The sequence below is a fragment of the Lygodium microphyllum genome, chromosome 2 (assembly GCF_053477565.2).
Source record: "Lygodium microphyllum isolate KBCC chromosome 2, Lygodium_microphyllum_v1.1.10, whole genome shotgun sequence".
Taxonomy (NCBI): Eukaryota; Viridiplantae; Streptophyta; class Polypodiopsida; order Schizaeales; family Lygodiaceae; genus Lygodium; species Lygodium microphyllum.
Window position 1 is genome coordinate 185,273,801 of NC_141136.1, and position 72,089 is coordinate 185,345,889.

The window sequence follows — 72,089 nt, forward strand, 5'->3', positions numbered from 1 at the left end:
TTTGTTTACATTTGGAGAAAATTTGAAAAATAAGTCTGTAAGCAATTATAATATGATTTTGCTATTGGATTAGCCAAGATCTTTCAAATTTCTTGTTTCTTAAACACATAAGCATAGTAATCAATACATTTAGTCACCCAAACCAATCTAAGCATAAGATTAGGCTATTTTAATTAGTTGTAGAGTCCCTCCTGAGATGTATGAAACATGAGATGGCTACTTTGCATGGGGGAGAGCTATGCCTTATTGCGTTTCACTTGTTAAACTTTTTTGAAATTTGGACAAGTTTCAGAGAAGATTTCAAAGAAAAATTTGGCAAAAATAACATTGCTATTGAGCTCACTAAGATTTTTTTAGAAAATTACATTTCTGAAACTTTAGCACATTGTGTGCGGGGTGATGAAATCTTACCCTGTCTCTAGAGGGTACTAAATAAATTTTGGTTGTGAGGAAGTCGCCTTGTGTTGGTGTTTCGGAGTAGGGAAAGAGCTTGGTCTTCAAAAAAACGCTTTTGTGGTCCAAAAATTAGTGTAAAAGGTAGGTGGGTGAAAATGAGCGACCGTGGACATGATGCTGCGTGGAGTCAAGTGGGATTACACATGCAAATATCATTTTTTTGTCTTTTTAACACTTACCCATAGTGGGATTCAAGTTTATAGATGGAAATCCTAAGTGGTACCATGTTCAACATGTGGTTGTGATATTTCAGTTTTGAGACACAGGCCTCATGCATGAAGAAATATCCTCATACATGGAACGTGTTCGTGCTTCCAATTTTGAGTACTTGAGTGAAATTTTACGTGGTAGGCGGCATGTTTGCCATTTAATAACTAAGGGGAAGTAAGGGGCAGCTGGGTAAAATAGGAAAAAAAATCAAAATGTGATGAGTTTTTTGAAAAAAAAAAGAGAGGGAGAGGGATTCTACATAAGACAATCAGCATATCATAGAGAGAGAGAGAGAGAGAGAGAGAGAGAGAGAGAGAGAGAGAGAGAGAGAGAGAGAGAGAGAGAGAGAGAGAGAGAGAGAGAGAGAGAGAGAGAGAGAGAGAGAGAGAGAGAGAGAGAGGGAGAGGGAGAGGGAGAGGGAGAGGGAGAGGGAGAGGGAGAGGGAGAGGGAGAGGGAGAGGGAGAGGGAGAGGGAGAGGGAGAGGGAGAGGGAGAGGGAGAGGGAGAGGGAGAGGGAGAGGGAGAGGGAGAGAGAGAGAGAGAGAGAGAAGAATCTTGCAGCTTGAATAGAAGGGAGAAATCTAATGCTTAGAAGAATTTGAAAAAAAAAGAGAGGGAGAGGGATTCTACATAAGACAATCAGCATATCATAGAGAGAGAGAGAGAGAGAGAGAGAGAGAGAGAGAGAGAGAGAGAGAGAGAGGGAGGGGGAGGGGGAGGGGGAGGGGGAGGGGGAGGGGGAGGGAGAGGGAGAGAGAGAGAGAGAGAGAGAGAGAGAGAGAGAGAGAGAGAGAGAGAGAGAGAGAGAGAAGAATCTTGCAGCTTGAATAGAAGGGAGAAATCTAATGCTTAGAAGAAGAAGAACAAGTTTTTAGAAGAAAGAGGTCGTGAAGCTAAAGTTATTAGAGTCGTGGATCATAGTGGAAGGGCTGTTAAAGTCAGTGGGCTAATGCGAGTTCTCAATTTTTAGATAATGCTAATAAGAGTCTTCCTTTTTTCTTGTTTTCTTCTATTATTGCGTGGGCTAGAGAGTATGCAGATCTATTCTGATGTATGGATATGAGAGAGAGAGAGAGAGAGAGAGAGAGAGAGAGAGAGAGAGAGAGAGAGAGAGAGAGAGAGAGAGAGAGAGAGAGAGAGAGAGAGAGAGAGAGAGAGAGAGAGAGAGAGAGAGAGAGAGAGAGAGAGAGAGAGAGAGAGAGAGAGAGAGAGAGAGAGAGAGAGAGAGGAATCTTACAGCTTGAATAGAAGGGAGAAATCTAATGCTTAGAAGAAGAAGAACAAGTTTTTAGAAGAAAGAGGTCGTGAAGCTAAAGTTATTAGAGTCGTGGATCATAGTGGAAGGGCTGTTAAAGTCAGTGGGCTAATGCGAGTTCTCAATTTTTAGATAATGCTAATAAGAGTCTTCCTTTTTTCTTGTTTTCTTCTATTATTACGTGGGCTAGAGAGTATGCAGATCTATTCTGATGTATGGATATGAGTGAAAGATAGTAGAGGGTTGTTCTCCATTGTGTTGAGAGAGTGATGTATGTTAGTTTTTTGTGTGAGGCTTCTCATACAGGAGAGAAGAATGGAAGTAAACAATCTCTACATTTGAAACTGGGTATATGGTAGAGAATATGTATTATGGGCAGGTGTTGAATGCACAGACTCAAGTTAGTGGAAAATTGAAAGGATTTGCAACCAGGAAAATAATTGATTAGAGCTCATAAAATTCAAAGCTCCCATAATTCTTCTCATCAATGTAAGATATGTTGAAATGATAATCTGAAATCAAAGAAAGTGTATTTTCGTTTGCAAGTTTAGGCTTCTTGGAACAAAGAAGTTATATGTTTGTTGTATAGAGCAGCATTATATTTAGGAATGCAGGCTATGCAGAGCTATTTCAGGATAGCAAATCAAAGAATTCGGCTCAAGGTTGTTCATGAGAGTTCTAGATTGGAAAGATAGCTACAACTTTCATTTTGGAAGCTTGGCAATCTGAGATTTAATTAGAAAGTTATGAGCTATTCTGTGACGTGCTCTATGAGACAATTTCTATGCTATATGAGGAAATAGGTGAATTCAGCAGCATCTATGTCACCAACTTGGTTTCCCATTGAAAGGTGAGAAGGATTGGAGCTTGCATGGGAGAGCTAAGGCAAGAGAGCAAGAGCAAGAGAGAGAGAGACTCACAATGTGAGAACTCCAACATTCACAATGTGTGACCGGCCTTCCCTTTATTCATCTGTCATTAAAAAAATAAAGAATAAAATGATGGTGATGAGTGTCTACCGCTGTAGAGGTGCGAGTACTGTTAGTGTAGTAATACACGGGTGGCTAGACGAAGGTGTCTTTACCCCCAACAACCTTCCACTTAAAGGCAAATTTGCCCTAGTGAGGAGTGAAAAAGAAAAAGAAAAGACAGTACAACAGGACGAGGAAAGATGTCATCTCATCCCACACCCATCAATCTCTTGAGGAAGGAAAAGCGCTCCGTAAAGAGGCTTTTGATGAGTAGATTTACAGGATTCTGGTCAATTGAGATCTTGGCAAGATCAACAGATTTGTCCTCAACCACCCCATGTATGAAGTGATACCTCACCTCAATGTGTTTCTATTTCCCATGGAGGACCGGATTCTTGGCTAACTTAATAGCACTCATAGAATCCGAATGCAGTGTAGGGATAGTATCAATACCAAGGTCATGAACCAAACGGCCTAACCATATGGCCTCCTTGCAAGCCTTAGTGGCTGCAACATACTCGGCCTCAGTGGTGTAAAGAGTTGTACACTTCTACACCTGGACATCCAAGAGATAGCACCTCCACCATAGATGAACACATAGATAGAAGTGGACTTCCTACTATCTGCATGTCTTGAATAATCAGAGTCAGTGTACCCCACAACTCTTGTATCCTGGCTGCCATAGCATATGCACATATTTGCAGTGCCCTTTAGGTACCTCATGATACCCTTCACGGCATTCCAATGCTTCTTGCCAGGTGTAGCCTTATAGCATGCCACAACACCAATTGTAAAGGAAATATCTAGACGAGTGGCTATAATGGCATATATAAGGCTGCCCACTGTGGATGCATAGGGAATATTGGCCATCTCAGCCCTTTGCTCATCTGTCTGTGAACAATCGACTTGTGATACCTTCACATAAGAAGGAAATGGACAACCAATAGATTTCACGTCCTGCATGCGAAAGCACTTAAGGACTTTATGAATGTAATCCCTCTGTAACAAGTAGAGGAGTCCTTGATGCTTGTTCATCTAATGCGCATACCAAGTATGTGAGAGGCCCGTCCTAGATCCTTCATCCCAAAGCTCTTTTTGAGCTGAGCCTTAAGAGCATCTAGCTCATCATGACATTTCCCTGCTAATAGCCTATCATCTATATAGAGTATCAAAATAAGCAAAGATCCATCACGGACTTTCTTCGTGTATAAGCATGGGTCCATAGCACTATGTCTGTAGCCTTGTTACTTTGTAAAAGCATCGAACTTATGATACCATTCTCTAGGTGCCTACTTTAAGCCATAAAAACTTTTCTTCAATCTACACACTAGGTGCTTCCTGCCAGGCTGTGCAAAGCCCTTAGGCTGCTCCATGTAAATCTCATGCAAATCCCTATGTAAAAATTCCATCTTGATATCCATCTAATACAAGTCCAAGTCAAGCTACGCAATTAAGGCCAAAACCAAGTGGAGGGTGGTCATCTTAACCACAGGAGAAAATACTTAATCAAAGTCAAATCCATGCTCCTATTTAAAACCCTTAGCAACAAGTCTTGTCTTATAAGCCGGCTTAGGGTGTCTAGGGATACTCATCAACTTGTATACCCATTTGCATGGCAGAGCCTTCTTGCCACTAGGCAAGGACACCAAATCCCAAGTCTCATTCTTATGCAAGGATTCTATCTCAGACTACATATCCCTCTTCCAAGAGTAATTGTCACCCCTGCGCATAGCCTCATCATAAGTGAAAGGCTCTCCTACATCTGTAACCAAGACATAATGCATTGAGGGGCTAAAATCTCAGGGGGGCGTCTATCTCTTGTAGAACGCCACACTACAAACTCTGTTGCATGCTCAACATTTTGTCCAACATAGTGGCCATGAGTATCTGTTGCTACTGCAGGCTGTTTAGTTGGCTGTACGTGAGCTCGTGGCTCCTCTTAAAATATAACCCTACATATCTCCACTATCTTCTTAGGTTGCCTATGCATCTTGTCTTCATGGAAAACTACATCATGGCTACGGATGACTTTCCACGCCTGTAGATCCCATAGACGGTAACCCATCTCTCATGCATCTCCATAGCCAAGGAATATGCATTTAATACTCTTAGGATCTAGCTTGTTATGCTTGTCCTTGGGCACGTGGCAAAATGCCTCACATCCAAAGACACGTAAATGCGCATAAGAGGGAGGCTTTCCTATCCATACCTCCTCTGCAACTTGGAAATCAATGGCACTACATGGCGATCTATTAATGATATGCATGATAGTCGTAACTGCCTCAGCCCAAAAGTGTTGGACTAGGCCTGCATGGCTACGCATACTGCAAACCCTCTCTTGGATGGTCTTATTCATCCGCTCAGCCCTACCATTTTGGGGAGGGGTGTAGGGGGACAACGCTTGATACCCCTCTCATCACAAAATTTCTTAAAAGCACATGAGACATACTCACCCCCATTATCTGTCCTTAGGCATTTTAGTCTATGCCTAGACTGGTTTTCTGCCAAAGCAAGCCATATCTAAAAAACTGCCAATACATTGGACTTTTGCTTTATGGGATAAGCCCATATTTTACATGAAAAATCATATATGAAAGTAAAAAAATACTTCTCACTACCCATAAACTAACAGGGCATGGGCCCACAGACATCAAAATGAACCAAATCCAAGGGCTCACTCATGTGTGACATACCAGATTTATTATGTGTAGACCTAGTCTACTTGCCATAAAGACAATGATCACAAGAATCAAAATGAGAATAGTCAAGGGGTGGTAAGTATTGTAAACTAGAAAGCATTTTCATTCCCTTAACAAACATGTGTCCCAAACATGCATGCCAAAGAGATACATGAGGTAAAGACCCCATAGACAAAGCATGATCAACTGTAGATCTAGAAACAATTAAGGGGTAGAGGCTGCCAACCTTGGCACCTCTCACAAGCACAAGCTTGCTACGAGTAATCTTCCATGTAGATTCTCCAAAAGATACATGATATCCTGTGTCATCAAGCTGTCCAACAGACATGAGACTCCGTGTCAATGCAAGTATATGACGTACATCGTGCATAACAAAACTATCGCCAGAAGGAAACTACAGCCTAATATCACCAATGTCAACAATCTCAAGAGACCTATCATCATCCAAGCGCATAGAACCCCAAACAGAATGGTATGAATGGAACCACTCTCAGAAAGGTGTCACATGAAAGGATGAACCTAAGTCCAAGGGCTAACACTATGCATACATAGAGTGTATCTTTGTCATCTGCGAAGCACTAGATGAATCTGCTGCAATGATATAATCTCCATCACTATCCTCATTAGCAAATACTATGCTGCGATCATAAGACATTTCCTATACTTTCTCTTTCCCCTTGTCTTTGCGCCTTTCATTGCGCAATTCATGACACTATGGCCTTATGTGGCCTTCTTCCCATAATGATGACAAGTCAGATTGGCATTTCTCCCATGAGACTTATTGCGTGACTTGCCATGCGACTTGGACCGAGATTATTGCGAATCCTGTCCATGGCCATTACATGGTCATTCTTTGCATTTCCATCATGTTGGCCTCTAATTGTCAAAGCATGAGACACACGAGAGGCATCCAAATTCTTAGATTTATCTCTTCTTGCAGAAGAGAGCTATCAACATGAGATAGCTTCAGAGTAGTGGCAGAAGCACATAAGGCAATGCTAAATACATTCCAAGACTCATTAAGAGTTCCAATCAAGAACAAGGAGTGACATCCTCTTTGAAATCAGTGCCCTAAGAAACCAAGTTCTTAAGAATAGCATGAAACTGGCTCAGATGAGCTAACATGGTGACATTCTCTTTCATGCGGAGATCCATAAGTTGTTTCAGCCAATACATTTGACTTGCAAGACTTTGCTTGTTATAGAGGTTATTGATCTTATTCCAAAGCTGCCAAGCACTCTGTGCATCCTCAACCACATTGTAATGCACCTATTCAGTGAGAGACAAGATGAGAGTAGACTTGCATAACTCATCAAGCTCCATCCATTCGTCATTACTCAGTTTTAGGCTGCTCTCCACTCAACCTTAGTGGCTTTATCTGCGATTTCTGCACCAATACCTGCCAAACTTGGCTCTTCCAATAGGCATAATTCCTACCATCAAGCTTAGTGATGTTGAAGATAGCATTATCAGTGGAAGAAGATGCCATACTGTAAGTTAAAACAGTGCAGACAATTCAAAGCGGCTTGTAGTAAACTATAGAAAATGACAAAAAAACCACAAAAAATAAGGCAAAATGGTGAGAAACAAGTGTTTAATGATGTTGCCCACCAAGTACCATCAAAAGTACATCAAACCAAGATGATTTAGCATGAAAATCACATCATAGTCTGGAGATATATGCTTGCTATAATAATTTGCAGTACTGTACAATGAGAGTTGACACTAGACAAAAAAACAATATTCAAGTCAACCACTAACTGTCAATGCAAAATCAACATCAAGCAAGCATCAACAAGCATGTAACAGTCAAATTGACATGAGCCAATACCCCAGCATGTTAGATAAAGTTCGTTAGTAAAGTCAGTACACCTCCCAATCAACAGGGCAAAATGTACATACTACTGGCAAGACCTGACACAAGTCGGTGTTTGCTCATTAAACACAAAGCTGAATTAGCCCAAGTACATCTACATGGACCAAGGCATATCAACCATACATCATCCTTAAGGAGATCCCAGTCTCAAGTATCCAAAAGCTCAAGTATGTAACGTGTGTGCTCAATGTCTGTCAAATGACAATGTACATAAACTCTCCCAATTGCATAAAAGCTGTAATAGTCAAGTATCCAAGCTCAAACAAGGCATGTAAGAGCACTAGTGATGGAGTATCCAAGGTCATACATCAAGAAGACACCCGAAGCATATGAGCGGTCAAGGATCCAATGATAGCATCCAATGTCATGAAGACAATCCCAATCAATCTCTAACGAGCCAAAGCAAGACTAAAAAATAAGCTCCAGAGTATTAAAATTCAAGCCCAAACAAAACTCCAATAGCATTCAAGTCCAAACAATGTAACTAGCATGTGTAAGTGACATAAGCATCAAGTATGTCAAAGGCGGTCAAGCATAGACCAATACATGCCAAAGTACATCCAAACAGAGATCCAAAATTCTAACCAAGGTGGAGCTCAAGCTCAACAATACATCTGGGAGCAACGTCAAGCTCTATGTTGACCCCAAAGAATCAATACATCATGTAAAGCTTTCAAGACATAACTTGATTGCAATAGGTATAAGATACCTTTGACAAAACCACTTCAGCCCTAAAGTTTCCAACATATATTCACTACATAAAACTGAGTATTTTTCAACTCAAGATCAGTCTAAAATGATGGAAAATCAATAGGCATACATTCCTTAAACATTTGACATCAACCATAGGCATTTGGACATCAAATAGCCAATGCTATCCAAGCATAAACATAAAGTGCTGATGTAATTACACTATTTGTGGCTACCTGTGGATTGTGAAAAATAGTCATGGGCTTCGGTCAATTAGTTCACAAATCAATGTCAATGATAAACCACCAATGCCAAGCATCAAGGGGGTGTTCCCAAGTGCCGAACGAAGTGTTTTCAAGTTTCCAATGAGTGCTAAGGGAGGGTTGAAGTGTTTTCAAGTTGCCAATGAGTGCCAAGGGAGGGTTGAAGTAAAAAATGATTTTTTTTGCAGGTCTTCAATCAGGCACAAACTGGACTGATGTTGCTGGGTATGCTGCTAGTCCATGTGGCATTAATAGGGTGGAAGGGGGGACTCACGTAGGGCCTAAAGATGGCCTACACAAAGCCTTGTCAAGCCTAATCAGGTTGAAGCCAAGATATGAAATGGGGGAGCTCCAATGGTTGGAGTTATGGCTACCCCTTTCTGATGTACCCTGCAAACTGAAATAAACACTCAAAAAAATGCTTCAATCCCTCTCAAGGAAGTGTTGATTATCCCAAGCTTTTGTCATTGCCTTTTTAAAAAGATTCAATAGGTTTTTGAAGTCTTTGAGATCATCATCATTCCATTTAGTTTTATCACAATAAGGTTTTTGAAGTCTTTGAAGTCTTTGAAGTCTTTGAGATCATCATCATTCCATTTAGTTTTATCACAATAAAAGAATACTTTGTCTAGTGTTTCCCAAACATTGGCTTTTTTATTCTGAGCTTGTTCATTATTAGCATGTGTAACGTGTCCGCTTGACCACTTGTGGAACACGTCTTAGCAACCCATCGAGAGGGGAGTCTAGAAAGCGCCACCTGGCACTCGCAAGGGATATCACAGGTTTTGTGATCTAGGTCTTCCCGAGTCTGCCCCAAAGCGGAAGTATTCGGCCGTTCCCACTTATGACTGACTTGAAGTCAGGGTTTCTTTCCTATCAGCCAAGTCTCTAGGAAGTAGCTAGCGTCGAGCTCCAGATGGCCCACTTTGAGTAGGAATAACAAAGTCGAAGCAGATTTATGCTGCACTTGGTTCATAGAGAATGGGAAACGAGAGGGATGCACCACTCAACCTCTCTGCCCGTAGGGCATAGTCCCATTCCGGTCCCCTAAAACGGCATGAATCGAATTCTAACTTAACAATACCTAAAGTCATCCGACGGTAAATCCTTGTGAGAAGCCTCCCAGTTCTCTGGGACCACCCAGCCGTAGGACGGACCCATCGGGGAATTCCATCCACCCGCTTCCCTTGATAGCTTTAGTTGTCTAATTAGGTCCTACCACATTTATATGCAACATTTAAAATCAGCTTCATTAATTAAGCCTTTTAGGGCACAAAGTTCGTTCACGTAATTTACAACACATGCACAAAAACAAAACAAGCAGTCCTTTTATCAAACAAGTTTCTTAACTTATCTTTAAGTTAATATTTGTCTCTTGCCCATACAGGAGAATTATGTATCCCTTCTGTCCAACAGAAGTACCCGGTCCAAATCTCATGGCACAGAAATTTCCATCCTTTATCTAGAATAGGAACTTCCAACGTCCCAGACGTTGGGCTCACAGGGATCTCCAACTCCATTCTCGACAGGCAAGGGGTGTCCAGAGCTCCACCTGACCCACAAGCGGTCTAAGAGTGAGATGCCATTTCCGTGGTTGGCCTTTTCACCGCTCGACCATCGGCTTGTGAATCAAGCAGTGCCCTCTCGGGATAATCCGCGATGTGATCTTGGAGATGATCCATGCGTGCAAAATATCATTCCTTAATTAATCCAATTAAAATTCAAGCACAATCAAAGCAATCAGCCCTAATGTCATATTCTAGAAAAACATTCCTTTATTCCCATGGCAACTTGTCATTACAGACCCCTGCTATGCATTTGCCATCAACACAAGCCTTGGAATATTTATCCAAATCACAATGCAACAATCCCTTGATTGAAAGAAAAATATTTAGGGTGTTGTTCAATCAACCAACAAAACTAATTGTATTTTTTCCAAACAATACAATAATAGACGTGACAATAATTCCATCGCATATTCGCTCTCTGCCTTGGGGCCAAAGAGTAGAATTTACTTAATATTCTCTCCTTTAGACTAAGGCATATGCTAAAGGTTCCAATACTATACATGATGTAAGTCCTATCATTCCAATGCAAATTAATCAATCTTGCAAGAGCATTTATGCCTCTTCTCTAAGAGACAATTATCTTTTATCATTTTCCTACTATGCAACATTTTTTTCTTGGCTTTATCTTCCTTTCTCCTAAGGCAAGGAGTTGCATGTCATCGATGTAAAGTTTACATAATCTCTCCCATGTATGTACCGTGTATATGCATTTTGAACTTTAAACAATATTATCCTCTGTAAAGGTTAATCAAAGACTCATCAATGCTCAATACTTTCGTGCCCTATATGTTGCTTGTGCTATGCATGGATTATCACATAGCAACTAGGTGCAATTTAACTCCCTTTGATACAAGCACTTCACAAACTTCAACTTTAAATATTTGAGATGCGATTTATCCTTTCCAATGACCTATTCTAGAACCATAAGGTACGGAGCCTAATGTATCTCTTGTGAGCATTAAAACAAGCATCTATCAATTTGAAAATACATTACTTATGACCGGTACTGCAATTGGATTGATAGTGATGCCTTCGCCCGAAGCTCTGTTGCTGGTTGTAGGATTGTCATCGGCACGTGACATTCTTCGCTTGGAGGCCATCGTCCGCAAGTAGACTCAAGAGATTAAGAAGGTGGAATAGATTTGAGATGGGAGAGCGAAAGAGAAGATGGTTAAATTGAGGATCAAGATAGAGGGAAATTGTGCAGCCTCTCGGGGTAACTCTTCTCTCTCTCTCAAGATCTCTCTCACAATCTCTTGGAGGGGTATACTGTCTCTCTCCCTCTCTCTTGTAACCTTTCGGGGTCTCCTTATGCTCTCTTGTGCCTCCCCATACCTCTTATTTATAATGAATTAGAGAGGAGGGGATAAGTCTGAGAACAAGAGTGAAGGGGCTCTTAGAAGAATCAGTGATCTGATGCTCAGATCATAAATCTGATGGTTGCATTGGCTCCAAAAGGGGGGTAAAACCCCAAGACACTTGATTAGAAAGCTCTTAGTTCACTCATTCTTCTTTTCTCTGTTCGAAGTGTTGACTACTGCCTGTAGACTGTGATCGCAACATGTGCGATTTCACAAATCGCTTTTCTTTATTTTTCTTTTTATAAATTCTCCAAAACTAACTAAAACATCACTTGCCTTTTATTTTAAATGACTTTTAGTTCTATCTTTTTAGGATAATATCTAAACTATAATAGTTCCCCCTTCCCCCCCCCCCCCCCCCCCCCCCCCCCCCAAGAATCTAATATTTTTAGACCATTCAAACTATACACATTAATACTAGTGATTAATATGGCTCATAAGTCTCGTTCACATTGTACTTTTTGTGAAGGGTGGCTATAGCCCTTATCAATCCGAGAAAAATGTCAGATTTATGACTCTCAAAATTTTAAATATATTTTTAATTAAATGAAAATTATTAGCTATTAATGCTAGTCAGTTTTTACCTTAGTTAGTCTTTAGTTAGTAATCTTACTAACTTATTAATTGACTAACTAACTTTCAAACTAACCAACTAACTTTTATTGCATGGAAATATTACAGCATGATCCTTAACTACATTATCTAGGGACTTTCATTGATTGTATCTAATAGTTGAGCCACCATTCTTAGAGTTTATCTTACCAAGTCTCCCATGAAATCCTAGGAATCTTCTAGCCTTTACTCCACCCTATGGACACAATTGCTATCCTTAGACTTTTGAAGATCTGGTTCAATAACAACATTACCACCATGCACACCAATTGCAGATAAGACTTTTTCAATCTTTGTTATAGCATCTATTCTAGCTGATAATGGTTTCAACTTCCATGCAAATCCTATATAAAGATGAGCAAGCTTTTCAATTATCCTGCAAAGCGCATGAGGTATATAGATATGGGTGTTTGCTAAATGAATATCTAGGACATACTTAAACTGTGGATCCTTGTTGTGCCTAGAGGGAGCTCTATCCTAATTATTAGAGCTCAACTCTATGGCTAGGGACATGCAATATAGGCAAGGAGATCTGGAGTTGGCTCCCTTTGATACATTGTACATACATTTGAGTGTCTTTAACTCACTAGCTATATGCTACTCAATCTTATAGTTTCTAAATCCTTTAACAAATAGCTCTTCTCCTGCTTGTTGTCTCTTAATAACATCAGGTATTGGTGTTCGATGAAAAATCCAATACGATATATCAAAATCCTTTGTATCTACTTTGAATGCTCCTAGACACCAAATGTTGTGTTCTGATTGAACATGAAATGACATTGAGTGATTGCATTGATTTGATGAAAGTGCTCTATTTATTGAGGTAATAGAGACCCTCCTAGTTTTGTGCATTTTAGAATCTCACTTTCATAAAGTTTAACCACAAATCTAGCTACTCCTTGTGCCTCTTCTAGTGACAAGTCATAGAATTTGATAATTAACCATTGTAGGGTGGGTAAGTCAAGGAAAATATTGTTAAATTCATTGAATACAACTTCATTTTTATTGCCCTTGAAGCTAGCCTTGATATGGAAAGGCTCACCCAGAATCTCCATCACTTTGTTATTCACTCTTTGACTGATAGTTCTAACCACAGATGGCCTTGGAAGTATGCAATTATATACTTGTCCTTGCTTCATATTTGATTGTAAAAGCTAGAAAAGTTGTATACAAGCATCTCGACTGATACCAATACTATCTACTATCTTCTGCACTAACTCAGTATCCAAAGAGCGATTCTTTATAAATGACTCGAAGCAATATTTCTTTGCCTTTTTAATTTTGTTCTTCTCCAAAATATCTTTTAAAACTACTGAAGGAAAAAGATGATAGTAAAACTGAGATGCTTTTAAAGAATCTCTTTCAATTGCATCATTCGATTGAAGAAGAGACCTAAACAAAATCAACATCACAAACCAATACAATTAATTATAAACAAAGCTATATTTAATATTTTTAAAGTGAAAAAAATATACCTTGCTGCTTGGATTCTTTTACTACAACCACCTCCTCTTCATCTCAATATTTTTAAGAGCTTTTTGTCGATTTCAAAGGCCTAAAATAGTTTACTTTCGTTGATAAGATTTGATGCGTTTCTCCAACGAATGAAATCTCTGTTGAGAGCCCTCTAGCTTCTGCAACAACTTGTTTATTATGTTTTGATAAAAGATGGTTCTCTAACTTGAGGGCATCCTTTTCTGCAACTAAGATCTTTGAGCTATAGCTTTCCATCTAACCAAAGATCAAGATTCTTTTTTTCTTCAAACTTGAGTATATGTTTTGTAGACTTTATAATAGTAATGGGTTTTGTTCTCTTTCTTATTGGTTCATACTCACTATCCAACTCAATATGAAGATGATAGAGAGGTCTTTTACTACAGCTATAGAGATAATTGGATAACTGATCCATAGCTAAAGATGTGATTAGAAGATTGGATTGAAAAACCATGTGAATTAGAAATAAGAAAGAAAACGAAGAAGAAACTAGTAAGGATGAGAAAGAAAGAAGGAAGTGAGAATGGAGGAAAGTAATCAAACGTCGAATAAAATTCAAATTGAATATTAATTTTCACTTTAATGAGGATAAGTAAGATCTTCATCATGACAATCTTTATAACCTTTATGATGGCCTAGATTTCTAGGTTTGATGTGACCATAAAAATATCACGACAATGACTTAAATCCCTTCTCTTCTACCTTCAATCCCTTGTAGAATCAAGACTCTACTCAATTTCTTCTCAATTTCTATTTTTGCCATCTCTATTAATCAAATCAAAACAATCCATAGCTGTGATATTGAAGTCTTCTCTACATTTCCTTGATCAAAGACCATGGCCTCAAAGAGAAAAATTACAAAGGCTGTGGAAGCGGGAGTTGCTAATAACGTTACGGGTATGACCACTATAAACAAAATGGCAAACTCTGGAATAAAAAATGAAAATTTGAATACCAACAACAACCAAGCGCTTGTCATAAATCCCCAAGTTTCATATTTGACTATTATTTTAAATATTAAATATAGCAAATAGATCACCATCTCATGAACTGGTAAATGAAAATTGTATCTGCAATAATAATAAGAGTAGGAATTTTCATATAATCTCATGCATAGAAAAGTTACTAAAAAGAATTCTTTTACTTTGATAATCATAACTACAAAAGGATTAATTTGGACTACATGAGAATCATTAGAAATACGACACATGGAAATTACTATACTACTTGAAAAGAATTTATGAAATAGGAATTATCAAGAACTAGATTTAATGACTATGATTTTTACAATAAAACATATTTAAATAGTTAAAATTTTAAAACCAATTTGTACTACACTAATGGAACCTCCAATCGATAAATACAAATGCTAATTCCTTGAAAGAACTTGAGATGGAATTATTAGAATACTTTTCATAATAAAATATCCAAGGGATTTGAATCTAGTGAGTTATCACTAGACAAAAGTTTTTAAAAATCTAAACAATGATTTTATTTTATAAAATATTTTCTCTCTCTAAGTTTGCTTATAGGGCATTTTCAAACCTCAAAAATCCCCTAATGCTAGGCATGAGAACCAAACTAACCTAGAAGGAACCAAATGCATCGAGCCTCAATAAATCTATTAACCAAAACTACAGTCTGTTGCACTGAACCGACTCAACCTAACACTTCTAGTGTCGTTCTGACTACCCCACAAGAAGAAAGAAATACATCAATGGAGCCACAAGACCAACCCATTGCACAAACGGCCACTCGACACCCCACTGACCAACCCATGCATAGTAGACCTCAGTAGTTAAGTTATCCAACCCAACCAAACCCCAACCTCTCATAGGCCTTAGATTCTCCTGTAAGCAAAGATCTATCCTTACTTTGTTCTTAAACCTAGCCACAAATATGCGGGACAACCTGGTCACTTGCATTGAATGCTTGGATGCTACCTTCACCACATTTGCTAAAAACTATGAATGGTTTGTATTTAGGCCTCCTTGACAAGCCATTAGCAACGGAAGTACGTATCCTACCATGCACTTGGGAGGAATATATATTCATGTTTGTCAAGATTCCCCCAGCTGGATAAGGACTTGATTGCCATGAGATTCCTAGGAGCAAGCTCTCAAATATCGATTGCTCACCTCCTATAGCAAGAGTAGAGTGTTTACAGCAACCTAGGAACTAGAAGAGCTGAACAATTAGCTAACTCTGACTCTTTCTTTCTACAAAAATGGTATGCTCTCCATCTCCAATTGGAGCAAGAGGGCTACCAAATTATAACCAACACCAAGTAGAGATGCGTAATCAAAACCTCTGAGTACAATCCAACCTATGTGGCTCCTACCTCATTCAAAGTATTGGCCATCATGCACAATCGACCTTTAGAAGAGCATGTTAGGGCCCATCCTTATTTGGATCGACTCTTGACTGAAGAAGAATTGCATGTGGTTAGCAAGATGAACTTTGGTGACTTCCTAACTGATGTCTTGACTACATTACACACATAGGCATTAGGCCTCAAACCATGAACTATCACGCCCACTTAGGGTATAACCCACACTTCTATGCTTGGTTCATGAAGAAATAAAGCACAACAAGCAAGTGCTTCATGCCCTTAACCCTTCACCTTCCAATCCTAGGAAGAATCTTCATCATTCTCGGGGGGGAGGGGGTAAGGTGGAAAAGAACTTGAACTTCAAAAGCAAAAAAGGAGGAATAAATGAAACTTGTATTTGAAGAAAACTTTTTAATGAAATTTGTACTTGGAATGTGTGGATTGTTGAAGTATAAAAATTTCAATTCCATATTGGAATAGTGCACCACTTCATAGTGTTTGTTCTTAAAATTTTTCTTTTTTTTACAAAAGATACTCTCAAATGAGCTAATTGTAAACTGTGGTGCCGTAATAAGAACTCAAGATGGTAGCACAAATTCTATTCTCAAAGGAAGAGCACAATAGGTACTGATTGGCCACTGAGTCACAAGTCTACAACCAATTAAAATACCACAATGTTAGAAATTTAGGAAAGTTGGTGAACAAGGTGTCAAGAATCGCATGGTGGGGGGACTTGCTTGAGTTGTTGCGCCAAACACACACTGTATACACAAGAGGAAGCTCACTCAAGAAAAAAAGAGAGAGATGGAGGCCAAAAATTTTTCTTCCTGATTTTTTTTTCTTCTTGCATACACTATGCAATGTACACAAAGTATAGATAAGATACAACATAAAGGAAAATGGCCTACTAAATCAAACAGTGCATAACAGACTACACTAATCGACTGGCGCTATATCTTTACCAACTGTAGATAGGTGTAACAAACTAAATATAATAAGTGATACGTCAGTGGCCATGTGAGTATCATAATGACTACCAACATGCTAAATGTAGACCTGCGGGCCCATCTAGCTAGGTGATCCATCATCAATGTCTGCACGTGTTGAGCTTGTCATCTCAACACTCCCCCTTAAGCTCAACTCTATCTCTCCAACTCCAAGTAAGCTTTGAAACTTTCAAAGCTTCTCTACACCTAATGCCTTTATGAAAATGTCAGCTATCTGATCCTGGGTGCTGATATATACCAAGTCAATCTCTCTTGCAAGTACCTTCTCTCTCACAAAGTGGTAGTGCACCTCAATGTGTTTTGTCCTAGTATGGAGTATTAGACTCCTAGCTAACTATATGCTGCTCATGTTGTCACAATGAATGACAACTAGACCATCTTCCTACACATCCAAATCACCTAATAACTTTTGCAGCCATACCACCTCACATATGCTACCATAGCAACACCTCTATACTCAGCCTCCATACTCGATAAAGCAACTATAGGTTGCTTTTTGCTGCTCCATGTAACTGCTGCACTACCAAGGGAAAACATGAATCCACTAGTAGATCTTCTGTTTGACATACTACCAGCCCAGTCTACATCTATGTATCCAAAGATCTGTACATCCTTACTTGCCTCATGAAAAAGTACATAACGTAAAGTGAACTTCACATATCTCAATATACGTCTAAGTGCATCCAAATGAGACTTTCTAGGCATTTGCATAAATTGACTGACAAGGCCAACATCATAGCTCAAGTCTGGCCTTATGATAGTTATGTAAATCAAACTCCTTACTATCCTTCTGAACATAGTAGGGTCTTCTATCTCATCCCCAACGTTGGCACTCAACTTCACATTTTGCTCCAATGGTACTAAAAGAGACTTACATGCTATCATACCATACTTGGATAATATATCCAAGCCATACTGCCTTTGTGATAGCTATATACCATCATCACATCTGATCACCTCAATACCAAGAAAGTAACTCAGCTCACCCAAATCCTTCATCTCAAAATTCTTCTTCAAGAAGTCCTTAACTTCAGCAATCCCATTGTCACTGTCACCTGTAATAATCAAGTCATCCACATACATGACTATGATGACCAAACCTGCATCTCCCTTTCTCACATAAAGTGAGTGATCAACATTAGAAATGCGAAATCCAATATTGATAAGATAATCTCCAATCTTGTCAAACCATGCTCTAGGTGCTTGCTTCAGCTCATAGAGTGCATTCTTTAACCTGCAGATATATGTGGGATGCTCTAAATTCTCATAACCTGTTGGTTGCTCCATATACACTTCTTCTTGCACTTCACTATGCAAGAAGGCATTCTTAACATCCATTTGCTGCAAAATCCAACCTTTGGCTATTGCCAAGGGAATCACACACCTAACAGTTGCCATCCTAGCAACTGGATTGAATGTCTCTTCATAATCTATGCCATATGTTTGAGCATAGCCTTTTGCAACCAACCTAGCCTTATACCTACTAACTGAACCATCTACATTATGATTGACTTTGTAAACCCACTTACAGCCAATAGCTTTCTTACCCTTAGGCAAGGGTACCAAATCCCAAGTCTTATTGGTTTCTAGTACAACCATCTCCTCATCCATTGTTGCATCCTAATGAGAATGACCAACATCATCCTCAAAACAAGTGGGCTTAACATCCTCAACTAGTTTCACCATATAAGCATAATGGTGAGCTGCATAACCTTCAAAGCCAAATCTTTTAATAGGGTATTTGACCCTGCTAGACCTGTGTACCACTGGATCACTCAATGGAGTCTTTACATTACTATGAGCTCTCTATACACCTGGTGTCCTGACTCAAGGAATACCAAGCTCATCATCCAAACTCTCTGAATCACTAGAATCTCATCAAATCCCAAATGACTAGTAGATGCATCATTACCATCTAGCACTTTCTTCTTTCCTTTGTCTTTGTGTGCAACACTTATAGATCCACTTGAAGATGCAAGGCTACTCCTTAGTCTCCCAGACCAAGGCTCACTATAGGTGTAGCTTCTGGTCCACTAAGACTCCATGATTCTTGCTTTTCTTTCTACACATAGCTATCACGATCATTATCATCATCTAATACATCACCAGCAGGTGCATATCAAACTGCTCATCTCATAAAAAATAATGTCCCTACTCACTCTGAACTCACCTCTTCCTCTAGAGCTCCCCTTGCCTCTAGAGTTTCCTCGGCCTCCTGAAACCTGCATTTCACCAAATTGCTGATTGAACTTGTTTTGTTGGTTATCGCCAGCACGTCCCATACCACGTCCCCTTCCTGAAATTGAGTAAAATTCTTGGATGTGTTCACCATTTCTTTTAAACGAGTCACCCTGCATATTAATCTCTTCGGTAATCATGAGAAAGGCTAGCTCATCAAAATCTGGAAATGGCTTACGTACATATACTGAAGTAACAAATGATTTCCAGGCCTTCTCATTATTAAGGCCACTCAAAGTGGATGAAACCAAATCATCATCATCAGGCATTGCATCAATCGCTGCTAAAGCATCTACAATGCTCCTCACCTTCAAAACATACTCATTGACATACATTTTTCCTTTCTTCAGGGTATTCAACTCTTGCTTGAGTTGAATCTTCCGTGCCTTTGTATTTATTGAAAACATTGTTGAGATGACAAGCTCAATACATGCGGACATTGATGATGGACCGCCTAGTTAGATGGATCCACACATCTACACTTAGCACATCGGTGGTCATTATGACTCTCACATGGCCACTGACTCATTACTTATTATATTCAGGTTATTACACCTATTTACAGTTGGCATAATTATAGCGCCAGTCGACCCGTGTAGTCAGTTATGCATTGTTTGACTTAGTAGGCCACTTTCCTTTATGTTGTATCTTATCTATACTTTGTATACATTGTAAAATGTGTGGAAGAAGAAGAAGAAACCAGCAAGAAAACGTTTTGGCCTCCATCTATGTTCTTGTCTCTTGAGTGAGCTTCTTGTTAACCCCAAGTCAAGATGGCGAAGCCAAGATGGCGAAAAATAGAGAAAAAGCAAGTGAAGATGAAGAAAAAGAGCGAAGACACGCAAGCGGCCCCTAAAGATGGACCGGGGCAAAAAGAGCAACCATAAAAGAAAAGATGCCTAAAAAAACTCGAAATTTTTTTGTAAAAGAGCGCCAGGCTTCCTCATGTGCCCATTGTAAAATATTAGATGGGTGTAGGCTAGAGGCACAGGGCTAAAAGAGGAAAATGGAAAAAGAACCTAGCCACAATGGCCGGTCATGTAAAAAAGGGATGGGTGCCCATGGGATTTTAGGGTTTGTATATATAAAGTTCAAAAAGTGAATAAGAGATCATTCTTTGGTGTGTGGCAAAAGGAGTCTTCTTCTTCTTCTCTCCTTCTCACCTTCTTGCTTGTGTGTGCTCTTAAGAGAGGGAGTGTGAGAGTGTGAGGGAGTGAGTGTGTGTGAGAGTGAGGGATCAAGAGGGTGAAGCTCTTCACCATCTCCTCTTCTTCTTCTTCTCTTCCTTTCTCTCTTCTTGCACGTGCGACTATGGAGGATGGAGCTTGGAGGTGGAGGAGGCTTGAGGATGCTTGAGCCAACATCTAGGATCGTGGAGCTACCGGTGTGTAGAAGAGAGGAGGCAACTCGTATCGGCACTAAGGTAAGCTCACTACACTCATAGGATCGATGGTGCGTCGGCTAGGTGAGAGATAGCTATTAGAGCTTGCTTGGAACGCTTGAAACAATAAGCGATCCGTGGGTCTTGGCGGTTGAGCGAAAGCTCCCACATTTTGGTTTCGTTTCAGGGACCACGGATTCAAGCTTGAGCACTTGCGCGCCTCATATCGAGCATCAAAGTAAGGGATTCATCCCCGAACCAGAGCTTGAGATAGGTAGAAAGTTTGGGTGTTTTTGATCTTCAAAACAAGTAAGTATTTTGGGTTATTTTGTTTGTTTGATGATTAGGAAGCATGGAGAAATAGTTCAGTATTTTGCTTTCGATTTGTGTTGCATTTAGAGTAGGATAGGATTAGGAAATCACACTGGAGAAGGGTAGGGTTTATTGTTGCAAAACAGGGCAAAAAATCGTGCAAAAAGGGCAAAAAGCTCACTTGCGATGCTTAAGAATGGTAAGTGAGTGATTGGGGGCATCAACACCATACCTAGGAAGGGGTATAAGAGCCAAAAGGCCAAGGAAACACTCATCTACAAAATAGTTCAATGAGAGAGAGAGAGAGAGAGAGAGAGAGAGAGAGAGAGAGAGAGAGAGAGAGAGAGAGAGAGAGAGAGAGAGAGAGAGAGAGAGAGAGAGAGAGAGAGAGAGAGAGAGAGAGAGAGAGAGAGAGAGAGAGAGAGAGAGAGAGAGTTATATTAATGTCTTCTAAAGACCAAAACTGGCCTATGAGACAAACTGTGATACAACTGAGAGAGAGAGAGAGAGAGAGAGAGAGAGAGAGAGAGAGAGAGAGAGAGAGAGAGAGAGAGAGAGAGAGAGAGAGAGAGAGAGAGAGAGAGAGAGAGAGAGAGAGAGAGAGAGAGAGAGAGAGAGAGCTACCGGCCGATTCGATTCGATCACACCAATGGCAAGCCCGTCACTCCATCTAGGTATATGAATCCCTTCTCTTGCTCCCCTAGGTAGGATCTGGAAGGTTATGCTTGGTATGATTGAGTGAAGCACGAGAGATGATCGAAATTGATTTTTCGCTGTTTACGTGCGCTGCGCTCGGCCTGTATGAGTGACCACTCCTGGGCCGAGTCCCAGAATCGGCCCTCGGCCACGTGTTGAATTTGGCCCATCCTACAAAAACCCTAATCGGCCTGTTCGAGTCTATAATTCGGACCGTGAACAAACTCGGCCCTCGGCCCACTTGCCTCGGCCTGTCCGAACAACCTTGTCCAAGTCAACCGCTTGGCCCGCCGTCCGACTGACCCCTTCCAAGTGACTCCGTCTGAGTCCTCCCTATCCATGTCCTCGGATTCGGCCCTTGGCCCATGCGCCTCGACCCGTTCGAATAACCCATTCGGACCCTGTAATTCGGACCAGTTGGGTCGAGTGTAGATTTTTTCTAGATCTTCATAAAATTGGCCTAACCTGACTAGGACTCAGCAGCTCAGATTGTCGAAAGCCCGTAGGGCGCTCAGAACTCGATTCTAGCACACGGAATAGGCAAAGTAGGAGGGTGCTGCTGCTTAGCAGTAGGAGTGGGCAGTTCCGAGACCTAGAGGCCCAGACGCGACCCGCTGAGCTGCAAGGCCTGATCTGACCAGAAACGAACAAGGCAACATTTTAGGGAAACCCTAAACCCTAACAAGATGGTCAGGAAGTGACCCATAAGCCTATTCAGCCCAAAACAACGCGAGTGCGTAAGACGACTAGGAAGTGGTTGCTGCACTCACCCTGAATTTTTGCACTTGAAGTACAATTAAGGAAACGAAAAGCCTGATTGAGCATAAATGCACGAGGAAAGACACATTGAGTGGCCGTGAATTGAGGATTGTATTAAATAATTGAAGAAACTCACCCAGATAAACCACTCAAGGAACCCACCAATAGGAGAAAACCCAATGCAGAGACAAACCGTCAACGATCAGAGGTAGGACCAAGCAAGGGACATCGATGAAGTGGATCTGTCAAGCCTATTGAACCTAATCGATAGCTTGGTGGAGCACGACAACTCAACAATGGCAGAGGAAAGTTCAGACCAAAGATACAATGAGGAATTCGACTTAGGAGCCTTTCCAGGTGCAATTCAGCACCTGGTCAGTAGTTACGACGCTCATGCTCGGTATGAGCACCGCGATAGAACGGCGGAGGCTATCGTTGCAGATGTAGAAGAGGAGAGAAAGCTAGCCCGCAAGGCATTACAAAGCATGGTTGAGTACAACAGGGATCAGCAGGCTAGGAACCAAAGGCAAGGCATGGAATTGTGAGAGGTGCAGCGGGTACTAAATTTGGCTAGCAAGAATCAAACGGACCATGAGAGGGCACTAGAAGGAGACTTAATGCTAAGTGAGCTTCTGATGAAGCGATTGCTCGATAACTCTAATGAAGCAAAGTGCCACGGCTCTAGCGACATCGCTGCTCGCAGGATTAGGAGCAAACCAAGGCTCAAAGAGCCAGGCTAAAATCCCTATTATTGCCAAGCAACTCAATAATTACCAGCCCCATGATGATCCCTACAGCTTTGTTGAGCAGTTCGAGCAAGTCTGCGAAGCCAACGGCCTCAATGACCTGACTCAATGCTCGCAAGTGTTCGGGCTTTGCTTGGGCGACAAGGGTAGGACGTGGTATACGAGCTTAGATAACATGGAGCAAGCCAACTTCGATGGCCTCAAGGATCTCTTCATTAAGAGATTTGCCGAGCCCGGATACTCCAATAATCTACTCGTACGCTTGATGAACGTCAAGCAGAAAGAGAAGGAGGACATTCGCGACTATGTGACCCATGTACGGAGTCTCTTTAAGAGAATCCCTACTGGAGAGCGACATATTGAAAGAGCAGTGTTAACTGTATTTATCATCATGATTCAGAACGAGGAGCTATACAAGGCTTTGGCAGGCAACTTGAGCTTGCAGCGGGACGTGCTAGCTAGGGCCTTTGAGGAGGCCATCCGAGTGGACGATCAACTGAAGGAGTGGAGCTCCAGAAGCGCAAACGTAGAAGAGACCACTTCGCGAAGCTCAGAGAGGCTGTCAACCTCGAGCGAGCAATCAGCACCAGCAGCATAGGATAAGGGAAAAGCCACCAAAATGAATCAAGACTTGGCTGATGTTAGAATGGAACTAGCCAAGTTGCAAGAAATGTTGAGATGACCAACGTGTCTACACATCCAATGCGTATACTGTGGGCGGAAACCACTTGCCAGCCGAGTGTCAAGGCCCTAGGTCACGACCTTGCGCTAACTGCGGTAGGTTCGGTCATGACATCGCGCATTGTAGATTGCCAAGGAGACTTCATACTCACAACCATACGGCCAGCCTTACCTAGTGAGCAGGCCGCAACCATTCTTCGGAAGGGGAGCCCCATTGGCCCTTCTTTCACCCAACGGCGTTAAGCCGGCTGTTCCCAGGATGGAGATAAATCCTACAGGCATTCCTAGGCCACCTGGTCCTTACGTAACCCACCCACCGAGTGACGGTCCTATCCACTATGTGGAAGAACCAAACAAGGAGGAAGCTTACATATGCCCTTATGTTTCGCAGGACGATGAGGGCAACGCTGTCCTCATGGACTATCGACCAGTCCTGGTGATGGCATTGGGAAGAGGACGAGGTAAGGGCCTAGGAGGGTAGGCATAGGACCCAATTACCTATTGGACCTGTGGCCACCCAGGTCATGTCTCGTTGCGCTGCCCTGAGAGGGAGCAACAAAAGCCGACCAAAGGTGCGTTGAGTGCGGAATCACTCATCTTTTCGTCGATTGCCCAAGGAGGAAGCTGTCACCTAGTTCAGCCAATGAGCCGTTTGTCCCATTGGGGCTGTTCGGTGTTGAGAACCACGACAGGGAGGCCACGCCTATCTCGTTGTGGGTCATGACCCGTACCCAAACGAAGCAAGCTGGCATCTCTCTGCCAAGACCTAGCAATCTGGATGCAGCCTCGATAGGGAAGAAGAGCCGTAGACGGCGGAAGAGGAATTCGGAAGCTAAAATCGCACTAAAGACTGAGAGTGTTACAACTCTGTCCATTGGAAAGAAGGTCTTCGACGCAGAAGTAGAGACGTCAGCCCCTAAGATGGCCGAAAAGGGAATCGCTAAGGTAGGGGAGTACCCGCAACCGAAGCGACAACTAGAGGTCATAGAGAAGGTGAGGGAATGGGTAAAGGAAGCCCAAGAACACCTAAAGGATGCTGAGCCCATCATGGAGGATGGGATTGATGATCTCTCTAACATAAGTACGCCGACCTCACTCCCACACCCAAAGTCAAGAGAAGCAACTGCACCACAAGAGGTGTTGTTAAGGCCAAGCCTCGATACTGCTACAGGGCCGCGGTTCAGTCACGGCCACTGGTCAGGACAATTTAGGTTAAGAGAGAGACGAACACCCAATGATCTCCTAACCACACTAGTGACTACCCCTATAACACTCAGTCTGGGAGATCTGCTTAGGCAACACCCCATCCTATGGCAGGACCTTAAGCAGTGGGTTGAAGGGACACAAGAGCAGGTCACGATAGACCCTCATGACCATGAGGCAGAAACACAAATACCGAGTTTGACGTTGCACACTGCGCCTAAGTCCTTGCATATCAATGCCTTTTGGGAAGGCTCCGAGATGCATGCAGTCTTGCCAATTTTAGCCCTAAGCGACACCATGAGGAAGGGAATCGTAGACACGGGGGCCGGGGTTAGTGTGCTTAGCTACACAGTGCTTAAGACTTGGGGAAACCCACCTATTGAGACTGCTAGGTTTAATGTCACACTAGCAAATGGTATGAGAGTTAAGCCATTCGAGGTGCTTAAGAATTGGCCAGTGAAGATCGCAGGTGTCCAGTTCTCCATTGACTTTATAGTCATGAAGGGATGGACTACGACATCCTATTAGGTGGCCCCTGGATGCGCAACGCTAGGGTCATTAAAGATTGGGGTAACGTCTTAATCTTCCTTGGGCAATAGGATGGACGCCGTGAGAGTAGAGATGGGCAGCTATCTGTCGACTTAGATGCCATCTCTACTATGCTCAAGGGAAATACTCAGGCCAAGAAGTCCTATGGGCCCTTAACCAGGTATATCCCATGCCCAGAGGACGAGCGGGATTGGATGCATGTCCTTGCTACAATCGACATGCCGTTCTCTGATCACGAAGCATATGAGCAGGCCATCAAAACAATTGGTAAGGCTGACGACACACCCTCCGTGCCAGTCTACATGATGGTAGGAAGCCTTCAAGGGAAGCCGAAGCCCGTCAACTCCCATGTTCCAACCAACAAAAGGGAACTCCAGGAGATACTGGAATATCTATTGGACAAGCTAGTTGGCAATCCAGCTGCAAATCTCAAACCACTCCAGGATCTCCTAGATGAACCCAAGTGGCAATGGACCAAAGTACACGACTTAAACCTCATGTATAACTGGGCCTTGGTGCCTAACCAATGACCAAGGATAGACCGAGTCCTAGGAGATGAAAAGTAGTCTGATGAAGGAAATTCGAATGACGAATACGAAGACTGCGAGTCCTTCAGCGATGAAAGTGAGGGTGAGGTAGATACTGTGGAATACGACACTGAAGGACAAGAAATAGAGCAAATACGGGCAAAATCCAAGCCACAGAGGAGTATATTCCGGAGGGAATGAGGAGTCATGAGCATGGAATGTGACCGTGCCTGGTTGGAACACATAGGAGCCATAGACCTCAAGCAAGTGGGACTAGCCCAGCCAGGAATGACGTCAGTATTGAGAACTGAATCACCATCTGAACTGCGCCCACAAGGAGAAACCACCTCTTCTAGTGAAGGAGGGGGATTCGACTTTGAATTAGAGGTTAGCTCGGATAGTGATCCAGAGATCCCTAGGCCACCCGCAACCAAATGCATCAAGGGGGACCTACTGGTCCACTTGAGGCGCAGGTGAGTGAGACAGGATAAGGCAAAACAACCCAGGGAGGATTGAACGGAAGAACAGTGAAAGCCACAGGACCTCCCTAAACAATTCATGAAATTCAAAAAGAGGGATAGGGTGGTAGTGCTGTTAGGTGCCAAGTGTCAAGCACAAACAAGCGAACCAATCGAGGGACCAGCTAGGGTCAAGGAGGTGGACCTAGCCCAAGAAGGGGAATCACCCCGACCAGTCTTCATTGCTGATGATTTGACTAATGAAGAAGAAGCGAGTCTTGTCACCCTCTTGCGAGAGTATATAGACGTGTTCGCCTGGTCCTTAGGGGAGCTTAAGGGGGTAGACCCAAGTGTCGTGACCCACAACATACCCATGACGCCAGACGCAATACCGGTCAAGCAGCGACCGTACCCTATGAATCCTAAACATGCTTATGCTGTCAAGGAGGAGATTGATAAGCTAATGAGAGCAGGATTCATTTATGAAATTGAGCACATGGACTGGGTATCGCCCATAGTCATCGTGATGAAGAAAAATGGAAAAATACGAGTGTGCGTCAATTACAAGAAGGTGAACGTTGCCACCAAGAGGGACAACTATTCGTTGCCATACACTGAGCACATGCTGGAGAGAGTGGCAGGCAAGGAAGCCTACAACTTCCTGGACGGCTTCTCAGGGTACAACCAGGTGCAAGTGCATCCTGCTGTGACATGCATAAGACTGCCTTCGCCACTGAGTGGGGTGTCTTTGCATACATAGTCATGCCCTTCGGGTTGACTAATGCCCCTGCCACTTTCCAATGCCTCATGTGCACCATCTTTAAGGACATGCTTCGCAAGGAGTTAGAAGTCTTTGTCGACGACCTCTATGTCCACTCGACATGGGTTGAACACTTAGACAAACTCCGAGCAATCTTTAAGCGGTGTTGTTTATACCGCCTCTCCTTGAACCCCTTAAAGTGCCAGTTTTGGGTGAAGCATGGATGCATTCTAGGGCATGTGGTGTCAAAGAACAGCATTGCCATTGACTTCTCGAAGGTCAGGGTCATTGTCGACCTTCCACCCCTGAGCAACTACAAAGGAGTTCAATGCTTCCTAGGCCATACCGGGTACTATCAGCGGTTTGTACTTAATTATGCATTGATCGCCAGACCATTGTACAAACTGCTTATAGTCTTCGAATGGACTGAAGTATGCCAAAGGGCATACGAAGAGTTAAAGAAGGCTCTAACCACAGCACCAATCCTACGAGCCCCAGATTGGACCATCACCTTCCGCATGCATATCGACGCTTCTAAGTTTGCCGTGGGGGCAGTGTTGTGCCGGCCTAGCGAACACAATTTAGACTATCCAGTGAGCTTTGCTAAGAGACAACTCATTGAGACAGAAATGAATTACTCAATGATGGAAAGAGAAGGACTAGCCATGGTATTTGCAGTGAAGAAATTCCGGCATTACCTCTTGGCCACGCCCTTCACCTTTTTTGTGGACCATCAAGCCTTGCTATATCTAGTAAACAAACCTTGTGCTATAGGACGCATAGCTCGATGGCTCCTTCTGCTTTTGGAGTTCGACTTCTCGGTAGTGGTATGGAAGGGAAAGCAACATTACATGGCTGATCACATGTCGCGCATTCCCATCGGAGAAGCCGTTAGGCAAGGTGTTATTGATGAACTGCCCGACGCCCATTTGTTTAACCTCTCCAATGAGAGAGACCTGTTTAGGGCCGATCTGACACCATATTGGGCAGATGACATAGTCCAAGTGCTTGAGCACGGACTGCCTGACCGACCAATAGAAAAAGCCAGGCTTAGGAGATTAATCCTCAAGATCCAGCCTTATCAGCTGATTGCAGGCCAACTCTATAGGTTGGGGCAAGACGGATTGTTGCGCAGGTGCGTGTGCAAATATGAGGTGCACGATGTGCTCTCAGAAGTGCACGACGACATTATTCGAGGGCATTTTAGTGGAGATACGATAGCACGAAAAGTGTTGCAGTCTCAACTGTGGTGGCCCATGCTTCACCGCCCCATCAACACCAGGATAGGTCTGGCGATAGGACGGAGACAGAGGAAGAAGGGAAAGAACAAAAGAGCAAAAAGCAGGTTAAGGAGACTAAGAAAAAAACAGCGCAGAAGAAGAAGAGACAGGATGAAGGCCGTAGAAAGGAGAGGGAGGACTTGGAGAAAGCGAAATGACAATCCCTCAAGGAGGCAGAGGAGAGAGAAAGGAAGAAGAAGCAGGAAGAAAAAGAGACAACGGAACAAGTAAGGCAGGCTAAAAAGGCATCCAAGCGGGAAGTCGAAAGGAAAATAAAATAAGAGCAGGAGGAAAAAGAAAAACTAGAGGAAGAATGCAAAAAGGCCGAGGAGGACTAGGAGTTAAGAAGAAATGAGGAGGAGGACCTGGCAGAAGCTACCTGCCGGTCAATCGAGCAGCAGTGCAGGGCAGATGACCCAAAAGCCTGGAATCAGCCCAGGGAAGAGAGGCCTAGCTCCAGCATGCACGCCCCAGAACTCGCACCCCCTGCAGCTCCAGAAGGAAAAGGCAAAGCACCCCTGCATCCCATCCCCACCCTCATGGCGCCCCCCTCTGAAACCACTACGCCCACCCCTAGCATCCCCACCAGCTTGGAAGTGTCCAACCTGGTGGCGTGGATGCAATACTTCATCAGCAAGGAAATGGCCCAAGGAAAAAGCACGGAGACGATGACCATGGAACACAAAAAGGCCAGCTGCAGATGCTGAATCAAGGCAGGATCAAAAGCGCCCGTGCATGGAGGCCTCAACCACCCCCACCCACACAACAATGACCCCGCCAGCCAGTTACGACGAATACGTCGTTAAGCTGGTCTCCCAACTGGAGAGGGCCAAGGAGGAGAAAAGGACTGATGTGGTGGTTGAGTTGATGGCAAAAAAAGAGTCAGTGGCAGCTTTCCAATTGGAAAAAACCCGCATCATCGCCATGCAGCAATGCCAAATCTTCAAACTCAAGCAAGAGCTGAAGGCCAAAGAAAATAAGGAAGAGAGTTACAAGCAGCAGCTGGAGGACGAGAACCAGGAACTCGTGCAGATGCAGCGGGAGTACAAACTCCTCCTGATGCAATATAAGGAACTGGAGTCAAAGACCACTACCATTGAGCAGATGATGGAGGAGCTGAACGCCAAGGAAGAGGAGAGGACCTATCTCTGATCAGCTACGTCTCGGGAAGATAGAACAAGACAACATGAGCAGAGTGCTCAAGGACCAGGAGCAGAAGCTCATAACCCTAGCTCAAAAGCAGGGGGAGAGCATGGAATGCATGAGCAAAAGGGTCAAGGAATGGGCTATGTAGAACGAGGCGCGGGTGAAGGCTCTGGTGCGGCGCCTCGTCTAGGTGGAGAAGGAAAAAATCTTGGCAAAAAGCAAAGCGGGCGCCATCCATACAGCCTTCACCACCCAACAACAAGCCTTCCTCAATACGTTGCTGCATACAACTCAACTAGAGGGAATGGAGCCGTTGGAGGTGGTAAAGAAGAAATTAAGCATCGGACGCGGGGCTGCAGATGCCACCCCAACCTGCGTAGGTAAGGTTGGGCCTAGAGGAGCAGCGGAAGTATCTACTACTGGCCGGCCTAACCCCCCAAGAGGCAGACACCCTCGGCTTTGAGGAAAGAACACTTCCAGAAAACCGGCAGGGGGAGAAAGTCGAATTCAGAATTGACATGAATAGGTTCAGAGAAGATGTAATCCCGCAGCCCCCCTCGCCGCATGAACAGGATCAGCAACAACCCGACCCGAGACAGGCCATCCTTAAAGAGCGACGGAAAAAGATGGTGGAAGAGGCCAAAAAATGGCTAAAGGTCAAGCCCGTCATGCAGCCATCCGCTCCCCTCTCACCATGCCTCAAAGACTTACCTATGCAATTCCACACCGAACTGGTGGTCTGGGAACGACAAGAACTGGAAAAGGACCCTTTCTCCTTCAGTTTTCTTATGCTTGATAGTCTGAGAAGGGTCCTGTCGATCAAGGTGATGGAGGAGGTGATAGTGGGCTGGCAGCCGACTAGACCAAAGATGGTTGGAGGACAGAGCAAAAACCCCCACCTTGTGGGGCACGAAAGAGGCCGAGTTCTGGCAAGATAAGATATACGAGGTGCCACACACGGTGAGGGGCTACGACTACCAACTCCTTTGGAGGAGATGAATATGTAATACCAACATGTTCACCTGGATGGCTTTTTGTAACATCCTACCTCACGAGCGGAATGACCCCATGTTTATGGCGTATCCCCGTAGGGTAGGTGTGGATTTTGTCGCCACCCTCCATGGGAGGCATGACTTCCACGTTATCTACAATGCCAATGCCACTTCCTTTGAAAACGCTCTACTTTTTGACCTAGGAAGCCTGCCTGCCTCCATGACACGTTTTCTTGCGGAGCTCTCCTCCTGCCTAGATCCCGCATTCATAACCACTTGTAATTACCTTAGGTTCCTTAAACTCCTAGTTAAGCAAGACTCGGCACCGCAAGAAAGCGGCTTGCCTCCCCTCTTTTTTGATCCTAACGCTATCAATAGTTGTGCCATGACCTGCTTAATGATGCGGGCTAGCCTTCTACCTTCATTTTGCCTAGCGCTCCTAGAGGATATGAGTGATAGCCAATTCACTACGTGCAGCTACCCCTTCCTATCCACCACCTCTCTCCATGTCTGCATGAACCTGAAAGGATACATGCAGAGCCATCAATTTTTACGCAAATCCATCCGCCCGCCCTCCCCCCCTCATTTTGACGACGAGAGCTAGCCTTGGCTGTCCTGCTCCTCATGTAATACTATCCCGCAATGTGGCAAAAAAAAAAAGAACTCACTATACCTAGGGGTCCTTAAGTTAGGCGTGTCCAGTGACCTCGGTTGGCTGGCTCCACTCCTAACCCCCTAGCCCTTTTTGATCCCCCCACGTCACGCTTAGGGCACATCAATGGTAGGACACACCTAGGGAAGTAACACTCCCTTATGGTTTTACCTATCACCCTAAGCCACTAGTACCACTCCCCCTTGGCACAAATGGGGTCCTCAAGTGTGGGACATCACCCGGGTCCGTAGATCCACTTCCCCATTTCACTAGCACGAGCACACTGCACCGACACGCTGATGACAGTTGCCCCCCCCTAAGTAGAGCACTGCACCTTCTTCTTCAAGTACACCACTTTCGCCCAACCACCAACTTCGGAGGCCCTTGTTCACCCATGTAATCCACTGCGCTGCTCCGATGACCATCGTTCTTGAGTTGCCACAAACCCCTGAGTCTCCATGCTACCCTTAACCTTACACCCATGCGAAAAGTGCCATGGGACTAGCACCCATCTAGGAGGGGGGTAATGTTAGCCCCAAGTCAAGATGGCGAAGCCAAGATGGCAAAAAATGGAAAAAAAGAAAAGGAAGATGAAGAAAAAGAGCGAAGATACGCATGCGGCCCCTAAAGATGGACCGGGGCAAAAAGAGCAACCATTAAAAAAAAGACCCCTCAAAAAACTCGAAAAATATTTGTAAAAGAGGGCCAGGCTCCCTCTTATGCCCATTGTAAAATATTAGATGGGTGTAGGCTAGAGGCACGGGGCTAAAAGAGGAAAATGGAAAAAGGACCTTGCCACAATGGCCGGTCATGTATAAAAGGGATGGGTGCCCATGGGATTTTAGGGTTTATATATATAAAGTTCAAAAAGTGAATAAGATATCATTCTTTGGTGTGTGGCAAAAGAAATATTCTTCTTCTTCTCTCCTTCTCACCTTCTTGCTTGTGTGTGCTCTTGAGAGAGGGAGTGTGAGAGTGTGAGGGAGTGAGTGTGTGTGAGAGTGAGGGATCAAGAGGGTGAAGCTCTTCACCATCTCCTCTTCTTTTTCTTCTCTTCCCTTCTCTCTTCTTGCACGCGCGGCTATAGAGGATGGAGCTTGGAGGTGGAGGAGGCTTGAGGATGCTTGAGCCAACATCTAGGATCGTGGAGCTACCGGTGTGTAGAAGAGAGGAGGCAACTCGTATTAGCACTAAGGTAAGCTCACTACACTCATAGGATCGACAGCGCGTCGGCTAGGTGAGAGATAGCCATTAGAGCTCGCTTGGAATGCTTGAAACAATAAGCGGTACGTGGGACTTGGTGGTTGAGCAAAATCTCCCACACTTCTCCTTGTGCATTGTGTGTGTTCGGCGTAGCATCTTGAGCAAATCCCCCCACCACGCGATTCTTGACATGGTATCAGAGCCGCACCACTGAGAAATGCTGATTTCGAAGGCTGAAGTGAAGGAGAAGAAGCAAGGTTCAAGCGAGCAAGCAATGGGTAAGAAGCTCTCCCATTCTTCCACTCTCTCTCTTTGATAGTGCCTGTGGAGGCACCGAAAGCAGGGCAAAGCAAAAATCTCAGATTGCAATGAGATTTGGTGTGCGCGAAGAGCACTGTGTATTCTACAGATTAACCCTTTAGGCCTTTCCCACTGCTATTTTGGCCATCCGAGGTCATTTTAGGTCATGTTTTAGAATCGCAAGGTTGCAGACAGCAGTTTGAGGTATCTTGCAATTTCAGTTGTGTCTTGTTGAGATATCGAGCTCCACTCGTGATACGCCAGGGTGACCCTTGTGTATTTATGTCACCGACTTGTCAGTTGCAGATGCGGTTGGTACACTGCCCATGAATAATAGCTACATGATAGCTATCCTTATCTACTCTAGTTTGTGGCTCAGTTAGTATACCACCTTAGTTAGTTGAGTTTGGTTTGAGACCCATATATAGGGTTCTTCTATTTCTTTGTACTGGAGTTCTTTTGGCTTACACAACTTAGAAGAGAAAAATTGTTTTCAGTCTCCACCCTTGTGTGTATTCCCCCATTGTGCAAGCAAGAAAGCTACAAGTGAGACTCCTTCCTTCTCTCCCACAATCTTGACATGGTATCAAAGCCTTGTTCGTGGTAAGGAGCTCAAAAAAGCAAGCCAAGCTCGCGGTGTTCTGGTAAGAGGAGTAGTGTTGCTTTCACTTTCTGTTTTGGGAGCAAATCTCTGCAGGTAGCACAGCCGAAAAGTGCAGGAGTGCATTGTCTCAGGTTGAGACGCCCTTCGCGGTGAAGTAAGAGGGCATTATATGCTTATTTGAGGCCATTTCGGGGCCTATTTTGGAGGCGGAAGTTTTCTGCACACACTCAGGAAAAGGCCCAGTTTTATGCTATGCAGCCACTGTTCTACAGGTCGGTGAAAAGTTACTGTAGAAATTGCATCGTATGCTTGTACGCAGAGACATTGGGAGTTACAGAATCATCTTTGTTGCCTGTTGATGCAAAATCGTCACTAGGAAGTGACTGTGTGGTCAAATACCACTTTCGTCAGTTTTGCAGATTTGCCCTTGTGAGGGTGAAGCTGAGTTTTTTGCAGTGACAGAATTTTTTGCAGTGTTCTGTAATGGCATCTGATTCTCATTCATAGATTGTCACTGAAAATCTTGACAAGAACAACTTCCAAGCATGGAAGTTCAGAATGACGAATTTCCTTATGGGAAAAGGATATTGGGAATTTGTTGCATGAAATGAAGAAGAACCAGTTCTTCCTGATGTTCCCAATCAACAGCAAATGCAAGCATTCAAAACATGGCATGAGAGAGCCAAGAAAGTTATGTATTGGCTGTCTATCAGTATTTCAGACTCTATGATTGTGCATATTCAGGATGCAAGTACGCCAAAGGAGGCATGGGATACTTTGTCAAAAATGTATAGCACAAATACGCAAGCCAGGAAAATGCAGCTCAAGCAAGAGTTGCATAATGTGCAAAGAGAAAATATGAGCATCAATGACTACCATATGAAGGTGAAGAAGATTGCAGATGCACTTGCTTTCATTGGGTCACCAGTGGAAGATGATGATTTAGTTTCTGTGACCTTGAATGGTCTAGGAAAGGATTATGCACAGTTTCGGACATCCATTTCAGTTCGTGAAAGATTTCCTGATTTTGAGGAGTTGATTGCTCTTCTAATTTCTGAGGAGCAGAGAAATGGTGGTGCATCTTCTTCAGGAGGAACTTCAAAAGAAGCTGTCTTCTACTCAAATGCTGGAAGATGTAGAGGCAGAGGTAGAGGAGGCCGATTTGGAGGTCGTGGTAGAAATCAGAATATGTAGCAAACTCAAGAAAACCAGTCCTATGGAGGAGGACGTGGTAACTCTAGAGGCAGGGGGAGCCAAAGAGGTCGTGGTGGATGGCAAAGAGGCCAAAATGCAAACAGTAATGTTGAATGCTACTACTGTGGTAAAATGGGTCATATGGCTAAAGACTGTTATAAAAAGCAGAATGACATCATGAATGGAAAATTGCAACAAGGGAATTATGCATCTTCTAGTAGACAGGGTGATGACAGAAATGAGCATTTGTTCATGGTGCAGCACATGAACAATTCTGTGACAAGTGCAGAAGAAAGCAATGATGTATGGTATGTTGACTCAGGTGCATCAAACCACATGACAGGTCATGCAGAATGGATGGAGGATGCAAGAAAAATGGAAAAACCAGGATTTGTGGAAACTGGTGATGATACTGCACAACCTATTGTGCAGATTGGAAAAATTCCTTTGTCTATGCAAGATGGAAAAAAGAAATACATGTCCGATGTATTTCATGTCCCGAATATCACCAAGAATCTGGTTTCTGTTGGTCAAATGGTTGAGCAGGGCTTGCAGGTCAGATTTAATCCTCATGGATGCTTTGTTGAGGATATGAAAAATAAAGGTCGCTTGATAGTAAAAGGAAAGAAGAAGGGCAGAATGTTTACATTGGATGCAGACATGTCTGAATTGAGTGTAGCAATGTTTGCACATGGGACCGGTGTAGTTGCAGATATTGATATCTGGCATAAACGCATTGGTCATGTTAATGTACAACGACTTAAATCAATGCAGGCCCAAAATATTGTTGCAGGATTGCCCAAATTCAAGGTTGCAGAAATGCATAAGGTATGTGAAGCCTGTCAGTTTGGAAAACAGGCAAGGAAACCATTTCTTAGACATGTTCAAGAGAGTGAGAAGCCATTGGAATTAATCCACTCTGACGTGTGGACTACTAAAGCTGCATCTCTTGGGGGCTGTCATTATTTTGTCACTTTTATTGATGACTATAGCAGAAAAGTTTGGGTGTATTTTATGAAAAAGAAAAGTGAAGTTTTTGGGAATTTCAAAACTCTTAAAGCTATGGTTGAAAAAGAAACAGGCCTGCAGATAAAATGCCTAAGGTCAGATGGAGGGGGAGAGTACCTCTCAAATGAGTTTGCAAAGTTCTTGCAGGAGCATGGCATAAAGCAGCAATATTCGTGCAGTTATACCCCACAACAAAATGGAATTGCAAAAAGGAAAAACAGGCATATTGGAGAGGTATCTCGTGCCATGCTCAATGAAAAAGACTTGCCAGATTTTTATTGGGCTGAAGCAGTTGCTACAGCAGTCTACATAATGAACAGGACTCCCACTGCAGCAATACATGGAATGACTCCAGAGGAGAGGTATACTGGTAGGAAACTAGATATTTCTCATTTGAAAATTTTTGGTTGCATTGCCTATGTACATGTGCCAGATGAGTTGAGATCGAAGTTGGATCCAAAAGCTGAGAAGTGCATCTTTATTGGTTACTCTCTGCAGCAAAAAGGGTATAGATGCTATAACCCTTCTACTTGTAAGTTTACAGTGAGCAGAGATGTTGTTTTTGATGAGATGAGTAGCTGGTATAAACCAGTAAATGTGATTGATGATGTAGATGCACAAAATGGTAATGCTGCACAAAATTCACAGTAGCAGTCACAAAATATTAGTGGACCTGGAGCGTCCTCTAGCAGTGGTTCACATTCTTCGCCATGGACAAGCAGATTGAGATCATGAGAATCTTCTCAAAGCAATGCAGATAGTGGTATACAGGTATCATGAAAAGGAAAAGAGAAGGTTGATCAGCCCATGTTTGATGTGAATGCAGGTCACTCTTATGTGGATGGTGAATCCAGTGGCTCAGAACAGAGCATTGATAATGAGTTGGGTATTCCTTCTATTGTTACACCTGGAGTAAGGAAGACCAGGGATGTTTTGAGAGCACTTGGGAGTGAACCTATTTTGCGCAGGTCTACGAGAGCTAGGTATCCTGTGGATAGGCTGAAATATGATGGATTTACAGCCATTCACTATGCATATATGGTCAAAGTGATACAGGAACCAGAACCCACTTCTTTTGAGGAAGCCATGGGAAAAGAAAAATGGAAGAAAGTCATGGATGAAGAAATGGATGCCTTGGAAGCAAATGCTACATGGGAATTGGTACCTTTGCCTAAAGGTAAAGATGCAATTGGCTGTAAGTGGGTTTATAAGGTGAAGCACAATGCAGATGGTTCTGTGAACAGATACAAGGCAAGATTAGTAGTCAAGGGGTATGCACAAACATATGGCATTGACTATGAAGAAACATTCAGTCCGGTTGCAAGGATGGCAACCGTAAGAGCAATCATTGCTATGGCTACATCAAAGGGATGGTCTTTACATCAGATGGATGTAAACAATGCCTTCTTGCATGGTGATTTGCAAGAAGAGGTCTATATGGAGCAGCCACCAGGTTATGTGCATGCTGTTCATCCTGAGTTTGTTTGCAGGTTGAAGAAAGCCTTGTATGGCTTGAAGCAAGCACCTAGAGCATGGTCTGACAAGATAGGACAGTATCTTGTCATTATTGGCTTTCAGATTTTCAAGGCAGATTTCTCACTTTATGTGAGAAAAACAGAGAAAGGTATTATGCTACTTGTCATTTATGTTGATGATTTGATTATGACAGGTGACAGTGATGAAGATATCCTTCATGTGAAAATGCTATTGAAGCAGAAGTTTGAGATGAAGGATTTGGGAGAGCTGCGTTATTTCTTGGGCATTGAGGTGATTAGATCACCAAGTGGGATACAGCTCTTGTAGAGGCAGTATGGATTGGACATGCTGTCCAAATATGGGATGACAGGCTGTAAGCCTATTTCAGTTCCTTTGGAGCAGAATGTGAAGCTGAGCACAGATGCAGGTGAGCTTCTAGAAGACCCTACTACGTACAGACGCATAGTAGGAAGTTTGATTTATATGACTATTACCAGGCCAGATTTGAGCTATGCTGTTGGATTGGTAAGTCAGTTTATGCAGGCTCCAAGGAAACCACGTTTGGATGCGGCTAGACGCATACTCAGGTATGTGAAGTCCACATTGTAGTATGGACTATTTTATGAGACTGGGGTTCAGATACAATTGCATGGATACACTGATGCTGATTGGGCTGGTAGTATTTCTGATAGACGATCTACCAGTGGATATGTGTTCTCTTTTGGGAGTGATGCAGTCACTTGGAGCGGCAAGAAACAACCTACAGTTGCCTTGTCGAGCACAGAGGCTGAGTACAGGGGTGCAGCAATGGCTGCATGTGAGGTAGCTTGGTTGCATAAGCTACTTTATGATATGCATCAGTCTACAGATGGGCCAGTTGTCATTTATTGTGACAACATGAGTAGTATACACTTGGCAAATAACCCAGTCTATCATGCTAGAACAAAGCACATTGAGGTGCATTATAACTATGTGCGAGAGAGGGTTTTACTAGGTCTTATTGATCTAGTTTATGTCAGCACAGAGGATCAGGTAGCTGACATATTCACGAAGGCATTGGGCGCAGAGAAGTTGCGCAAGTTCAAAGACCTGCTTGGTGTACAGGAATTGGGATTGAGCTCGAGGGGGAGTGTTGAGATATCGAGCTCCACTCGTGATACGCCAGGGTGATCGTTGTGTATTTATGTCACCAACTTGTCAGTTGCAGATGCGGTTGGTACACCGCCCATGAATAATAGCTACATGATAGCTATCCTTATCTACTCTAGTTTGTGGCTCAGTTAGTATACCACCTTAGTTAGTTGAGTTTGGTTTGAGACCCATATATAGGGTTCTTCTATTTCTTTGTACTGGAGTTCTTTTGGCTTACACAACTAAGAAGAGGAAAACTGTTTTCAACCTCCACCCTTGTGTGTATTCCCCCATTGTGCAAGCAAGAAAGCTACAAGTGAGACTCCTTCCTTCTCTCCCACAATCTTGACATGTCTGTTGTATACAGGTGCACGGGTTACAGATTTTAGATCTGTAAGTTCAAAGGTGTTTAGCAGCGAATAAACACAAGGTTTATCTGCAAACTGGTTGCGTATTGCATGTATTGTTGAGCAGACAGTGAATAAGGCTATCTGGTGTATTGCTGTGCACTACAAGTCGAGGGTTGTAGAATATTTTCTTGCTGTTTGGTATTAGTTTTGTGATAATGGCAGAGAATAGTGGAAATCCCATTATTGAGAAGCTCGATAAGAACAATTACCCTTCATGGAAGTTCCATGTGACGAACTTCCTTATTGGAAAGGGCCTTTATGAATTTATTTCAGGTGATAATACTATGCTGGGACATATCAGAAATGTAGAAACAGCTTGGATAATTTTTGAGAGCATGTTTTCAGTAAATACAAAGGCACGAAAGATTCAACTCAAGCAAGAGTTGAATGCCTTGAAGAAAGGGAAAATGTCTGTCAATGATTATGTTTTGAAGGTGAGGAGCATTGGAGATTCCTTAGCAGCGATTGATGCAATGCAAGATGATGATGATTTGGTTTCATCCACTCTGAGTGGCCTTAACAATGAGAAGGCATGGAAATCATTTGTTACTTCAGTATATGTACGGAAGCCATTTCTAGATTTTGATGAGCTGATCTCTCTCATGATTACTGAAGAGATCAATATGTAGGGTGATTCGTCTGAAAGAAATGGTGAACATGTCCAAGAATTTTACTCGAGTTCAGGAAGGGGACGTGGAAGATCCTCTTCGAGAGGCCGTGGTATGGGATGTACTGGCGATAACCAGCAAAATAGGTTCAATCAACAGTTTGGTGAAATGCAGGTTTCTGGAGGTAGAGGAAACTTTAGAGGCAGGGGGAGCTCTAGAGGATGAGGTGGATGGCAGAATAGAGATTCTAACAACTCTGGTATTGTGTGTCACTACTGTGGCAAAATAGGTCATATTGCAGCCCAATGTTATGCTAAGAAAGATTATATTCGTAGTGGTAAGTTGCAGCAAGGAAACTATGCATCGTCTTCATGCCAGAATGAAGACAAAAATGAATGTCTGTTTGTTATGCAACATATGTTGAATGCTGTTACATGAAAGGGAACAAATGATGATGTTTGATATGTTGATTCAGGTGCATCCAATCATATGACTAGCCATGCAAAATAGTTTGGAGAGATGCATGATTTGCAAAATGCAGGTTATGTGCAGACGGGTGATGATTCATGCCACCCAATTTCACACATTGGAAAAGTTCCCTTGTCCTTGCATGATGGTAAGACAAAGAGTCTTTCAGATGTATTACATGTGCCATCTATTACAAAGAACTTGGTGTCAGTCGGTCAGATAGTAGAGCAAGGGCTGCAAGTCAGATTTAATGCAAAGGGCTGCTTTGTAGAAGACTTCAATGACAAGTGCAGGTTGGTTGTAAAGGGAAGTAGAGTTGGACGTATGTTTACTCTGGATGCTGGAATTCCTACTATGAATGTTGTTATGTATGCTAAAGGAAAAGGTGTTGTTGCAGATATTGAAATTTGGTACAAACACATTGGACATGCAAATGTACAAAGGCTGAAATTAATGCAGTCCAAAGGGTTGGTTACAGGTTTGTCTACATTTAGAATTGTAGAATTTCATAAGGTATGCGAAGCATATCAGTTTGGTAAATAGGCAATACAACCCTTTTCACATGACAGAGATGTAAGTAGAAATATCCTTGATGTTGTGCATACAGATATTTGGGGGCCTACAAAAAATGTATCTCTTGGAGGCAGTTCATACTTTGTCACATTCATTGATGATTGTTCTAGAAATTTGTGGGTATATTTTATGAAGGAAAAGAATGAAGCATTTGAGCACTTTAGAACTTTCAAGGCTGCAGTTGAAAGAGAAACATGCTTGAAAGTAAAGTGCTTGAGGTCAGATGGAGGGGGAGAGTACCTCTCGAATGAGTTCAGTGATTTTTTGAGGTCTCATGGGATAAAGAGACAATTCACATGCAGGTATACCCCACAGCAAAATGGGGTTGCAGAAAGAAAAAACAGGCATATTGCAGAAGTTGCACGTGCCTTGATGACTGAAAAGAATATGCCTAAGAATTTTTGGTTTGAGGTTGTTCATATTGTTGTTTATATTATGAACAGAACTCCCACAGCTGTAGTTCATGGTATGACCCCCGAAGAATGTTTTATAGGTAAGAAGTCTGATGTCTCACACTTGAAAGTGTTTGGCTGTATTGCATATGTTCATGTGCCAGATGAGTTACGGAAGAAATTGGATCCAAAGGCTGAAAAGTGTGTCTTTATTGGATACTCTTTAGAGCAAAAAGGGTATTGTTGTCATAACCTTATCACATGTAAGTTCAGAGTGAGTAGGGATGTCATCTTTGATGAAATGAGTAGTTGGTATGCATCTAGTGGTAATGCATTGGATGATGATGATGATCATGACACTCATGTGCAGGCTGAAAAGCAAGAATCACAGACTCTTAGTGGACCAGAGACATCATCTGGTAGTCCTTGGTCTGGGAGACTATGGAGTAGCTCTACATCTTCAGGTGCATCTAGTAGCACTACTACAGGTAAAGACAAAGAAAAGAATAAAGTGTCAGATGGTATTGATGCAGTTCTTGATGGAGACTCTAGTGGCTCAGAGAGCTTGGATGATGAGCTTGGCATTCCTTCAGTGAGGACTCCAGGTGTGCAGAAAGCACGCGTCAATGCAAAGACTCCATTGAGTGATACAGTGGTACGCAGGTCTAACAGGGTGAGATACAGATTTGGTTTTGAAGGTTATGCAACTCACCATTATGCTTATATGGTGAAAGTGATTGAGGATGTTGAGCCCACATGTTTTGAGGAGGCTGTTGGTCATGCTCATTGGGATGCAGCAATGGATGAGGAGATGGCTGCATTAGAGGCCACTAAGACTTGGGATCTAGTATCATTGCCGAAGGGCAAGAAAGCTATTGGATGTAAGTGGGTTTATAATATTAAGCACAATGCAGATGGTTCTGTTAGTAGGTACAAAGCTAGGCTGATTGCAAAAGGCTATGCCCAGACATATGGCATGGATTATGAAGAAACCTTCAGTCTAGTTGCTAGGATGGCAACTGTAAGATGTGTGATTGCTTTGGCAGCAGCCAAAGGTTGGAGGTTGCAGCAAATGGATGTGAAGAATGCCTTCTTGCATGGTGATTTGCATGAAGAAGTGTATATGGATCAGCCAGCAGGTTATGAAGATTTAGAGCATCCCACGTATGTGTGCAGGTTGAAGAAGGCGCTCTATGGGCTCAAGCAAGGACCTAGAGCATGGTCTGACAAGATCAGACAGTATCTTGTCAATATTGGCTTTTATATTTCTGATGCTGATCACTCACTTTATGTGAGAAAAGGAGATGCAGGTTTGGTCATCATAGTCATCTATGTGGATGACTTGATTATTACAGGCGATAGTGATAGTGGGATTGCTGAAGTCAAGGACTTTTTGAAGAAGAAGTTTGAGATGAAGGATTTAGGTGAGCTAAGGTACTTCCTTGGCATTGAGATGATCGGATGTGATGATGGTGTATGGCTGTCCCAAAGATAATATGGCTTGGATATGTTGTCCAAGTATGGTATGACAGCATGCAAACCACTTTCAGTCCCGTTGGAGCAGAATGTAAAGTTGAGTGCTGATGTTGGGGATGAGATAGAAGACCCTACTATGTTCATGAGGATAGTGGGGAGTTTGGTCTACATGACCATTACAAGGCCAGACTTGAGCTACGCTGTTGGTCTTGTGAGTCACTTTATGCAAGTACCTAGAAAGCCACATTTGGATGCAGTCAGACACATATTGAGATATGTGAAGTCCACATTACATTATGGAATTTTCTATGAGGTAGGTACAGATGTACAGGTGTTTGGATACACAGATGCAGATTGGGCTGGTAGTATTCTGATAGAAGATCTACCAGCATATACATGTTCTCTCTTGGTAGTACAGCAGTTACTTGGAGCAGCAAAAAGCAATCTATAGCTCACTACACTCATAGGTATGAGAGTGGCATGGCTATGTGAGATGTAACCATTGCACTTGACTTGACACGTTTGAAACAATAAATGGTCCATGGGTCTTAACAGTTGAGCGAGGGCTCCCACAGTGGTGAATGTTGGGGTCCTTGTCAGGATCATCGAATAGCAACAAGGGTTACTACAATGGGAAAAATGCTTAAAGGCATTGTCTACATGAGGATAAAAGGGGGGGATCATGATTAGAAGAAGGGGGTGCTATGAAGGTTGTGTGGACAGAATCATTATTGTCGGTGGCTAGAGGGAACTAGAGAAGGCAGCTTGCATATAGGGCAGCACATGATTTTATTCATGCCACGATAAGCTTCTTGATCGGAGAGAAGCATATTTTGCTGGTTTGTTTGTGTTGTGAGGTTGGCTGCATGCTGGGATGCAGCATTAGGAGTAGCACTCGCCATTCTGAAGCCATTACTTGTGGAGCTAGTGCACTCGCACAAGGAACTTTCAATCGTTCCCCACATAGGCAATTTGGTGAAATATAGGAAATTCTCCAATATTTCCTATGTAGACAAGTACGTATTTCCCATCTATAACTAGGAAATTGCATTCCCTACATCTTATAATAGGGAATATAGAGCATTCCCTACATTCCTTTGAAAGTCCCTACATTCCCTACAGCTTATAATAGGGAATATAGAGCATTCCCCACATTCCTTTGAAAATCCCTACATAAGGAATTATAAGGATGTGATTCCCTACTTTTATGTAATAGGGGATTAAAGGTACAATGAGGATAAGATAAAGATGATGTTTATCACAATTCTCTATTTCTCAATTCAAGTTGATACTGATGGTTTCGAGAAGGTAAGGACAAAGGTGATGATGACTATCACGGTGGTGATGAGGATAAGAAAAATGAAAACAAGGAGGAACATATATTTCAATTGCAATTTGAGGCAGCTCCAGTTGACGAGAGAAAGGAAAGGCTTTTGTAAAGATTATTCAACCTTTGTTTTAATTTCATCCACGAGTCCCCCCCTTCACACCCAAAGAGACACATGCGTGGACAAAACACAAGATATTACAATTCCACAATGCTCCATGCCAACCATTATCCCCTCCATTCCCATGCAAGCATTCGAGCTTATTTTCTTATAATCACATTTACAACATATGTCATTTCTAGAAATGCCAAGTGATTAAGAGATTATTGTGCAACCATAGCATGTGCCTCTTGTGCTAGTACTCGAGCTTGTAGAAAGTGAATGTGCCTTTGCTACAACTTATACAACACTAAAATTTCTAGCTTTGGGTATACAACACCTAGCCAAACTTGTTGGCCCCACACCTAGCCCACATACTCGACTAAGGTGACTAGATCAATCTTATTTTTACTTTACTAATATTAGTATTTTATTTATTTTATTTCTATGTTTAACTTTCATTCAGGCCCCATTCCTAGACCACATGGGTAGCTATGATGGGTATACAAGAAAGGCTTGGTAAACTAAAATTAATCATGAGAATTTAAATATATTATAGTTGTATTTATAACATTAACACCCAATGCATGTAGTGTGATATGAACATAATGTGGTTGGATGCATCTACATCATCAATACTTTCTCATTTCTCATCCTCTTGCTTGATGATTTGCTTTCATTGTTTGTTCTTGTTCTCTCCTACTTGATTGTCTTTCTTCAACATTAGAATCTCTATAGACTTACATGTCCTCAATGTGCAAGTGTGTCCGACACTAGTAGCATGTGCCATCACTTTCCATTACACACCTTGCAGTCTTTTCACTCTCACATGGTATACACCTTTCAAGCACGTCACATGATATTGGAAGATACTTTCAAAAACACATCACGGAAGGTTGTTATACATTACAAGATTGGTATGCATACACACACGAAAACACACACACACACACACACACACACACACAAGGCATTTCATTGCAATATTGTAAAAAACAATCTAATAGTAACTAAAAAGGTTGCGTTTTTTGGTATTTTGCCACTTTGACTTCATTTTTCCTAGGTTTATTTTGGAATATGTGTTGTACAGATATAATACAACAAAATCTTTGCTTATGTATGTTAAATCAAACCACCTAGTACATTATTCCATTATAGCCCCATAGAGAGAGAGAGAGAGAGAGAGAGAGAGAGAGAGAGAGAGAGAGAGAGAGAGAGAGAGAGAGAGAGAGAGAGAGAGAGAGAGAGAGAGAGAGAGAGAGAGAGAGAGAGAGAGAGAGAGAGAGAGCACAAAGTTGTTACCCTTAAGACTTCATTTTTCCTAGGTTTATTTGGGAATATGTGTTGTACAGATATATAATACAACAAAATCTTTGTTCGTGTATGACAATGGGATATCGACTAGCCCTGAAGTAGGTGTTTGAAGTATCATGCCAACCATATAGAGAATCCTCATCCCAATCTATAGTAGCATAAATGATGGAATAGGAAGAAATATATGTGATGCCTCTATTATCCCTATTGTCTAGAAATATGCTTTCCAAATGTGTCCAAGTATTGTTGATTCACAAAAGTCTCCCAAAAGCAATAGCACGGTGAAATAAATTTTTGAGTGATGGCTACCTAAATTTCTTGCATGTATACGTGTAATATATCATCGTCCTCTTTGCAACAATAATAGCATGGGAGAGGTCAATCGTAAACAAAATTGGTATCCTTTCATGTAGACTTATGCAAGTTACCTGTTGCTTAAGCGTGATGCACCTCAATTCAAAGACACCAAAGGGAATCCCCACGTTCTCTCAAAATTCTTGACATGAGAGAATGTAAAAATGTTAGCTCTTGAGCTTGGAGGGAGCCTAAAGAAATCGGGTCACCGTTCGTGGACCTGGGGCGAATGAAAAGAAACCAAGCCAAATGTGCTTCATGAATTGGACCGAGACTTGTACGCCTCTACGACCATAAACAAGTGAGGGCTCATAGAGACCGGTGAGCGTGTAAAGAAGTGGGCAAAGCCATGTTACGATCTCTTTGTGTTTAGACCATCTGAAACTCGTAGGTGCCGGCGAGGACAAAGAAATTGGAGCTCGTGGATGCTAGCGAGTGATACAAATAAGTGGAAAAAGCCAGGTCGTGTCTCCAAAGTCGAGCTACTGTGTTGGTATGGCTGGAACGACGGAGCAGGTGCCAAAGGAAATGCAACTGCCTAAGGGCGAGTGGTTATGTGGTCCACTATAAAATAACACTTACCCTGTGTGGGGACCCTTTTCGAATGCCTAGCTACTGAGATGTATGGATCGTGATGGTGGATGTGTGTAATGCTTGAAAACCTAGAGCGAGCTAAAAGAAGTCGGGCCCGTGGATCACTCGCTCTCTCTCCATCTTGACCAAGCCGTGCACGGAGTCATAAGTGAGGAGTCAAGTGGACTGGATCGAGTAGTGGGGGCCCCCTCACAACACCAAGCCATGCAGTACGTCACGAGCAACTACACCAAAATCTGACACTCAGGATACGGTAGCGTCTCCGTTGTGTTCTTAGTGAACATGATTGTGCATCAATGATGATGTGGATATGCATTAACATGTATTTTTGTGCATGTGGTAATTTGATGTGTCTATGTATGTTTATGGATTTGGTTACCTTGTGATTTTGAGTTTAATTTTATACATGCGTGAAGAAGTGCTATGAAAACACATGCTTTCTGTGTGTGTGTGTGTGTACTAGGCACTCCACGCCTAGCTCCCAGTGCTTCGTGCCGAGAGAGAGAGAGAGGGGGGTGACACGTGGTGATAAGGGGGGTGCACAACAAACTCTAGACCACTTACTATATAGAAAGTTCACACTATAACTAGGAAGAATAGCAACCAAAATAGGAAGAATGTAGAATTTTCTAGTTATAACTAGATAATTTTGTCATCACAAACCTCTTCTAACTAGTAAATCCCTTTTTCTAGATAGTATCTAGAAAGTTGAAGCCTTATCTAGTAACATTATCTGGTAAGTTATTGTATATCTAGTAACAATATCAACATAACTAGGAAATTATTTTTTTCACTAGTCATAACTAGCAAGTACTATCATCTAGCTAGGAAATTATTTTTTTCACTAGTCCTAGAATATGCTTAGCCTATGTATACACATAGGATTGGCTTATAGTATACCTAGTATTTTCCTAACTTTCCATACGTGTACCCTATGCCTACCCCTTGTGTATTTATGTTAGACATACCTATGTCTAGCCACTCTATAGCCTCTATCAGTTTGTCTGTATGAGGAGCCTATGCATATACCTTGCCTATATAACTAATCCAATCTAAACCTAAGCCTAAGCTTAAGCTCTACCTTACTACAAGCCTAGCCCTAACACTAACCTTTAATGTAGCATAAGCCTAGTATATATTGAGTATATATTACACCACATACTTCATAGATTATCTTAAGGGACTGAGAATTAGCAAGATTAGTTGAAGAAGTTGATCTCTCACTTGTGCACAAGTAACTAGCTTATTGACGAGTGGAGTGTTGTTCCCATTGCATCGAGTAGCATTTTTCTCACTTGGCTATAGGTTGAGGTGTACATGGCATCTCCCCTATATCATAAGTACCTACATGAGTCTCATCTTGCAACATATCTACAAGCTATCAATATTGTATGGGTATATATTTGCATCAACCATGGCTATGCATGAACATTCACCACATTGGTTAGTACCCTTGAACCACACTGTCTTTTCCCTCTTCATCATGCGGACCACACATTGCCTTTTTCACCCAACCACTTAAGCACCTTAGTCCACTCAACTACTATGTAGATAGGCCACATGATTGTTTAGCCACATTGGAGAACTCGATCACTTGAAACACATCGTCCTAACTACTTGGAGCACTTTGGCCACATGTTTAATTAGGCAAAAAATTCAAGCACACTCTTCCACGTGCATAAACTCAATCACATAGTCACGTAGTTGCACAATCATGCACCTTATTTCAACTCACTTTACCTTTCATATGTCTCTTACCCTTGATCATGAGGTACCCTTTGACCACATTGAGAACTTCATTTTTTTATGACAATTTAGCATTAATACATAGTAGAGTAGAGATTGATGCAAATTCTAGCATTTCTCACAAAGCATTGACATAAATTACTTATTTTTTGGAGCCATCCCCATAGGAATCGACTTGATAATGCATATGGTCATTTGGTAGCAAGGGAGTAGCAAAGAAAGGGCACTGATTGCTATAAGGATTGTGCATTTCAGGGTTGAATAGATGGGCACTAATTGTGTAGGATGGTAAAACATCGACTTAGTGTTGATTGCTATGGCATGAAACAGATTGGGAACAGGGTTAAGGACTTGAATTTAGGCTTATGTGTGAGTTAATTTAGCAAAAGATGAGGAGGAACCTACTCGCAAGCAGCTGAGGAGTTGGTCTGTGTAGGGGCGCACCTGTGCACTTATTGACATGTATGCAAAGTGTGTCCTTCTAGCAGAGGCACAATTGTTATTTAATCAACTGAAAATTTGAGATCTGCTATCAGGGACTGCAATGATTTCAAGGTACATGGCAACTAGTAAACATATCATTGCTCCTAAACTGTACGTGAGAATGCTTCAATAGGGTATAATGCTTGACAATTACCTATTCTCATCCATTTTAAAGGCATGTGGGAGAATTCAGAAAGGAGAATGGGGTACAACGATACACAGTCAAGTTGTCAAAATTGGACTAGATCAATATGTCATCATTGGAATTGCCATTATTGACATGTATGTGAGATTCTGATACCTTGCAGGGAACGGCTTTTCAAGCCTCCCTTTGCCTCTGCCTCAGAATGGCTTCCCCAAGTGCCTTATGTCTATCTGGTTCTGTCTCCGTTTCTTTCTCTCTCGCGTTCCGTGAAACCTTATCACTGCTAATTTGTGTTTGCCCACAAGGAAGCGAGGTAACACGTGAAACATTACTAGTGGAGCGGCATCAAGGAATACCGTTGGACAATAGATGTTAGACAGATGTGTGGCAAAGAGAGCGAGGAAGGGGCGGGAGGACGCCTTTTTGTCACGTGTCTGTCTTTCTGTCAGGAAACCTCCTACAAGCAAGCCTTGTTTCTTCTGCGGCTCCTTGCATATTCCATCGGGATCCCGCCTCCCCCCTTTCTTATTACAGCTCCCATGGCCGCTATTTTCTCTTCCATAAGCTCCTGTCCGTCCCTGAAACCCTACCCCCGGTCTCTTGCTCTCACATGAAGTCTCAGTTTTGATTACTACAAAGAAGAAGCAGTTGGAGTCTGAGGCAGCAGGGTTCAGTAGTAGTGGAAAATCCAAGGAGCAGTGGGAGGAAATAGAAGCATTTTGTCAGAATAATGGAATTGGAAGGAATGCATAGCAATGCAGGGATAAATGGCAGAGGCTCTGACGGGTATACTCAAAGGTTGATGACTGGAAAAAAAAATGGTCTCCTGACAAATTGAGTTTTTGGCAGATGAAGTTGGATGAAAGGAAGGCAGAAGGTTTGCAATTTGGTCTTGACCAAGAGACATTTGATGCTTTGAAGGAACTCCACAATAATGTATATGGAACAAAACCTGGAGTTGAAGAGCTCAAAATTTTACTCCAGGTATTTTGGAGCATGGGGATAAGGAAATTGATGGACATGCTTTTGAAGAGTTAGAGGATACTGTTTTGAGTGAGAAAGATCATGGTACTTCTGAGGACAGAATAAAAACAATAAATGTAGAAGAAACTTGCAATGGACAACTTGATTGCAATGTAGAAGAAACTTGCAATGGACAACTTGATAGCTTTCATGCCTGATTGTGACAACTGAATCAAAAGGACAACTAAACAATACTTTTTCAATCCCCATGAGATGTGACAAGTTTCACACACACAAATTGGATGCTTCTGGTATTGTTGTCACTATTGAACCTCAGCTTGTAAGTAATACAACTCCTGCATTCAAGTTCATTGTGTCCCGGTTGCCTCATTGGGCACATGCCAAGGTTGTAGAGACCATTTTGGAAATAAGATTTAAGTTTTGTTCTTTTGAATCAAGATGGGTGGAGGTAATATGTCCTTTTATTTACTTTTTGTTCTCTATAACTTGATTATGTTGAATTATAGCAGAGCATGTTAGAATGACTCAAGCTTGATGCAGAAGATAGCATCGTAGAAGACAAGGCTTTTGATGAATCTATAGAAATCACGGGATTAGAATCTCCCCGGATGAGCTGCAAAACGCTTCATTGGAAAAGCTCGAAGAAGTTGGTCAAGATTTTTCTTTTGGATACGTATACTTTGCATTATGTGCTATGTAAGTTCCTTTCACTACTAACTAGTTTGAAGTTGACTTTATGGTTTGTGCAATCCATTTTTTGTGTGAGTATAATTATGTGTATTGCTTCTTTAATTATGTAGGGACTAATTGTAAGTCATCTAGGAGACCCAATTCAGTACTAATATGGATTTGAAGAACATTCTCTGATCATAGATGTTCCACAAGGTAATCCTTTATTGTTGGGAGTGGTGCTTTGTTGATGGGAATGGTAGTTGTGCATTATGCACCTCTCCATATGCACAAGTGCATCATACTCTATCCTTTGATTGGTCATGTGGGAAATCTCCCTTAGCACATTGTACCACCCTTCCTTGTTACTTATAGGCACAAATTCCACTCATGTGCTTATGAGTCACCTCCTTCCTTGAAGGACACAGGGAGTGGAAAACAATCACCTTATATTTAGACCTAGTCCCACCCTCCCTGATTGATAAATGCCAAGTTTGGATCAGTTTTTGGTTGCATGAAAGTGTATCTTCCATGGGCTATTTTTTTCCCATTTTGGGTTGTTTGGGGCAGATCTAAACTTTGGAAAGTGAGAATAGAGGATCAAGATTGGAAGGATTGGTGGCTATGTGTATCCATGAAAAAGCAATGGCAAGTACTCAAAACAAAAGCAATTGCAATTGACAATAAAAAAAAGATTGTACCTACCATATGGTGTTTGCATGAGCATGAGGCAACAATGTTATGACGGTATGTTTATTGAAGTCTTTTGTTTTGTATTGCTTAATGTAATTTACATTTTCAAACATGCATTGCAAACACTTTCTTATTATTACCATGCCTATGTAGGTTTGCCATGTCGACTTCTAATCTAGAGATGATGGCTCTTTTGAAAAAAATGATGAGTGAGGATCTCAAACTACTTGGGCTTGTGGATTCAGTTGTGGAAGAAGTGAAAGGTAACTAACTCTAATAACTAAATTTATACCTCATTTTATTACTAATTCATGTGTTCTAATCCAAGTGCTAAGAAATTAAGTGATATAGTTTGATATAGCACTTCTTTTTAAAAAATATAAGTCTCTTATGTTTCTAAACTTTGGTTTATTATGTGTACATAAAGGTAACAAAATCACAAATGATGGTACAAGAGATAATGGAACAATGTAAGCTAAGGAGGTCATTGGCCCGAATGTCTCTTCAAATCATGATACAGGTATATGTCTTTATTTCTACTAAACTTTGAAAATTAAAATTTGTACATATATTACATCTTGCTTTATTAGGTGATTCATTTTGAGATTAACTAGCTTTAATTAGTCTCTTTGCCTAATTTAAAATGTTCATAGTTATTCATATTTTTAAACTTTAAGTAATTGTGTGTATATATATAAACATAGATAAAAGAACAACAAAAGGTGGGAAAAGAGGTAATGTAAGAAAGGGAGATTAGGAGGTTACTTGTGATAATGTTTCTTCAAGTCAAGATGCATGTACCAACTTTAAGGATAAAAAACTTGTACAAATTTGGTGACCCAAATTGATACAAAATATCTAATTATTTTCTTTTGTATTATTGAAAATTTTCATAACCTTGTATTATCGTGAGCTTTGGTTAACTCTATGTATATATAGGTAAACGAGTTACTAAAGATGACAGAAGAGACAATGCAAGAAAGGAAGACATTGAGATTGCTTGCCTTAACACTTCTTCAAGCCAAGAATCAGGTATTACCAGCTTTCTTATGTTGATAATGAGTCATTTTTTGAAATGGTTATACTAACTAATGATATTTGATCACTTGAGTATCAATAGGAGTGATACGCATACCATCATATGATGATATCTATCGGCCACCCATGTTGAAATTTAGAGAAGAGGGTAGACTTTATGGAAAAAAGCTCTTGGCTGAATACTTTAAAAGTCAACACATTGTCATGCTCGAAAATTATCATCGAGTACATAGGTGGTTTGAATCCTTAAACCCAAATGATCTATGTTATAAAAATGCGGATAAAGAGTATATCATGAAAGTCATATCAGAGAATCACCATGAGATTTTACCATTGAAGTTTACTGGATGTGAGTACATATGGAGAGAGAATGACATATATGACTGGTGGAAGGGTACAAAGCAAGATGAAAGAAGTTATTTGAAGAAAAAAGATCTTTTAAAGAAGGTAAGTTGATTGTTACTTTTTTTTTATTGGCTTTCCTAATATTTGAGGTGTAGATTCTTAGTTATTGAACTATTAATCTTATGACATATAGAGAGAATTATCTGCATCTCTTGGAGTGGATTATATAGATAAGCTTCAAAATGTATCAAATGACATAACATCATCAATGGTAAGATGATATGATTTATAAGTTTGATATCATAAGTGTAGGATTGGTTCTTTTTCTCCCATACTCATTTAGGGGTGTCTATTGATGGCAGAGTGAACCATATGTTGCTACTATTGATTCTATTCAACTTGATGTATACATTCCTAGCATGGATGATATTTCAAATGAACAAGGTTTGGAAAAAGGTATCTTATAATCTTATATGTTTATCATTTTTGTACTTGATTCCATATATTTTGGAGACATTTGATGTATACACATTATCTTATTTTGTTGATGTAGCCTCTTGAAGAAAGTAGCTCCTTTGAAGGACAACAATACAAGCAAACATATTTATCATTGCATGTAATACTTTTAAGCTCATATCTAATAACTTTCTTTGAGAATGTCTCTTATACATATACTTATACATTAACTTTCATTTCCCATAGATGAATATGTTTGTGGAGGAAGAAAAGAGCTTTGAAGAATTTCAATGTTATACATCCAATGAGGTTCTTTGCTTTATATTATATTTAAGACTGGCCATATGATTTATGTTCTTAATAGTATCTTATCCTTTACATGCTTAAAATGTAGGATGTTGAAAATGAAGATGAGACACTTGATATGGAAAATTGTGCCAGCTTTTCAAAGTTATTGTCACATGGTTTAGACAAAATAATGTACTCAACTAAACGTCAAGAAACTATGGAACAAAATATCCATAGGTCAAGAAATGATAAGGTATGTAAATTTTTTTTCTATATAAATGTTTTTAATGTGATTACTAATTTTAGTTTTAAATGTAGGCTAATCCAGATGATGACATTAATGAAACATCTCGAAAAAGTCAAAGAAAGAGGAAGGTATTTTATATATGTTTGTGAGAGAACAATAGCATCATAGTTTAGTGAATAACTAAAGGTATGATTTATTACATAACTATTTATTTTACGTGTTGACTAGCCAAGAGAGAAGATGAAGGATCTTTTGCAACAAAGGAGCGTGAAATGAGGTACCAATATCAACAAAAAAGAACCAAAGGTGCTAGATGTAAATGTTTATATTTTTGTTTATGTCATACATGAAAAGCATAATCTAAATTTTTTATTTTATTTGAATTAGGAATTTAAAGATCTCCCAAACCAAGGCATTGAGATTAACATTTCAAATGATACTCAAAGGGTAACTTTATTGTTAATTTATATTTTAATTAGATATATATAATTGTAGTCATGTAGTTCAATTTGTAGCTTTGAGATTAACATTTCAAATGATGCTTAAAGGATAGCTTTATAGTTGATATATATATATATATATATATATAATAGTCATGTAGTTAAATTTATGGCTTTTCATATTATAATTCATGTCATTTAATTATCTATACGTAGCATAATAAGTTACTTATTCTCTTTTTGTTATTCAATGCATGTTAATATGACAAAACAGAACATGGAAACCATACTTTTGAAGTATCTTGGTGTGTCTACAATTCATGATATGTACTTTTCTTTAAAGAGTACATACATGAATCTCAAAAAGATTAAAGCTAGCTTTCGAGTTTTGATTAAGGATAGAAAGAAGCCAACAAGTGATGATATGATTAAGGATATTATTTCTTGGCTACTAGGAAATGGCAAAGTTGTATTAAACAAAAATAGCAATGTGCTTAGTCTAGATGATGTGGAAGTTTTAGCATAACTTTTACTTTGAGTTAAGAATTTATTGCTTTTCAACATATTGGAGATTTGAGGGATTACTCAAACATTTATTACTTTGCAACATATTGGAGATTTAAGGGATAAAACAATCAAGACACACATGTTGCTTAATTAGTTTTTAGTTCTATGCTCCTTTAAAAGTATTTTGATTTTCTTTTGGTTGCTAAAAGTAGATGTTGATGTCTTAATTTGTTTTATCTAATTTGATCATTAGATGTATATTATTGATCCTTACTTAGAAATGATGACATTCTCTATATAATTTTCTAGTTAAAAATTGATTGTGTAATTTCTTATTTGATATTAGCATGTCTAAGAGTAAGGGCAAAGTAGATAAAGTGAAGGAAAAAAGAGAATTCCCACGGAATTCCCTAGTTGAAAGTACATATAAGTAGGGAATGTAAAAAATAGAAAAAATGAGAGATTTCCTAGTGAGAGTACCTAGGGAATCACCTCTAGAAAATTTTTCCTATATATGGAATATTTCCTATATAGGAATTATTCCCTACATAGAAAATTTTGTATTTTTCTATATAGGAAATATTTTCTACATAGGAAAGGTCTTATGTGATTCCCTACTTATTCTCACTAGGAAATGTCCCATTTTCCCTAGTTTTTACTTTCCCTGCTTATATGTATTTTCAACTAGGGAATTCCATGGGGAATTCTCTTTTTTTCCTATATGGGATCGATTGAAAGTTCCTTGTGTCGACGTCGCATCAGAGGGAGGCCCAGTGCCTGTCTTTTCAGGTATCAAAGCTATGAAGGGCATGAGATCTTCTCGCTCAGCACGAGGGTAAACCGATTGACCAGGGTGGCAACTTGCCTTGAAGTGCAGTCCTTGGAAGCTGCTGGCATCACAATAGAGTGGCAGATCAATAGGGGGGGGCTGGAAGCCATGGAGCCAAGGGGAGCACCATTATTGAGCTACCAACAAGTAGTAAGCTTGTTTGGGAACAACAATCATGATCAGTATTGTATGAAGACGGCAGAAGCAAGCCCACAATAGTCTATAAATTCATGCAAACAGCAGTAGCGATTCTGACTTAAGGAAGAAGGCGGCCTGTGCAAGAAGCCCAACGAACTTAGTGGAGCTGGACGAGTCATATGGAGCCGACCATCAAGCAATACGATACGATGTGCTTGAGCATACGGTTCTCTCTATGTTTGCATCTAAATTGGGTAGTGAGCTTCAGATTCATGGACTTTATAAGGCATACGCCATTGCATCATCCATTCATCTTATGTTTGTTATAGGCTGCACCCTTTCTGCTCTCATCAAGTATCGATAATGGACACAAAACCCTGTAAATTTTTAGCAAAGAATTGCTATAGCACTATTGATGGAGAATTCAATTCACAGAGACTCACTCATAGGAAAGTACATGTCTCTTCAACCTTTGATATTCAAATATGAAATAAGTTATATCCCTGTTATCAATACATAGATTTCAAGATTTTTAGAGCTATAGCATACATCATGATATTTGTGACCATTCAGCCATCATCAATTGAACTCATTATCTATGAGATTTCTATGCAGTTCCATTTTCCAATTCCACAATTAAAACCTTGATATTCTAGAATTTAGGATTGCTACAATATATTTCTACAAACATCCATTGTTTATTGGCAATGAGTGCCCAAATAAAATTGATAGAACTTCATATACCTATTGCCATTGCAAGAGTTTTAAAAGACTCAGAGCTTGTAGCCTAATCTTGTATCAAAATCTGTAGATATTTGTTATCTAAACATGGAAGCTCCTTGCAACTTCACTCTCATTGTGACAAAAATGTTTCAAAAACCTTTTTAAAAACCATCCATAACAAGAATAGCTCTTGGATGTACCATCCCTCAACAATCAATTCTATTGCCCCATTGAGATCCTTATAAAAGATTCAACATTACATATCAATGGAACCAAGTGTAAGCATACAAGCATGGAGAGACGAAAACTTTTGTGATTGCAGAAACCCAAAGGAAGTTCTAGTGCATTGTGATTTTCTTAAAGATTTCTAGATAATCACATGTATGATATCTTCATAGCTTTACAATGCTTACTACTTTTGATTGACTTTACCTATAAATGTTTTGAACTTGATGCTATAAAGAGGACAATCACATGTATGATATCTTCATAGCTTGATAATAATTGCTACTTGAGATTGACTTTACCTATAAATTTTTTGCACTTGATGCTATAAAGAGAATATTGTGTTTTAGAGAAGAAGTAGCTCTATCTTGCTTCAGGATCTATGTTATAGAAGAATCACATATCTAACTTCCATGATCTTCTCATGAAAAGTCATCAACTCCACTTCCAATTTCCATATTTGCTCTAGCTTTTGTAAACCCACAAACTTAGAGAGGTAGAAACACAACATTAGTTATCTTCCTATGGCCTCTTTTCTTTTGGCTCACAAAAAGTAGAGGTTCTTCTCTTCTTCTACATTCTTCCCTCTACTAACACAAGAGAACCACTATTGAAGAGTTTCTCTTCTTCTACATTCTTCCATCTACTTGCATATCACCATGGTAATCTTGTGCGGAGGCACATTCATCATTCATTGAGGTCCTGGAATCTCTAATCTCCCTCTAGAGCTCTTCATGGTCCTTACTTTTCCTTTTTGGCCAGCCATCTAGATGTAGTCCACAGGACCCACTATCAATAGAGGTGTAACTTTTGGTGTGGGAAACTCCGATCAGTGAGATTTTTGATTCAAATCAAGGGAGAGAAAGCCCTCTTCGAGACAAGATATTAATATTTGTGACAAAAAATGATCAAATTTTTTTACAATTAGATTTACGTGTTTGTCTTGGAGTGGTTTGCACCCTATCCATAATGACCTTAGCGCACAAAAATGGCCATAACTTTTGGACCATACCTCGCATTGGGGAGATTTTTTATTTAAACCAAAGGGGACAAAGCCCTCTTTGAGACGATATATAGGGTTCACTCCTAGGTGTAACATAAAATTTTCTATAATTGAATATTTACGATTGTCCTGATTGACAACGACTAAAACATGATCAATCCCTTAATGCAAATGCATTGTATGGATGGCTCACAAACTGAGGTGCCTAAGCAACATCATAAACAACATCTTGAGCATACTGATCACAATCCCAAGCACATTTACATATCCATTTGCTCTATCATCGCTGCATAAGTAGAGCTTAATGCCATATATCTCTTCTAATTGCATACACCTCAAGTGTCATACATGGGTACCATAAGCACTGAAAGGGTGTCTAAAGGGGATTATTTCATCAGGACTAGTAGTGACCATAGGAGGGTACTTGCACTTGTGTACAAGTATCAGACTCTGGATCACCAAGAGATGGGCAAAGTTTCCCCTGGGCCAAGTTGTGCACCCCTTCAGGGTCTTAAGTGGTAAGGGAGGGTCACCTCTCTTTTGGCTTACCACCTTGCCTAGCATCGGCCTTTTTCCTTAACCAAAGTATACATGGCAAATAATTTTATTAATAAATCAACATGAGATGCATTGGAAAAGAAACGTTGGATCACTTCATGAGATGCGAGGATAAACAAGAGCTTGGATACAGATTACCTTGGCAATCTAGTGACTCACTGACTGCTACTTATCCCTTTTTACAAGGCTTATTACTCATTTGGAATTAATCCAGTCACACAATTTCAAGAAAGAGTTAATGTTAGCAAACACAATTGATTTAGGATTAGTCATGATGCATTGGGAAGCAAACATGGATTGATTTCAGTGGGCACATGCATACAATAAAGAATTGGACTAGTAAAGTCTCTGCAACCTTAATTTCTCCAACAAAAGGAATTAAGGTCAACAAGTGGGTTAAGATGAGAGACTAAGATTAGATTCACATACCTCTTCAGTGTTTGGGGAAGATAGGTGAAGCATGATACACCATGATGCAAATTTCTCCATCAAGCAAGCCCAATTAGAGCATTCCAGTGGATGAAGCCTTCAAGCATTCAAATGATTCCACTAATGATGGGGGCTCCTGAGCTTGTACCCAAGCTTAGCCTTCAATGATAGAAAGCTTCAAAGAGAGCTTTCATGGCTGCCCACAAGAACTCCCTGCATGCTGAGCTCCATGTCTTCAATTCGAGTAAAAGGAGACATAAGGGACTGAAAGATCTCCAAGAATATCTCCTAAGGGATGAGCTTCCAAAGGTTCTAGGTTGATGTGAGAGCTTGGGTTGAGCTTTAATGACCGTTCAAGGTAGGGTATAACAATAATGAACTCAATCTTGTAGGAGGTGGAAGCTTAGATGTTGTAGAATGAGGGCCAAGATCTAATCGAGGAGGTATAGGAGGGCTGCCAATGCCATGGAGAAGCAGAGAAGGGTTGAGCAAAGCTAGAAGATGGGGCAGCTAGAGTAGGGAACAACTATGCAAAATGCATTGCAAATTGCGGGCTATTCCCTCCTAGAGTAGTTGCTTGGTAGTAACCCTTCACGAGGGTGCTTCACTTGATCCTGGGGAAGGGGCGCGGGGGGGGGGGGGGGGGGGAGGGGGGTTAGGGAAGACTCATGTTGTCTCAAATAGGCACATTAAGAGTTGCTCTGAGGGAGGAAAGAGGTTTTCTCTACTGAGGGCCTATGGTAGCTTGCCTAGGAAGAGAGAGAAGGGGAATGAAGCAAAAAGTAACTAAGATTTTGCCCTCTTCTAACTCCTGAGTCTCTAATATTGGCTTGGAATCCCTAAAATTTGCATGAAAAGAAGTAACAACCTGCTAAGTTAGCCATTTTATCTCCAAATGTGTTTGAGTCTCTAGCCATAGCTCGTGCTTGCTCCAAAAAGTTGAAACTAACTATGGTCCTTCCTGCTATACTTGTTCCTGTAACCTGAGTAACTAGGGTTTGAGATTTGAAAAGGGACTAGATGGAGAAAGAGGAAGAAGAAAAGGACCAAAGCATGATGCTTTGATGCCACTTGTAATGAATGAAGCTGAGACGAGAGAGGAGAATGAGCTGAAGAGAGAGAAAGAGAGAAGTAAGAAGAGAAAGAAAGACTAGAAGAGGAGAGAGAAAGATAGAAAAGAGGGCAGAAGGGAGGAGGAAGCCATGGAAGCTAAAGATCAAGGTGAAGAGTATATTCTTGATAATAATTGGTTGCCATATACTAAGACTCCTATACCTTATATACCCTAGTTAGCATGACTAGGTACCTAACCCCTAGTTCCTATGTATCCCACTAGTTACACATATGAGACACCTTAGTGTGAGTAAGAGCTTATTAGAGCACTTAAATTATGCAGCATCGAATCAAACTTAAGCTCCGTAGAGGAGCTATCAAAAGTTATGGAATGAAGCTAGACAAGGATGCATGGCCTAAATTTGTCATAGAATTGTGCACTCTTGAAAATTCAAGATATCAAAGGATAGCAATAATGTCATTTGAAGAGTCTCATGATGATGAAGACCCATAATAAGAGGAGTTTGATAATGAATAAAATGTTGAAGCCTCAAAAGACAAACAACAAGCCATAGACTATGATATAATGGATGATTTATATAGCAAGTACTATAAAATCTAGCTCCAAAGGAAGCAATTAGATTGTTGGTCTATGGTTGAGTGGTTTAAGTGAATTTAGATTTGAAATTGATAGTGTGAAACCAACAAACCAATAAATTCTACAAAGGGGACCAAGTATAATGATGCTAGGGACCAAGTGAGAATGTGACACCAACAAAGCTATAAAAGGATGAGGCAAGATGAAGAAAGTGAACTTGGGCAAATAAGATACAAAACCTGGTCCTATGTTGATAATTAGCGATCTCATTGAGGAGGAAGAGACCAAATTGTTGGATTTAGAAAATTCTTAGCCATGTTTGCCTTGTTATAATAATTAAATTACTCATTGTTATAAAAATAAGATGTTACTTATTTATTTTAAAAAAAAGATTTTCAATGTTTATTTGTCACATGATTCATGACATGGCACACAAGAAGGAATCACAACTTATTCATTGCTATGAAAATAAGTAGTTGTCTATTTGATAGTATGATGCGTGACTTGTTGCAATAGGTATTACAAGTAATAGTGATCACATTAGCAGATAGATAGTAGGAAACCAATGTTTCATGTGTTTCTAGTTAGCAAAATATTAGATAGAGTTAAGAAATTAAATTATTCATATATTTTATCAAATGAGCACATTTTGGTACATAATAATTACATGATTTTTTTGGGTACCTCTATTATTTACATTTATTGTGCTCTTATTATCATCATAATCTTTGTACCCTAAGATGTAAAGATAAGATACATATTTTTGTTAAGCTATATTTATTATTAAAATAGTTTCATTAGGCCCAAATCTATATCCTTCATCCAATGAAATAAGAAAAACCAAAAAGTTAATTTTCATGTTTTTCTAGCACAAAATCTAAGAATAAAAATCCATAAATATATGCACGAGGGAGGTGCTCACTCATGCATGGGAGAAACTTGAGGTAGTCCCGGTGTTAGGCCATTCATGAAGATTTGGCCTTCATTGAATAATTTTCAGTCATCATCAAGTGGGAGATCATAAAAAAGCTTCAAGATTCATGCTTAATGGAGGTTAACAAGGATAATAAGGAAAAGAGTTGGGACTTGTTCATTAGTGAGGAGAATGACTTAAGGAAGAGGAATGTTGGAAGGCCACTAAGTCCAAGAGAAAGGACAAGGCTCGCAAACTCTTAGAGGATGATAAAAACGCTACCCTTAAAATCCTATGGTGTACTAAGTATAGTAATCCGAGTCACTTGGCTATCGGATGCATTCTAAATAAATGGTGGTGTGGCATTTCCCATACAACTATCCACAATGCCGATGTTTGATGTATAATGCCTATGGTAAGATGTAAAATGTTAGGTTTTGGCAAGGCATAGGATGGATGCACAACAACAAGATATATGGGATGCTTGGTATATAGATAATATTCTGTTTTTCCAATTGGTAACCCACTGAAAGTTGGTAGACATAGTGTTCTTTACAACATATACGATTGAGACCCTCCAAATTTGGTATTATCATGACAATGGCACTATAGCGATCCTCAAAAGAATGAATTTTTATATCTTTAGAACTGAATATATTTTCCTTTGTAGTGGCATGAAAGTAAAATTTAAAGAGGTTGAAAAGAAAGAAGTAGAAGAATTGTTGGCAAGAGAGTCTTCAAGAGATTAAACTCCCTCTAATCCCCTTCTATTGATTACAAATAAACTAGGTGGAGCCAACTCCCTTATAAATGACATGATCAAGAGACAAGCACTAGAATGAACCTAGAGGTATATGAGAAGAGAAGATGGAAAAGTCAAAGTTAAGAACAAGCTAGCAGCAAGAGCCTCCTTTGACGCCCTTGTGGCACTCTTTACAGAAGTCCCAATGGCAAATCAAGGTCTCCTTCTCCATCCTGAAAATGTTGATGTGATAGGCTAGCGAATGTAGTCCCATTGCCAATCTTTAATGGAGAATATAATAAATGCTCCAATCTTCATGGATTGAAGTTCATGCTAGTGTGTGTAGCCAACAATGCTAGAACTCTTGAGCATTGGTTGGAAATATTCCCTACCACTTTCAAAGGCGTGGCATTTTAGTGGTATGAGAGACAAGCAACATGAACTTTTGCATGGGATGACTTGAAGAAAGGTGGCCTTTCTCACCAAATTCAGGTGCAAAGGTTTTGAAAAAAAGATGTGAGAGGAGTTCATATGCTTAAATCACTTCTCTAGATAATGAGTAGAAGAATATGTCTCTAGAATGGAATCCATACTAAAGAGATGGAGCAACCATAATTTGGATAAAGGCATCCAGAAGGGAATTTTTCTTAGAGGCCTACAACTAGAAGTCTGTAAGTTTGTGGAGCAAAGAAAACCAGTCAACCTATAAGTTGTAGTGAAAGGTGCAAGATTGTATGATGAAGTTGAAGCGATGTTATCTATCACTTTCAAAAGAAGAGCCATATCTCCTCCAATGCTAGGAATGGTACCCACCAAATCCAATCCCAAGGATTATTCCTTCTACCCCTATCCATATGTAAACAATATTGTAGTATGGTGCACTGAATCCACACTAGCCACAAACAGTGCCTCAAAAGGGCTCAAATGATGGTTCAACCACAATAGCAGTAGTCTCAAAGAGTTTCCCCAATGGCAAATCAATAATAGCAATGAAATCCTATCAACTAGAACTAGTGACCAACAATCCAAACAATAGTTATGAACTAGATTTTGAACAGAGAATCCTCTACATCAACACAACCAATCTATGTGATGATTACATAGATGCCTCAAAGTCCTACTCCAAGTTCTTTAGGAGGAGAAAATTTGAAGGACTACTTATCCAACTCAGTGTAAATATCAAGAAAGAGCTTATGGATGTGATTGCAAATAAATTGTAGTTACTAAATATATATTGTTAGCATATCCAACACTGCAGGTGTAGAAAGAGATATGATGCGATCAAACACATGGTGTGAAAAGTACCATCAAGCAGGACATTAGCCATTGAATGTGCTTGAAATCCAACTATCCCTAGAGCACTCTATTCTTACTGTTTAAGAAAGAACCACACAAAATATATATGCCCTCTAAAGGAGATGTATGGCATAAAAAAGATAAAGAAGCAAGGACTAACCTATTGGAATCTAAGATGACAATGCAAGACATCAAGGCCCAAAGCTAGAGAGTTTGGTCCTAATTTTGGTCCAAGGAGATTCCCTGCCCAAAGTTAGAGAGGAAGACGGTCTAGTGGTAGATAGAGATCAGAAGTGGAATGCTACAGATGCAGAGAGAAGGGTCACATCTCCCCGAATTGCCCAAACCATAAAAGATCCATGGACTATAAGCCCTTGTGTAGTTGATACAAAGGAGATTATATGGGGTGGTTTTATTATGTTTAATTTTTGGAGCTTCAATCAAGGCTTCTATGACCTTATTCAAAAAGTATGTCCCATAGTCATGGACACGAATTCTTTAGGTGGACCAAAACAGTAAATATTTTATTCTATAATAAAACTAGTTGTTTCCTTGGCATTTTCCTTCATCATAGCTCGAGCTTCATAACATTTTCTAAAGTAGTCTGTTGCCACAATGATATAACACTTCCGCATAGTAGACGAAGAATGCACAGGTCCAAAAAATTTGATACCCAACTTCTCAAAGGGAAAAGTCACAAGAATAGGATTAAGCAACTACTTATGATTTTCCCTAGCATCATATCTTTGTGGGAGAAATCACAATGCTTAATGTATACAAAAGAAACTTCGAAAACCATCGGCCACCAATAGCTAGCACGTAAAGCTTTCTGGGCAATGAGCTGTCCAGCAAAATGGCCTCCACATGCTAAGTCATGATATTCCTGTAGAATAAAGGGTACCTCATCAAGCACCACATAACAACAATAAATCTCATCCACACATTTCCTATATAAGACACCTGCTATTATTGAAAAGTGAAGTGCTTGCTACTTAATCTTCCTCTTCTCAGATTTAGAAAGAGTTTTTGCTGGGTTGCTTGTTGATAGATAATGTGTGATAGACACATACCATGATGAAATAGAGGCTACATCAATTTTCATAAGTCCTCACAATCACTAATATCATCCCACTCTTCCTTAGGCTCACCAAAATCTATTAGACACTCTACGATACCCTACAACTTTGGTGTCTTGCTCCTAATCTTATAGTCAAGCTTCTGCAAAGAGATCAACCGCTTGGATAGGCGATCAGGGGGACTGAAGCCTATTTGGTAATAAGCACAATCCCTCTGCCTTATTGAAGAAAACCACCTTCTCATAAAGCCTACATAATGTCTAAACTTGCTGGTGGCGAATACCATAGCTAAGCAAACCTTCTCCAAATAGATGTAACGGAACTCAAAACTCCCAACTTTTGACTTGTGAATGCAATAGGATGACAAAGCTGTGCCTCCCAAGTTTGGAATAGGAAACAACTAATACTATGCCTTTTTGCCATGAATATAGAGGGTCTCACCCCTTTTTAAGGCTGTTAAATTGACGCTTTGGATAATACCATTTTAACATCTTCAAAAATCACTTTTGCATGCTTTTGTCCATTCAAAAACATGGCTATGAGATAAAAGATTCGTCAAGGGTAATGAACATTCAGCTAATGCATTAATGAATTGACAATAGTACCCCACGAATGAAACAAAACTATGAACTTTGCTAGGGCAAGTGGGTGGGCTTAGGGCCACACAATACAACTACCTACTCAAGGTTGGGGGTAATACTAGCCACACTGACAACATGACCCAATAGCAAATCATAAGGCGCCCTAAATGCACACTTTCTAGGATTCAATGCTACACAATACTCACAACATCGCTCAAAGCATGAATGTAGAACAATTAATTATCTATAACGGGTCATGGTAGCTACTCCCAAATCATCTATGAAAACCTTTAGCTCTTTAGGGGATATATCAGTAAACGTCTTATTAGCCATTCTTTGCCAAGATTCATGAGCATTATGTAGGCCAAAAGCCATCACATCATACATAAAAGTATAAAAACCTATAATGAAGATCGTCTTTAACTTATCCTCTTCAACTATGGCCATTTGAGTATAACCCGTGAAATATCCCATGAAAGAGTGTATATCTCGCCCTGCTAGTTGATCTAAAATCTGATCGATAAAGAACAAAGGATAATAGTCCTTCACTGTCTGCTTGTTCAATCCCTTAAAATCGACACACAAGAAGATTTGATTGTTCTTTTTCTTTCTCATTACCACTAGTGAGCACCATTATATATATTCAATAGGAAATATGAGACCATCCTTTCTTAAATGCGTCAATTCCTCAAAAAGAGGCTCTCTCAGCTCAAAAGGCATACGTCTAACCTTCTGCCTCACTAGCTTACTACCTTCTTTCAATGGGATCGTATGCACGATAACAATGGGGGGAATCTCCTTCAATTCGTCATAACTCCATGCAAATATATCCCTAAACTCCTGTAGGAGTGCCACATAATCTGTACTTGATCTTTTGACTTTTTGATAATCTTAGCACCCTCATTTTCTTTCGATTTTTTTTTCTTTTGATCAGGAGCTCCTCTAAAATACCATAATTTTTTAAGAGGACTAGCCTAGGCATCCAACACCTGCTTATCATCTCTACTAGTTCAGGGTTAACTTTGCTTATACTAGGGTTATCTTTTTTAGTGTCTTTCAATTTCTAACCCCTAGTTACTACCCTAACATTGTTAGGAGATAAACTCTCACTAATTGGCAAAGCTTCAACTGGACTTATCCCACTCGGAATTTTCTCAAGTGTGGCTTTATCCCCTTGCAAAATTTTCTTAGGGCCCTCTCCTTTCGTACTCTCATTATTCGCATGATGGTTCATGGGCCCAGAATGCTAACTACCTTGCTAGAGAGAACTAACCCTACTCCAACACCAAACTTCCCATAGATATCACATTTGACATTAGGAAAATTATGAGGGAAATGTTTCCCACCACACCTCTTACAAATGATTCGCGATGGGCCCACATCATTGGGCTTTCTAGTATAGTTGAATCACAATGGGACCACATCATATATTGCTCATTATACCACTTACAACTGAGTCGCGATGGGCCCACATCATTGGGCTTTCTAGTACCCATCATATTTTTCTAGCATTTTAAAATATTAACATTTATGGAAATTTGTATGTATTTCTCAATGATCATATCCATATAATGTTTCATCATATCTTTTACTTCCCCTACAATACTTGATGTAGAGGACTCATAACCAATGGCTTTAGGAGCTAACCTCCCCCCCCCCCCCCCCCTCCCACTAGGTTACACAATTTGCAAAGGGGGTGCTACCTATATTGATCCTTGGTTTACAAAAGTAGCTCTTTGGTTATCTGTTGGCTTAACAACATTTGAAGGACCTGGCAACAAAGTCACATTTTGTATCATGCTTTCTCTACCATTCAGGTTGGTCACAAGGGTATTGATCACACCTTGATCTCCAGTAACCAATTCCAAATTATTTTCTAGGACTAAGGCTCAAATTTAGATTTTCCCTCAATGCATAGGCCACTTATAAGTGGAACTCTACTTCCTCTGCTCAGGTTATAACATTATCTATATCCGCTAGAGGGACATTACTTAACTGCACTTGGATATTGAAGTCGAATCCATGCAAGAAATATTATAGTTGTGGGATAGGGATAGAGGCTTTCAACTTATGAAGGATCTCTTTCATCTTCTTGGCATATGCTCAAACATTTTCATGGGGCTCTTAATGTATCACATTTAGCACACATAACCAATATTGTCCACCTCTCTCAAGGAAAAATTCCCTTCGAAAGGATGCAGAAAATAAATTGATTGTGGTTATAGTATCGATTTCTAAGCCGTGGTACCACATTGTAGCCTTCCCTTTTTTAGGGCCATGTTAAAGAGCATCATTAGATGTCCCTCGTCCTGAATTTGGCAATTAAACATGAGTTTTTGAAACTCACTTATGTGAAGCTCTACATCCTCTTCTGCTAACCCATTAAATATGGGTAGAGGAAAATCGAAAGTTAGCAAACCCGGTGTTCCTGCAAGAATTGCAATCAATTGTGCCATCATGAGGATCGAGTTTATACTAGGGGTTTCTATCAGTGGGGTTACACTTCCACTTAAAGTAGATTGACTTTTCAAAGAAAGGAAAATGCTAGAGCTTTCTCCTCCCCTTGATGAACTAAGTAGGATATTTATTAGGCCAATAAGACCTCCCCTTCTCAAAGATATCAAACTACTATGCTTAGGAGAATATCTCTTAATAATTTCAGCTCGCCATCTAGCCCTTTTAGGTCTTTTTAGTTTTTGATCTCAGATTTGACAGTGTTTATTGGGAAACAATGTGAGAAATGCGGGATCTAGAGCATGGCAAAACCGGAAGCTATGGAGGATGGAAAAAGAAGTGTAGACTCATGATGGAAAGGACACTGTTTGTTACACAAGTGAATTAGGTTCCAAGATTGAGACTTGGACTCATAAACACAATCTTGTGTATGTGGACAATGACATTGACACTTTACTGAAATGAAAAGAGTACTATCATTGCATTAAGAAAGGAAGCAAGTACAATGCTTTATAGGAAAGTAGGAAACTGCAGTAGGCACCATTGTGCATATGGGATAAGTTAGCCTGCATATCCTTGACCCTGAGACTCCATACAAAGAGGTTGTTTGAGTGTGATTGCTGATTCTCAACACCCCTCCTCAATCACAACTAGAAAAGGCACAAAGTGTGTAGAGGCTGTAATGAGAACCACCTGCAAAGTGTGGGCATACCACAGACATGGCAAAACACTAGAGGCTGTCGCAGAAAAAGCTAAGTGTGGGTACCATAAACATGGTGGACATCCAGAGGCTGTAACAGGGGCCTCACAAAGTGTACAGGGACTGTAATGCCAAGTTACATAAGGAGTTTACAAAGCTTATGGCAGGAAGCATTAGGGCAAGGAAAATACAAGGCTATTAAAACAGTCTATCAGAATTATGAGAGTACAAGGACTGATGAGTCTTGTCCTTCCAATCCTGGTGGTCTTCATCTTCATCTTCTTCTTCCTTTGCTCTATTTTCTTCTTCTTCTTTGACTGCGACTAGATAGGCCTTTTGGGATCTCTTTCTTGCGTGGCAGAACTTCTCGGTGTGTTCGATCCTTTTGCAGAAGTCACAAAAGAGCTGATCCTTCTTGCCTTTGTACATGTTGCCAACATATAATGCATACTCATCTCTAGAGGTACTTGGTTCTTCTTTAGTTTTTAGCTTCTTTTCTTCTTCTAACAGTGATGCCTGGATATCAACAAGTTTAGGATTTGGCATGTTGATTAAAGTTGTTGATACATTATTATATTCAGGAGGCAAGCTCTTAAGTAGAACACTGATGCAAACATCTTCATCCATTTTAATGTTGATTCCTGCAAGTTGGGTTAGGAGTCCTTCCATGTAATTAAGATGTGTGGCAAGTGACGTGCTGGACTTCATTTCAAGCCTGAAGAATTCAATTAGGAGACCATACTTTGATGATTTAGATTGTGCACCGAACAGGGTGTCAAGTCTTTTCCATGTATCCTGTGAGGTCTCACAGTTATCCACATGGTGGATATAACTGTCGTCTAGCTCCAGTTTGATAATGGCCTGAGCTCTGTCATCATTCTTTTGCCAAGTAGTTGCAAGGTCCGCGTCCCGAGGTTTCTTCTCTTTGCCATTTGTGATGGCCCAGAGACCCTTTTTCATCAAGATGAGCTTGATGCGGGTTTGCCAGGTGTGAAACCCAACTCCTTTGAATCGAGCATTTGGAGAGTCTTTGCCCATGTTAGATTTACGGGAACAGTAGCAAATCAACTTCAGACTTATTAGATTTGAGCAACAGAAGAATTGGTTGAGAGACACAAGTGCTAAAAAACACTAACTGAGTGTCAATGAATACCAGATCTGCAAAAGTCTTTTACTCTTTTAAAATCCAAGTGATCTTCCCCTTCTTGATTTGATGCTGATGCCTTCAGATATGAGTGACAGTACTTTAATGAACTTCAGAGAGTATTGCTCAGTGATTAAAATCACTGTTGATAACTTCAGTGAGAGAAACAGTGAAAAATGTCAAGATTTTGAAGCTTTGGCTATGGTGGAATTAGGGTTTCTGAGACAGGGGCCTGGTTTTTTGCTGATTGCAGAAGCTACAGTGGATCATTTTCAAAAAATTTTATATGCCTAGGAAGCTGATTTCATGGGCTACCAAAGCCCTATTATAATCGTCAAAATCATAGACAGTATGCAGCACGCAGGGGGCGCGAACAGAATCGGCGCAGTCTGGGGCAGCGACGTCGAATTTGTGCAATGCCAGAGCTGTAGCTTGCCAATGTGGTTATTTGTTGTGCCAGGATGAAGCGCCTTGAGCAGAGAAACAACTCCCTAGAAGAAATCGTCGGCTGAAATGGCCTGGTTGAAGAGTTATGGAAGCTCCAAGTAAGGTAGGTCCTGTCTGGCTATGGCAGACACAGAGCAGAGATTGAGGATTTTCACAATCCTGAGCTCCAGATGGTCCAATGTCCTGGATTGATGTGATACAAGGAAGCTTTGTGAGTTGGGGAATACTTTTCCAGAAGGAAGCTCCAAGAGATTTGACCTGTGGAGTGAGATATAAGCAGCTCAATCTGACAGGGTGCTGCTGGCTATGGCTGCCATGGAAGCTTCAGTGAGAGTAGAGTTGGGAGATGAAGTCATGAGCTGACATTGAGCTAGACTGAGGTTGAAAGGAATCAAGAGAGGCTAGACAAGCAATGCCATGCCCAACTGGGCTCTGATACCATGTGAGAAATGCGGGATCTAGAGCATGGCAAAATCGGAAGCTATGGAGGATGGAAAAAGAAGTGTAGACTCATGATGGAAAGGACACTGTTTGTTACACAAGTGAATTAGGTTCCAAGATTGAGACTTGGACTCATAAACACAATCTTTTCTATGTGGACAATGACATTGACACTTTACTGAAATGAAAAGAGTACTATCATTGCATTAAGAAAGGAAGCAAGTACAATGCTTTATAGGAAAGTAGGAAACTGCAGTAGGCACCATTGTGCATATGGGATAAGTTAGCCTGCATATCCTTGACCCTGAGACTCCATACAAAGAGGTTGTTTGAGTGTGATTGCTGATTCTCAACAAATAATGGGTCTATCTTGATAGTCTTTGGTATAAATTGACTGGCTAGTCCCTATCTCGATGCACCACCTATTGGGACAAAACATGGGATCAACACTAGCTCTAGGGCTCTACCTGGGCATCCTATACTCACCCAGACAACCCCACAACCTTGTGGCTAGGAGCATATAGACACTATGAACTGTTTTATTGAGAGAATACGTTTGTAGATACATGTATTTCAATGTGATGCCCTTCTCGACTCCAAGCAAAGGGAGCACTCAAACATGTAGGCGACTAGCACCTTGTAGTACAAACAAAGGGAGCACCCCCCTAGCTTATCATTGTGGCCCCACTACGCCTCTCCTACACCTAAGGATTTCCCCCAAGATGCGTCGTCTCAACATATAACACATACACACAAAGTCCTATCTTCTTAATATCCATTCCAGGAGATAGCATATTCCTCACCAAATCAGTCCCCAAGGAAAGGATTATACTAAACCTATAGCATAGGGAGCCTCACACTCATCGTCAGTCAATAGTTTGAAATCAAGTTCTATGCATCCAAGTTAAGATAGTTCTCTTTATATCATGTCAATGCAATGCAATACAAAGTGGATTACTTTGAGTACACAAACATTTTACTTAAATAGAATCATCATTGTGAATGTGCTGAAACATTGTTTCCATGATTTTCTTTCACTGACCACTTTGCTGCGATGATAAGGCAGTGCCGAACTACTTATGCCACTGTACCTCTTATTACTTAAAATAAGATATGAACCTATATGAAGAGTGCAGTAAACAAATTAGATTTTGAACCATATTCAACACATAAAACCCCCTATTTCCCTACCATTTAAGATTTTTCTTGTGATGGGTAGGTTAAGAGGTGTTTCGAAGTTTGTTTCTTCATAATGTAAGCAATAAATACACACTAAAACATACAAATGGGGATAAGCTGAGGTAAATCCTCATGCCTTATCTCCATTATACTTACACAAACATAGTCCTAATTTCTTATCATTTTTCACGCATGATATCTAAATTTTTCTCAATTAAAACTCAATTTTCTCTATTTTTTACATTTATTTTTAATTAAAAATTTTATGTATTTTTTTAATATGAAACATTTAAGAATAGTGAGATTCATTATTACTCCCCATTTTTCTCCATGGGAACACAATTTTCCTTGAAGGAACTCATAAAATTGATAATTTAGCATAAAATTACGCTTTTGTGTGTTTTCAATAAAGTGTATAAATGATTAAGAATTACTATTAATGTTGACATTTTTTATAGAATGAACCATTTTCAAGCACTAGAAACCAATTTCAACCGTAGGAAATCAATATGCATCATGAAACCAAGAGAAAGCCCACTTACTCATAAAATCGCATATGTATGCCTCATAATTCAAAAACAGGAAGCCATTAACGCTCATTTGTAGCCCCACCACATGTGTCCTTAGCGCTTTGTTGATCTACCCCTTGCATTCCGTCACTCGCAAACTAGTACCCATTCCCCCTCATTCTCTTAGCCCATATGAAACACGTTTATGGCGAGAGAGAAAGAGGAGAGAGAGAGAGAGAAAGACTGATTTTGGATCTTGCTAAATACTACATCATTCTTTGTGAGAATTAGAGTGATGGAGAGCAAAAATTTCATGCAACCAATGCCCATGAGGGGAAAGAGAATCGTTCCAGGCCCAAAAATGCCATTTTTAGAGCATTTGAGGAGGCGTCGAAAAAATGTCGCCTCCCCTCCCCCTATCATGTTTCATGTTTTGAGTTTTTATCCTCTTTATTGAAGATTACCATTAAACCACAACTTATCTAGTTTATTTTTTGGTATTCACCCTTGACCCAAAGTAGTTGTGGCTCGATTGAGGGGGCAAACAACCTTGGAATTCCAATTCAACCGAATGGGCGATTTTCTAGCATCAAAATCTATCACTTTGCCCTCTATCACATGCTTTTTGGCCTCTAGATCCAATAGCCACTTCATAACGGGTGGTTTTCTAGCATCGAAATCTATCACTTTTCCCTCCTCACATGCTTTTTGGATTCTGGATCCGATAGCCACTTCATAATACCAAACATTGCAGCCATTAAATGGAGGGTCAAACAGACTCCGATTGATGAATAACGGGTGGTTTTCTAGCATCGAAATCTATCACTTTGCCGTCTGTCACATGCTTTTTGGATTCTAGATCCGATAGCCACTTCATAACACCAAACATTGTAGCTATTAAATGGGGGGTCAAACAGACTCCGATTGATGAATAGACACTTGCATTGGATTTTGGCATTGAACTACATCTAGGAAAACTCCAGTTCCTTGATCCACAACCATTTCATTTTTCATAAAAATTTACTTTTTTATGCCTCTCCTAGGCTACTTTTGCGCTTTAAAATCAGCTCCAAAAATCCACTCTTACTCTCCCACCAAAATAAAGCAGAACAAATATATTCTCATATGTATTGATTATGTGACAAAGTGGTGTGAAGCCAAAGCTCTCAAGCAAGATGATGCCAATAATGTGACTATGTTCTTGTAAGAGAACATTGTCACCTGCTTTCGTAGTCCTTTGGAGTTTGTAAGTGAGAGAGGTACTCATTTTCTAAACAAGATTGTGGAAGAGCTAATAGAGATCT

At 40.8% G+C, this 72,089-nt stretch overlaps 1 long non-coding RNA gene across 1 annotated transcript; it reads left to right on the forward strand.

Moving 5' to 3' along the window:
- The first annotated feature begins 52,033 nt into the window (after window positions 1-52,033).
- On the forward strand, window positions 52,034-52,411 carry LOC148040695 (uncharacterized). The gene is made up of 3 exons (XR_015688686.1): window positions 52,034-52,080; window positions 52,172-52,253; window positions 52,363-52,411. It is a non-coding gene; the product is annotated as an uncharacterized LOC148040695 (long non-coding RNA).
- The last annotated feature ends 19,678 nt before the right edge of the window (window positions 52,412-72,089 follow it).